This window comes from Pogona vitticeps, chromosome 5, assembly GCF_051106095.1.
Source record: "Pogona vitticeps strain Pit_001003342236 chromosome 5, PviZW2.1, whole genome shotgun sequence".
NCBI lineage: Eukaryota > Metazoa > Chordata > Lepidosauria > Squamata > Agamidae > Pogona > Pogona vitticeps.
Window position 1 is genome coordinate 28,565,865 of NC_135787.1, and position 72,089 is coordinate 28,637,953.

Genomic DNA, 72,089 nt, shown 5'->3' on the forward strand with positions numbered 1-72,089 from the left:
TCTTAACTTTCTGTTTTATCCCCATAATAGGAATCACAATCCTGTTGAGCTTCATTTCAGATCTCCTGAAGACCTCCCTCGCCCTCTCGTCTCCTATCGCCAACCACCTGACCCAGAGTGGAAAGGTCCTGCGCCGCTTCTTACTTGGGGACGGGGATTCGCTGCGGTTTCTCTGGATAAGGGAGCAGTTTGGATTCCAGCAAAATGCGTCCGCCCCTGGCGTTCCACCCCTACATCATTGGACTCCTAGGATTTTCCACACAATTTCTTCTTCCTCCAGTTTATGCTCCAGGAACTACAGGGAACTCGTGGGTTCAACACGCCACATATATGTTTGATGTTCATGGAAAGAATGTATCTCTTCTGTATGAATCTCCTGTTTCAGTAGCCTCTATGAGCTTACTTCCTGCGCTTATTGATGATCCTGCTTTAATTCTTGCTTCCCTCCATGCTGTCTCTGAACAGCGGACAGAACTGCTTTTCCATAATGTTCCCCCCCAGTCTGATATGTCTCCTGTCCGTTGGTTTCAATACACCCGTCGCACTCGTGGGTTATGCTTTTGCTGCACTCATAAAGGATACTGGAATTCCAGAGTCCCTGGCTTTAACAAATATGCTCCCCGTTTCGAAAGGCTCAGGAACTACACCTCATGCTCCAACAGCTTCTGGCTTTCTGCCAAAGATGGGGGAAAATTTGGGTATTCTAATTCATCTCTCACTCCTACTGGGCTTGTAAATGTTTCAACTGCAAATTCCACCTTGTCTGATATCTATCCTAACTTTCCTTTCATGCAGGCTAGCTTTACTGCCTCTGGCTCTATCTGTGGTCATATGTTTCTTAAGGACCCTAACCTATGGTTCTTTTTCGATCAATACGCCACTAATTACCACCCTGGTCACTCCGCCGGGGCTTGTGTTGGTATTGGCTTTCTCACCTTCCCTGTTCAGGTCATTGACTCGTCTCATTCTTCTGTTTTTCCTTCTCCTACTTCTTCTACCTCCGCTACCTCCCCTTCTGTCTCTTTCAGCTTAAACAGGAGGGAACGCTCACTTAATACTGGTAAAGGTCGTTCTCTCGGATCCAATTTCGGACCATTAGGTCCCCAATGTAATGATGAAGTTATTGTGGGAAAACAGATGTCCTCCTCGGAAGGTAGTAGAGTAGGAGGGGGATTAATCACTGGCATACTCACCCTGGGATCTTACCCCGGCGTCATCGCACAAGAAAATAGGCATAGCATTAAACTGTTAATGCTACCACCAAAATTATCAGAGATTTACAAAACGAAATTGAACAGCTACAGCAGATTCAATTACAACATCGTTTAGCTTTAGATTATTTGCTTGCTCGGTCACATACGGGTTTTTGTAAAATAGTTGGTTCACAGTGCATTGTACGCTTTCATAATTTGAATCGATCCATTGAACATGAGTTAGTTGATTTGCATGACACTATTACCAATAATGTTAATCCTGCTCCATGGACTGGGTTTTGGGATTTTCTGTGGTCCTGGCTACCAGACCTTGGATGGCTTAGACAACTTTTTATTATTCTTATTTCTATTATTGTTTTACTTGTAATTGCTTGCTGTTTTATTCAGTGTATTCCAAATTTAGTTACTATGTGTTCTGCATTTTTCCGTAAGTCTGTACCACAAATATCTTTAACTACTAAGCAATTGTATCAGGTAAAATATCATGTTCTGGACACAGTACCACCTTTCGCCGAAGAGGAACCAGACTTTCTGCCATCGTCTTCAATGAAATAAATAAAAAACGGATGAGATGTGGGGAAAATATATGCTTTTGTCAGATATGTGTCTGTGGTGTCAGCAGCCATTGCGAGGAACCGTACAAGTCACGTATGGCAAAGGTGGATGATTAACCTGTTTGCTGGTGTATTCAAAAATTATCAGTCTCTGAGTTGATTAGCTTGCATGTGTATTTAGGAATTTCCTGTTTCTGGGTAAATTGTATTAACTTACTCGTTTACTTAAGGTTTTAACTGTATATGTTTACCCTGCTCTGTGTTCAGGAATGTTTACCAGCCTGTCTGTCGATTCTGGCTGTGTATTCAGGAAATTAAATGCCTCTGGTTAAAATAGTATTGATTAACTAGAACAAATGTAGTAGAAGAACAATAAAAGAGGAGGAGGGGGAAGATCGAGAGGTCCCCTCCCTCAGAGCAGCTGCCCTACGCCTGTGTGTCTTGTCTTTTCTTTTTCCCCTTGCTGGTCAAGAGGGAGGCTTCATCTACAAATTTCTGCACTGAGACTCCATCTGCAAGATCCCTACCTCTCCTCATCTTGCAGATCCCAAGAGACGAGTCAAAGTTCATTCATTCATTCATTATTAGTCTGTTAAGCCCACATTGTTACACATCATCATCATTTAGTTGTTTAGTTGTGTCCGACTCTTCGTGATCCCATGGACAGAGCACGCCAGGCCCTCCTATCTTCCACTGCCTCCCGGAGTTGTGTCAAATTCATGATGGTTGCTTCGACGACACTGTCAACCATCTCATCCTCTGTCGTCCCCTTCTTGCCCTCATACCTTCCCAACATCAAAGTCTTTTCCAAGGAGTCTTCTCTTCTCATGAGATGGTCAAAGTACTGGAGCCTTAGCTTCAGGATCTGTCCTTCCAGTGAGCACTCAGGATTGCTTTCCTTTAGAATTGATAGGTTTGTTCTCCTTGCAGTCCAGAGGACTCTCAAGATCCTCCTACAGCACCACAATTCAAAGGCATAAATTCTTCGATGGTCAGCTTTTTTTATGGTCCAGCTCTCACTTCCATACATCACTACAGGAAAAACCCTAGCTTTGCCTATTCGGACTTTTGTTGGCAAGGTGATGTCTCTGCTTTTTAAGATGCTGTCAAGGTTTGTCATCACTTTCCTCCCAAGAAGCAGGCATCTTTTAATTTCGGGGCTGCTGTCTCCATCTGCAGTGATCATGGAGCCCAAGAAAGTAAAATCTGTCACTGCCTCCATATCTTCCCCTTCTATTTGTCAGGAGGTGATGGGACCAGTGGCCATGATCTTAGTTTTTTTGATGTTGAGTTTCAGACCGTTTTTTGCACTCTCCTCTTTCACCCTTGTTACAAGGTTCTTTAATTCCTTCTGCCATCAGAGTGGTATCATCTGCATATCAGAGATTGTTGATATTTCTTCTGGCAATCTTAATTCCGGCTTGGGATTCCTCCAGTCCAGCCTTCTGCATGAGGTATTCTGCAGAGGGACAATATACAGCCTTGTCGTACTCCTTTCCCAATTTTGAACCAATCAGTTGTTCCATATCCAGTTCTGACTGTTGCTTCCTGTCCCACATATAGGTTTCTCAGGAGATAGATAAGGTGGTCAGGCACTCCCATTTCTTTAAGGACTTGCCATAGTTTGCTGTGGTCCACACAGTCAAAGGCTTTTGCATAGTCAATGAAGCAGAAGTAGATAGTTTTCTGGAACTCTCTGGCTTTCTCCATAATCCAGCGCATGTTAGCAATTTGGTCTCGAGTTCCTCTGCCCCTTCGGAATCCAGCTTGTACTTCTGGGAGTTCTCAGTCCACATACTGCTGAAGCCTACCTTGTAGGATTTTGAGCATAACCTTGCTAGTGTGTGAAATGAGTGCAATTGTACGGTAGTTGGAGCATTCTTTGGCACTGCCCTTCTTTGGGATTGGGATGGAGACTGATCTTTTCCAGTCCTCTGGCCACTGTTGAGTTTTCCAAACTTGCTGGCATATTGAATGCAGCACCCTAACAGCGTCATCTTTTAAGATTTTAAATAGTTCAACTGGAATGCCATCACCTCCACTGGCCTTGTTGTTAGCCAGGCTTTCTAAGGCCCACTTGACTTCACTCTCCAGGATGTCTGGCTCAAGGTCAGCAACTACATTGTCTGGGTTGTCCGGGATATCCAAATCTTTCCGATATAATTCCTCTGTGTATTTTTGCCACCTCTTCTTGATGTCTTCTGCTTCTGTTAGGTCCCTTCCATTTTTCTCCTTTATCATGTCCATCTTTGCACAAAATGTTCCTCTAATATCTCCAATTTTCCTGAACAGATCTCTGTTTTTTCCTTTTCTGTGATTTTCCTCTATTTCTTTGCATTGTTCATTTAAGAAGGCCCTCTTGTCTCTCCTTGCTATTCTGTGGAAGTCTGCATTCAACTTTCCCTATCTCCCTTGCATTTTGTTTCCCTTCTCCTCTCTGCTATTTCTAAGGCCTCATTGGACAGCCACTTTGCTTTCTTGCATTTCCTTTTCTTTGGGATGTTTTTTGTTGCTGCCTCCTGTACAATGTTACGAGCCTCCATCCATAGTTCTTCAGGCACTCTGTCCACCAAATCTAGTTCCTTAAATCTGTTCTTCACTTCCACTGTGTATTCATAAGGGATTCGGTTTAGATTATACCTGACTAGCCCAGTGGTTTTCCTACTCTCTTCAGTTTAAGCTTGAATTTTGCTATGAGAAGCTGATGATCAGAGCCACAATCAGCTCCAGGTCTTGTTTTTGCTGACTGTATAGAGCTTCTCCAACTTTGTCTGCAGAGAATATAATCAATCTGATTTCGATTTTGCCCATCTGGTGATTTCCATGTACAGAGTCACCTTTTGTGTTGTTGGAAAAGAGTGTTTGTGATGACCAGCTTGTTCTCTTGACAAAACTCTATTAGCCTTTGTCCTGCTTTGTTTTGAACTCAAAGGCCAAACTTCCCTGTTGTTCCTTTTATCTCTTGACTCCCTATCCAGTTCTGGACTGTTGCTTCCTGTCCCACATATAGTTTTCTCAGGAGATAGATAAGGTGGTCAGGCACTCCCATTTCTTTAACAACTTGCCCTTCATGGATTGCTGCTCCCTTCATGGATTGCTGCCTTGTCATGGCGAAGGGGCTTGAGTAACTCAGAGAAGCTATGGGCTATGCCGTGCAGGGCCACCCAAGACGGACAGGTCATAGTGGAGAGTTCCGACTAAACGCAATCCACCAGGAGTAGGAAATGGTAATGCCACTCTAGTATCTTTGCCAAGAATGCCCCATGATCAGAAACATTGATACACAATAATAGTCAATTATTATTCACAGACTTTCTTTTAAAAAACTTTGTCCAATATTCATTTTAAAATTGTCGCCTGACAAAACAGGCATAGGAAACAGTGCTGTTTGGCATAGAAAGTCAGTCCTGCACAGCTTACATAAAGGATAAGCCCTCTGAAAATCCTGAGAGGCTAAGGGAGTGGACTGGATTTGACCACTCTTCTCAGCAAACCCTGCTCTGACATTTGTTTTCAGTGGAGGGGGGAACATAATGGGGTGGAATCTAATTGCCAATCCCAAGTATATCCATTAAATTACTGCAACATTGGGAAATCAACACATATACAGTATAAATTCCTTTAATGCAGTAGGTTTACTCCAGTTGGGATTGACAATCACATTTAAGCCATAATATTTTTCAAAAATTGTCCATATTGTTAATCATATCTTCATAAAGTGATATGGAAAGGCTATTAGCTTTATTTGAAAGGCATAACATTTTGGCCTTTTCAAAATATAGAAATATAAAATCTAAACTACTAAATCCAATTGTCAGTCTCAAGCAGAGTATACCCAGTGTATCAATGGAAACTTTAAATCAGAAGTTTCATTGATATAATAGATCTTGGGACTAAAAAATGGTTTAATCAAAAAATGTGGCTTAGCCAGTAAAGATTCATTGTTGCTACCGGCCATAAAGTTTGCTACATTATGCCACCTTCCAGCCAATGTGTTGAGATCTGTATTGCTGGGAATAGGAATAGGAAAGGTGTTTACAGTCTATATGCAAGTGAAGCAACATGACAGTAGGAATGGATCCTTCTGTGTTAATCAGTGATCAAATAAATGGATTATGCAAAAATCACAAAGTATAGGCGTTATTCCTAGCCTTAGGAAAAGATCTGATCTTTTCAAACAACAAAACATAGTGACCTAAATCCAACTGAGAAAACTGTATTTTGTGTTTGCTCTGCTAATGGGTTGTCTTTCATACAATGTGTTACATGATTGGCTGTGCACTTTATTTTGCAAGCAAAGTGCAACTTTGGTGGAAACAGAATTTGGGGGATGATTGTAAAATTGCCCTTGCACAACTGCATACTCAGTTATACTGTAATTCTGGCTGATGTAGTTTGTTATATTTGATGTGATCATCTAAATTTGAGGCTCGAAGTGATATGTATTCTTGATCTCTGAACTACTTCTGAACTGGAAGAAAGAATTTCATATCTTGTTTAGCATCAAGATCAGATTTGAAGACAATCTGTGCTCTGGCCTTCCATACAAGTTCCCAACCCTATTTCATTTGAAATATATTAGCTGTTTTAAACTTCATCAAGTCTTCATGTCTGCAATCATACACATACATAGACTTTCCCTTTTAAAGATCAGTCTACAAGTAAGGAGTTTGCTGTGCTGCATATTGATGGATCTATCACAACAGCTGAAGCTGAAATCCAGTGCATGTTTAGGTAGGAACAAGCTTCTCTCTGAATTCATTGAGATTTACTTTAGAGTAAGCCTTCACAAGATCAGGTGGCACAGCAAATTATCTGTAACATATTGCATTGCCCATCGACAAAGTGAGGGCTTTTTTTCTTTCAAAAAATAAGAAACAGGTAGAATGTGAAATTGTTAATTTACCATAGATGAAACATTACTTCTCCTGCTTTATCAATATCACGGCCTTCCATCAGCAGAAGTCAGGGATAATTCTTCTTCCACATTAGCTGGGCTCTAGAGAATGAAAACTGTCACCTACGGCAGATTAGATATGGTGAGTATATGGTGTGCAATATTCTCTAGTGAAGAAGCAATAATGCTGGTAAATTGATTTCAGTTAACTCCTTGGTAACGTCTTCTACCGTGCTACAAAAACTGAAGAATAGTTGTTTTACAGCATAAGCCAAAACTTCTTTACTCAAATTAGTATGTGTGGATTTTTTCACCCCGTATATGTAATTCCAAAACTTTTCTTGTGCAGGATGCTAGGGGACCCTCCTCTTCCTAAATAGACAATACGAACATATAATTTTAACTTAGAACAAAGAAAACATGTTTATTTACTCATTCAAAATACCAGGGAAAATTCAGTGTAAAGATATTTGTGGCCAATACATGTCTTTTCTTCTTTGAATTAGTTTGATCTATAACTAACTCTGCATTGCATCACTATCTATTCTCTGTGCATTTTTGAAATAGAAAGAGATAAAAATGGAATGGACTTTTAAAATATAGAAAAGAAGCAAATTCATCCTGAATCAGACCATTGCTAGTGTATTTGTTGACATAAACCAGTATTGGTTCTCTGTGGTTTTGGAAGATCTTTCTCCTGAAAATATTTTCTGAAATATTACTAAACTGTTATTACTGACTGTGTGAGCAATTGTAGAAGGATGATTGCTGTATCAACTTTATTGCATAAGTTAAACAATAAGGACATTGAAGTCTTTCTTGCCCAAACACATTTTCTCTTCCTTTTTTCATGTTCTGATGTCCCAGTCATGACCTACTGGGATTTCTGGCCACAACAATAAGAATTACTACATCTCTACAACAGTTGCTTTCAGATCATAGTTGTTGGCAATCAACCCTCATTCACTCATGACTTATGGTCCAAGTTGCCTAGGAGGTGGCTCACTTCCTTTTCATCTAAAATTTATGCAAGCATACTTTGGTCAGTGTAGGTAGATGTATAAGAACAATGTGTAGACTTTACAACATTTTGTAAGAATTGAAGGAAGGAAGGAAGGAAGGAAGGAAGGAAGGAAGGAAGGAAGGAAGGAAGGAAGGAAGGAAGGAAGGAAGGAAGGAAGGCCCCCAATCTTGGAATGTCCACCTCCTCCTCACAAGCAGCATTGACTAAAGAAATGCATTAAGGAAGGATTCCACAGAAAAGGACTTCTCATACTGAGACCTCTCAGAATCTATTTCTGAGGGCTTAAAAAAAGAGCAAGCAGTGCAATACAGTCAACATTGACTAGCAGCAGCTCTCCACAGTTTCAGGCAAGACTCTTTCCAGGCCTAGCTGGTGATGCCAGGGGTTGAAGCTAGGATCATCTGTAAGCAAAACACAAGCTTTGTCACCAACTTGAGACCCCTTTCCTGAAGCATTTCAACAGGTCTGTCTGAGGTCTCATGCCAGCAGTGTGCAGGGCAAAAGCTATCACTAGAAAGAGCAAGTCGTCTTCTCTCATTCTCTCTCTTTCCCCCTTCATCCTCTCTCCCCCTTCTTCCTTACCTAGGGGCTCTTCCAGGCATATTGCTTGTGGTAGAGGTCACAAATCACCACCTGTCTCTGGTTTAAAGCATGCTAATCATTCATAATTTTCTGCCAGGGCAGCAGAAAAAGTCCAAGTAAAGATTTTTTTTTAAAAAAAGCACTCCCCTCTTAAAAAAAAAACTCATTTCAAATTACTGTATTAACTTCTCAATTCTAGAGAATATGCATTTCTTTTCAAACACTTATGCTTTCACCTGGTGATATTTTTCCATCCTGCCATATAAAACTCTCCTATGCACTGTGTAAGTACAGAGGCCATGAAGCTGGCTTGTATCATCAATGTGTTAATGACTACCATTGACAAGGCATGGCCTGAAGGGCATTTCCTGCTCTGTTACTTGTGATTCTGCATTTAGTCACATTTGCTTAGCAATCTAAATCGTGTTGCTAACTGCTGACAGCAGCAATCCCTAATATGTCTCTGGTATACGGAATGATTACTTTATGATTTATAACTGACCGAGTGCTTATTCATAACAATGAGTGGAACAAATGTAGTAGTTAAACTAAATGAGAAATGCAGGAAGAAAATGATGCCTGGCTATCTCTATGTACCATGACCTTCCAAAGTCTGTTGCCAAGTAGACTTTTTTCCCCCAAGTACATTAAGGGAGGACAAGGTATATTTGATATTTATAGATATGGTAAGAGCAGAGATGCTTGGGTTGTAACTGATAATTCAGTGTGACATAGAATCCCATTGGATCATGCTGGAAATAGTAGCTTCCCTGGCTGCAATTTTTAAAGAGAATATCTAAAGTGACCCTTCCATCCACCTGTGATCCTGTCCCAATTGCTGCCAGTCATCGTCCAAAAGAGAACAGCCCTGGCTCTGGACCAAGAAGATCCTGACTGGATACAGAGCAGGGTTGACCTGGTTCAATATCTTCTGAATGTTGTCTGGCCACCAGAAAACATATGGAACCATACTGTGTCACAGATGGTCCAAAAGGTGAGCCAAATTGCTCTCTGTTTACTTTCAAAAATAGTTAAAATACTTATGTACCAGACAGAAATCTGACATTTTGTATGCCTGTCATATGAAACACTGTGTCCTTTAGAACAGTGATCCCCAACCTTGGACCTCCAGATGTTCTTGGACTACAACTCCCAGAAGCCTTCACCACCACCTCTGCTGGCCAGGATTTCTGGGAGATGAAGTTCAAAAACATCTAGAGGCCCAAGGTTGGGGACCACTGCTTTAGAAAGCCTGTGTGAGGTAATATAGGTAACACAAAGCACCACATGCTTTATTTGCTTACTCTTGAACAGAACAATGGTTGAATATGCAAAATGGCATCCAAATGCAAAGATTGCATTTCAGATCTCTCCCAGCTTTCCTTCAAACTGTACCAAATTCAAAGTGAGCTCACACCAGTTATGGCTATAACCTGATCCCTTCCCCCCTCCCCCATTCTCCAAGAAGAGGAATGACTTGGAGAACATAGATTACTAAATGGTAAACAGCAGGGGAGCAGGCTAGGGAAACTATGTGGGTCTGCTTCTTTGTAATTAAAGACACAATCCTTATGTTATTTGCTGCTGGATCATTGAGTTTGATTGCAATTCCCAGGCTCTTCAGGAGGAAGCCATCTGTAGAACTACACATTTGCTGCTGAATAAGGCCCTTCATTAGGGTATGAATATCTCTCCATCTCGATTTGTCTCCATTTCTCTGAATTGTTTTTTTTCCTCTCATTCTTTATCTCATTGCAGTCCCCCACTCCGATCATCATGGAAGCAATATAAATTCATATACTGTATTTCCAAATTGGGTTTAACTGCAGTTTTCCACATTCACTTGCATTTTCATCCCATATTCACTTTCTGTTGGGTATGAGATGGTGCAGGAGGGAGGTTGTACAGAAATTCATCCATATTTATTTCACACATTTTCCTAATGTTCTCATTATTTCTACACTTGACCTAACATACACATTTTCCCATGCATTTAAATGTGTGCATTTTTGTTTACTTTATGCATTTTTATCTGTTCACATCTTTGAATGTACACCATGGCCACCTTGTTTGTTTTGTGTATTTTTATCCATTCACATCTTAGAATGTAAACCTTGGCCAAAATCTAGTTGAGTAAGACTTTCTCCTCCAGTGGGCTGTCCTTCACACAACTGAAGAAAGAGGCTGCAATCCAGAGACACCTCCACATCTACTTGCTCTGCTTGTTAAATGCAGAAGCAGTGGCAGCTGGCACAGCTTTCCTACTACAAACACTCCTGTCCCTTCTGCCTTATCTTGGGTTCATTGAGAGGACATTGCAATACACACACACACACACACACACACACAGAGAGAGAGAGAGAGAGAGAGAGAGAGAGAGAGAGAGAGAGAGAGAGAGAGAGGAGTGAGTGAGTGTGAGTGAGTGAGTGAGTGAGAGAGTGAGAGAGAGAGAGAGAGAGATTTTGGTGTGGCAGAAGGAGAGAAGCAATATTTTCCAAGCAACTCAACAAGTAATTTGCAAGGTGGCTCCTACACTAACAAATATTAGGACGCAGAAAGCCAGGCAGCACCCAAGCCATCCTAATCAGGCAAGCAGGCAGACAAATAAGGGCTCCCTTGACAGAGTCTGAAGCAAAGGCAGGGTGATTTTAAAGAACAAAGTCTGAAGAGACATAAGCCAGGCAGCTACCTGAGAGGAGCAGATGGAGGGAGTGATCTGACAGAGCCAATAGGGAGCAACCTGGAAAAGCACTGGCTACAAAAAGTGCTGGCATTTAGACCCCCTGTGGGGTTGCACAACTGTACCACTGCTGGCCACAAACTCTGTTTCAGAAGCCAGTTCATTAACCATTACAAAAATAAGCCTGCTGGTACAAACATTTATATAACTGCCTATATGTAATGCCATATACAGGACTACGACCACTGCTTTGTATAGACTTTATTTTACCAAAAGCTTCACACATCTGGAAATTCTTCAGGTATGGTGAATGTCTTTGTATTTTGGTATGCATTCTTCTTACCTGTTTTCTAACATATTTGTCATAACGAACCACCTTTCAGAAATGAACCCACTGGGCATAATGTTCAAAGGTGCACATTTCTGTGACTAATTCAAAAAGAAAAACGAATGTGCCACTCATGCCGCCCTCCCAAAGATAGGAAATGTAAACATATGTTTCTTCAATCATCTTGCATACAACAAAAAGGATAAAGTCAATTTAAAAATCGGTGCTTGCCTTCTGCTGCTCCTCTCCCTTAGGGCAATGGGTGAAACTGACAAAAAGAAAAAAGAGTTCAAAGGAAGAAATAAAGCTAGAGGCAGTGTGGGAGAGATATATCTATGATCACCTTGAACACACTTTTCCTTCTTTAATTGTAGCACAATGGGAAAGAAAGTTGCAGAAATTGTGGGTTAAACTTCAGCCCTCTGGTGTACAGTCAGGTTTCCAACCCAGATTTATGGCCTTTGGATTGGTTTAGAGTGGAGGTGGGCAACATTTGCCCCACCAGATGTTGCTAAGCTTTATGACTCATCAGGTCTAGCCAAAGGTAAAGGTAAAAATGGGAGCTGTAGTCCTAGGATATCTGGAAGACAACAAGTTACTTATATCTAGTTTAAAGCAAAACAAAAGCAGGCAAAAAATTGCACACTATCTTAAGAAGAGAGATTCTCGGATAAGCTGTGCACATGAGCAGGAACCCCATTTGTAGAGTCTACACCTGAGCAAGAATCTCTCCTCTTCAGACACTTGCATCATTACATGAGTCCATAGAAAAAGCAGGTTTAGGCACTCCCCTTTAAACAATGTTGATGAAATGATGAATCCTAACAGCTGAATATGGCTATATCTGCAGTTGGATGTAAGCTAGCTGGGCTTTCAGTTATGAAATATAGTGGATGATTTTTAGCTCATGACCATTTGTCGGTGCAAACTATTTTTGTGGGATTGTTATGAAGATGAAATGGAAGGACATTCATAGTTGTCCATCTAGAAATTACATGCCACACGACATACATGGTGCTTCATCAGCAGAAATATCCTTATTTCTACCTTTATGCTCCAAAGATGAACAAGGGCCCATCCATGGTGTATTGTTACAATTTTTCTTTTTTGTTGTAATGAGTTTGCATGAGAAACACTGCACTCCCCAAAGCCTAACAAAACTAAATGTAAAATGAATACATGAAATGACATTTGTGCATTTCCCATTGAACTTTGGAATAATTAGCTGTGCCCTCTCTTTCGAGACAAAAATTCTGCTAATAAGCTTGGGCAGTTCATACTAACCTCAGGAAGAAAACTCCTTTCTGCCTCTTAGAGTCCTTAAAATGGATATGGGGAATGTCAAGAGGTATCAATCAGATAAGAGGACTGAAGGGATAACCAGATTATTTTGTACTAGTTGGGGGCATTATATATTTCTCCTATAGCTATTACTTAGCCTTAGGATCGACTTATTGGCCTTTAATGTTTTTTTCATTTGATCGCCTGCAGAATTTCCCCACCCCCCCCCACAGATTTTAAGTGTTGATTGCAGTAGTGAAAAAATTAGGACGAAATATTCAATGGCTTCAAGCAAAAGATTTTTATGAAAATAAGAAAAAAACCACATTTTTTACTGTAACAGCTCTGACATTACTTTTATCATAATACTGTTATAGTTATTTTAAATATATTTATGTTGCCTCTGTTGCTTCTTTTACTATAGTAGGATTCAGCACCTACTCTGAGGCTATATTATTATAAGTGGCTCAGGACTTCATGGTCTCAAAATTGATACCTGTCTTCTTTCCTTCCATGAGACACAGAAGGGATCACTTTTGCTGTGTTGGGTGGGATGATTGGGAGCCAAGCAACAGAGGAACGTTCTCTAATTATGTTTATTGTCTTGCATTGTTCACTATCTAGAGAGGCTTAGACTCACTGTGACTCAGAGGCCAAGAGTTTCAACTCTAAGAAGCTGTCAATAGATCCAACGGACTGATAGATTTGGATGGTTATCTAATGAGTCTTGGGAATTCTGTCACCAGCAGTTCTGCTGAAACTCTTGATAACTTCTGGAGTGAGGAAATCACCTTGGCAGCTGATGCAATTATATCTGAGCATCCTGAACCACTTACCATAGTGAAATACTGCAAGTGTCTTTCTAAGGTGCTGGGATATAAGGCCAAAAGCAAAACCAAAATGCAAACTAAAGACAACAAAAACATTGTGATTAACTGCTCTATTTTAACTGCTCTATTTTAATGTGAGCTTTCATGGACAAGTCTACTCCCTAAGGAGCTGGATGTGGTGAAACCCACAGAATAGCAACCAAAGGGATGTTGGCAGAAAACTCAGAGTGAGTCAGATGAAACATGCACCACCAGAGTGAATCGGAACACTTCTTCTATAATGCTGATATAGAGGCTCTTCTAACAGTTACTCAGCATGTGAAGAAGGGCCCAGTTTTCTCCAGTGGGCATAATTGCATTTGCATACTGAAGGCTATTGTACTAATTATGCCTATTTTGGGAAAGGCCTAAGCTGGCCGTGATTAGTCGTGCCTTAGTTGCTATATTGTGCATCAGATTGGGGTGTCTTTGAAGTGTTCAGAAATATCTGTTGATCCAGAATGTTGTGGCTAGATAACTGTCTGGGTTTGATTATAGGAAGCATGTGATTCCCTTGTTACAACAACTTCAGATCTACCAACCTGTTTTAAAGCACAAGTTAAATACTGATTATGACTGCTGACTCTATGTGACCTACATTGTCTGAAAAAGCCTTTTCCTTATGTATAGACATGCTTGGCTCTTACGATCCTGATGGAGATCTTTCTCTTGATGCCATGATCCTCAGAAGCACATTTGGTGGGAATATGTAATAGTACTACAGATAGAATTTTGGGTGACATTATCACACCATAAATTGAAGGTCAACTAGTAGGAAACTGTGATTTCCTTCTAAATTATTCCAAAAGATTTTTTTAAAATGGCTGGTGAACGTAAACTTGTTTTTTTTAATGAAGATTAATGCTCAAAAACAACAACACCCAGACCTACAAAATTGTTCTGCTGAGTTTAATTTCAAAATTAAGTCTTTACAAGGTGACATGGAATCACATTTCTTGACAAAGGCAAGCAATAAGAAATTGTTGTAGCGTTCAGCCCTGCCCTCACCTGTCCGTCACAACTGAGCAGTGGAACAGCAGCCAATGAGGGGATGGAAGGTGGTGCTAAAGGGGGAGGAGCTGGGATATAAATAAGGGTGTATGATGTATGAGAGGAGGATGAGTGATGAGATTTGTGAGATATGTGATTAGTGAGTCTGTAGGCCTGAGAGCCTGTAAGTCAGTGAGAGGAGAGTTTGTGTGTCAGTGAGTGAGAAAGATTGATTAACCACTTGTGATTTACTTATTTTACAATATTGATCAAATAAACGAGTTTAAGTTTGTTAAAGAAACACTGGCCTCAGTGAATAATTGGAAGATATTGGTGGCAGCAACTGAAGAAGAAGAGTGAGCACTCCTGGAGGCCTGAAATAATAAAGGCTTCAGCGTGCCCGCTACAATTGTACTGTTCTGTCTTCCATCTGTTGTCATATTTGAACAATGTTCTTTGTAAAACAGCAAATAAAGCTGCAATTGTAAACATAGTTATTGGAGATTAAGGCCCATTGATGACATTAGGATAACTTTTTTTGGAATTCATTTAACTCAAGTGTGTGTGTATGTGTGTGTTTTCCCATTTGTCAGCTGAAAGTAAAAGAGCTTTTATTTCAGTAAAAAATAGGGGGGAAGAAAACATTGATTACATCTGGTTTAATATAATTGGGGTAAAAAAGCAAAAAGAATGTGGTGGTTGCAGTCTATTACCAACTACCCAATCAAGGAGAAGGTGCAGATGAAAGCTTTCGAAAACAAATTGCAAGAACTTCAAAGAGACACAATATAGTAGTAATGGGAGATTTCAATTATCCTGATATCTACTGAGACAAATTCTGCCAATTATGGCCCTTTCGAGAAATTCCTGGCTTGTGTTGCTGATAATTTTCTCCTACAAAAAGTGGAAGAAGAAATTAGAGGATTAGCTATCCTTGACTTGATTCCAAACCAACAGAGATTACATGGTGGAAGAAGTGTCAGTAAAGGGAAATCTTGGGCAGCTTTGTTCTACACGAGCTCTTGATTTCGAAGGAAACAAAAGCAGGGTGTAGCGGCACATATATCTGAATCTTAGGACAGCCGATTTTAATAAACCCAGAAAAATTATAAGTAAGATCCCATAGCAGGAAAAGGAGTCCAAGATGGGTGGAAGTTTCTTAAATTGTAAAGGCAGAACTACAAAGAATTTCAAAAAGGGGGGGAAGAGGGGGGTAGAAAACAGCAAAATAGACCAATGTGACTTCGAATAAAGTTCAGAGGGGATCTGAAAAAAAAGACAGTCATAGGAAACAAAGGGGAGGCCATGCCACAAAGGAAGAGTACAGACAAATCACAAAGAGTTGCAGGGATAGCATTAGGACAGCAAAAGATGAAAATGAGTAGAGGTTAGCAAGAAGTGCTAAAAGCAACAACAACAACAACTACTACTACTACTACAACAACAACAACAATAGCAACAACAAAACATTATTCAGGTATGTGTATAGCTAAACACAGACTAGGAACTGCAGATCAGTCAGCAGACATGAAATCCAAGGAACATTCTGGGGTAGATGTTAAAGTGGTAATTCTACAAACATCTTAAAAACAATGTAGCAATAACTAGAAGAACAAACCAGCCAGATTAATCTTATCCCATATTTTGGTTGGGGAACTTTTCTGGTAGATGGTGTGATGAGATGAGATATTTGGTTAAGATCTTGTACTGAATATGGGTTATGTGGTAGTGAAAAATACAAGAGAGATTCCATATTGGTTCCCTGCATGGATGTTTTCTGCAATGCTAACGAAGTATCTGCTAGAATACCCAGATGGTGGGAATTCTCTAGATGGAATTCATTCTAAAGGTTGACATACCCTTGAGGAACGGCCCTTTGTCGTCTTGTTTTCCAGTTTGTTGATATTTTAGCAAGAACGAGTGAGATGACTCCATGGCTAGCCAGCAAATGAGAACAAAACATATATTTGGTACTGCATTTCTCCAGAACCTGGGAAACAGATTCCCATGGGTATCATTTGGTAATGTTTGCCTCTTTCTTTAAGAGATTCCTAACAGGGTAAGTGGTGGATTATCATCTGGAGAAACTGCCTGCCCTGCCGCTTCTTCCTTCCATTGCCTTTAGCATTCATTCCCCCCCATATCCAATGAAGTACAGTGGTGCCTCGCTTAACGAGCTCTTTGTTTAACGATGAATTTGCATAGCGACTTTTTTTGCGATCGCAAAAGTGATCGCATTGCGATGATTTAAATGGTAAAAAATCGCTTTGCGATGATCGGTAAGCTTACCAATTTTCGCATAGCAATGTTTTTAGAACAGCTGATCGGCGGTTCCAAAATGGCCACCAGATAAATAAAATGGCCACCCACTGTGTTTTTGCCCGGATTCCTCGCTTACCGGGCAGCGAAAATGGCCGCCGTATGGAGGATTTTCGCTTTAAGGTGAATTTTTTGCCCATAGGAACGCATTAAACGGATTTTAATGCATTCTTATGGGCTTTTTTTTCGCATAGCGACAAATCTGTATAGCAATGATTTTTGCTGCACAGATTATCGTCGCTATGTGGGGCACCACTGTATCTAGATACAGTTGTACCCTTACAAAAAAATCATCATCTCGTGATGGTAGGCCAATGTGGTAACAACAACAAAGCTCAGAAGACATCTTAGAGGGCAAATGCTTTCCAGGCATTATACTAGAACTAGCAGTATAGCTAGTTTCCATTGAGCAAAGGAAAAAAAGCATTCATGAAAAAGCATAGATACCCAGCTGTTGGGGGGGGACCTTAAGCAGTGAGTTGAAATAATTGTGGGAAATTATAGCAAATGAGGTTTGATCACAGCCACAAACCTGAGATCCCTGTCTACCATATTTGCATTCTCATGAATGTACATTAATGTATTGTTGTGCACCCCAGTCTATATTTGTGTATTAACTTTATCAAATTTAAGTGCTTGTGATACCTCGCTGAGCATGAAATGTTGTTACTTAGTTGCACCTGTTCATAATAAGCAGACTCCATATTCATGGAGAAGGGGAGGAGGAAAAAAAGCACCACACACAAATGTGTTGAGCAGCCCTATGCATAAAGAGAGATCATTAAGACTGTTTTTTCTCAGAGCTTCTAAATGCCATTCTGTGAATGATCCACAGACTCAGGAGGAAGGAAATGTTTATTAAAAAGCTGTAGACACTTTGCAAAACTATGCCCAGGTGAGTCTCATTCACTTAGTGAAGGCAATAAATTGCTGCCTTGTTTGCAGACGGGATACCACCTCAGCACAGTAATTAGGGTTTATGCCAGGTGGAAGGGAATACAATTTAAGGTGAAAATTTTGTGTCAAATAACATGACAACTGTATGCTGGTTTTGAAACAGACTTGCCTGGAGGGAAGGTGCACACATACATTAAGCTTTTCTATACATTGGGTTAGTTTGACGGGTGGGGCTGCTTGAGAAATTTGAAGACCACAACAAAAAATTAACCAGAGCTTAGGAACAGTTCATGTTTTGGATTACAACCCTTGGATTCTTGGAGTTATAGATCAAAACAAACCAACCAACCCATTTCTCCAAGTATTAATAAAGACCTGGTAAACATCTACTAGACTTATTAGAAACCTAGGCTTTGGCTTTTACCTTCATGTCCATATCACAATTCTGTACCATTGAGAGAGGGGTGGGAATAGAAATATTTAATATTTATTTCAAGAACTCTGTTCATGAAAATTCTCATTTATCTGAAAATCTATTTTAATCATTAGTGAAGTGTGCAACGTGGGTTTGTCATCTGAGCTCAGAGACCATTAACCTGTGTGACAAAAAATGGCAACAAAATGTGTATGAATGAATGAATGCAAAGGAACTCGACTTCTCAGCAAATTAGTAATTTGGAAGTTGAGTCATAATATTTTAGGACATAGTGGCTGAAATCCAGCGGCATAACCTATACCAGTGGTTTTTCATAAATTAAAAATTTCCAATTCCCTTCTCGAACGTTGCAAGGTTCCTCTGGGGCCCCATTCATCAAGGGGAAGCTGCAGGGGGCAGCAGGACTGTGTGTGTGTGGAGTCTTTCATTTCCAAAAATCACTGTCATGATTTCACAGGTTGCAGTGATTTTTTGGAAATTAAAGACTTTCCTCTATCCCTTAGCCTCCAAAATCTTCTTCACAATAAAAGAAATGTCAAGGGAATCTTTGGATCTCCAGAGGGAAGAGGAATCAGAAATTTTAATTTCTGAATTAAATGCTTCAACTGATAAAGTCATCAGCCTTACGCAAAACAAATTATAATGCTGGATTTTAGTTAATAAGTAGTGGGCTCAGGTGTTGTGTTATTTGCTTAATTTGCTGAACTAATTTATAAAATACTGTAGTTTAAAATTAAAAAAAGATTTAAAAGTAATTGAAAGTATAAATGAACTGACTTAATTGCCCCCATTTTCAAAGCATGCCGTAGTTTCTGAGGTAAAAAATAAAGACAAGAAATGAATACATTCTCCTCCTCACCTATGAGGACTGGCCAGGAGTTTAGTGCAGAAATGTGTACAAATTAATTACAGAAAACTGGAAGACTTGCTTCTTCTCTTCAAAGGTATTTGACAATTTAGCACCTTAGACCAGGCTGTTTGTGTCATTTTCTCAATTCTTCTGTGCTTGTTCTATGTTTATAGCTTACATTTCACAACAGCCACTCTTGATTTCACTATTGAGAAGGGACTAGAGATGGGTACAAACCACCAAACCGGAGGGTCGCAACACTTTGTCCTTTGGCAGAACAGGTATTTGATGCTTCCGAGCACCAGCTCCCCTGGCAGGAGCCCACTGAGAGGCAGTGCCTGGAAGAGGTGGGACTGGGAAGAGCTGAATTCCTCTTCGGCTGAAGGACAAACATAGCCTGGCAGTTTGTGCCCGTCTGTAGAAAGAACATTAAGATTTTAACAAGAAATTGGGGGAAATAGTTGAAATGATGTGGTGTTCAAGAGAATATTTCAAGTGTGACCCTAATACAGTGGTGCCTCGCTTAACGATTGTCCCACATTATGCTTCGGGAACTGATTCTTCATATTACGACGATCAAAACAGCTGATTGTCAGGGGTTCAAAATGGCTGCCGGGTGTTTAAAATGACTCCCCGCTGTGTTTAGGGACGGATTCCTCACTATACAGGCAGTGAAAATGGCCGCCGTATGGAGGATCTTCGCTGGACAGTGAGTTTTTACCCCATTGGAATGCATTGAACAGGTTTCAATGTGTTTCAGTGGGGTTTTTAATTTCGTTTTACAGTTTTCGCTTAACGGCAATTTTCCTGGAACGGATTATCATCGTTAAGTGAGGCACCACTGTATCTGGCCTGCATGGTCATCAGCCTGGAAACTTAAAAACTTGGAAAGCCACTTAAAGCTTTTACGATAATCAGGAAAAACAATGAATAAGTAAATAGATAAACTCTAATAGTACCACACATTCAAAGTTTGTATTGTGCCAACAACATCTAACATGCTATTGTGTATTTAACCATTAAGGTTTTACTTACATTGCCACATCATGGGAGTCAGGAGAATGGCACAAAAACCTCAGTGCTCCTTAAGTGTCTAAAGATGCTCTCTAAATAAGCAATGCATTTGCACCTGTGTTCTGCAAGTCATATGAACTATAGAGAAACTCAGGTGTTTTCTTGTTTGCTAGTTGCCATTTGAACAGATGAACATGGAAGCAGAGAAAACACTGGGAATTTCTGGATCTGCTTCCAGCTATTATATATATTTGCTTGTAGATCTGTGAACAAAAGAACAATAACAACTATAATCCAGAGTTTGCAGGGTACACTACAGCATTGTTACCCCAAGAAATAATTTCTCTTAAGATGAGAAAATGTAGCAGCTTTTTATGTTTATTTGAGATGGGACTTTTGGGTTAACCTGAATGGGGGCTAAAAATCAAACAACTATCATTTTCAAAATCTTTCATTTCATTCGGAAACCCAAATGTTTTCATGCAATAAAAAGTGACATAAAACCTGCAGATTATTTTCTGTTTCCTTTGTTTGCCTTTTCTTTCACCTCTAGTTTGTCATATCATCTGGGAAATGTTTGATCCAATAGCATTGTGAGAGCTGCTGTCAGTTGCCAATCATAATATTGGGGGAGGGGCAGACATTTATTTATTTATTTATTTATTTATTTATTTGTTTGTTTGTTTGTTTGTTTGTTTGTTTGTTTGTTTATATTTGGATTTTTATATCGGCCATTTAGAAAAATCTACTCTGGGCGGTTTACAGTCCAAAAAGGCAATAAAATTAAAATCCAAAATAAAAAGACTTGTTGTTTAGTCATTAAGTCGTGTCTGACTCTTCGTGACCCCATGGACCAGAGCATGCTGGGCCACCCTGTCTTTCACTGCCTCCTGGAGTTGGGTCAAATTCATGTGGGTAGCTTCAATGTCACTCGTCCTCTGTCGTCCCCTTCTCCTCTTGCCTTCATATTTTCCCAAAATCAGGGGCTTTTCCAGGGAGTCTTCTCTTCTCATGAGATGGCCAAAGTATTGGAGCTTCAGCTTCAGGATCTGTCCTTCCAGTGAGCACTCAGGCTTGATTTCCTTCAGAACGGAGAGGTTTGATCTCCTTGCAGTCCAGGTGACTCTCAAGAGTCTCCTCCAGAACCACAATATAAAAGCATTAATTCTTTGGCGGTTAGCCTTCTTTATGGTCCAGCTCTCACTTCCATACATTGCTACTGGAAAAACCATAGTTTTGACTATGCGGACCTTTGCCGGCAAGGTGATGTCTCTGCTTTTTAATATGTTGTCTAGGTTTGTCATCACTTTCCTCCCAAGAAGCAGGCATTTTTTAATTTTGTGGCTTCTGTCACCATCTGCAGTGAGTATGGAGCCCAGGAAGACTAAAACATAAAAAGATTAAAATAAGCCAAAACCCAGAGAAAAAAGTAAGTAGTTTAATTATGAGTCATGGAAGGGCGTGGGTTAGTTGTGGAACCCAGTGAAGAATGTTCTTTTGCTTCAGTCCGTTGTGGGTGGGATCTGTGTGCTGGTGCCATTACTGCTATCCACCATTTTGATTGTGCTCTCCATCAGTGCCTGTGAATCCTTTTCTTTTCTTTCTTTTTTGTCTTTAGTACTGTTTTGGGGGTATTTTTTTCCTCCCTCCTTTTATTTCCTAGATTAATTTTGTTATCTGCAGCAGCATACTGGTGGTAGACTCAACACAGAGAACAGGGAAGCAAAAACTCCCAATGTTCTGGTCATTGGGGGGGGGGGGTTTGGCTATTTTATTCCTTGTTTTTGCTTCCTTGCTGTCCATGGTTTTTGGGAAGGGGGTACAATGTTTTTTCTTTATCCTTTTTTAATTTTGAGTTTTCCCCTCTATGGCTGAAATCCTATTGCTTAGCATCATTAGTTGTGCTAAATCAGGCCCACTGTATGTTGTGAGTCAACTCCTTCAAATGCTCGAACTGCTTCAAATGGGCCTACTCTAATTGCAACATACTTATTAATGGAGCTTATGAAGGACACACCACATGCACACTGACTCAATGGGCCTATTCTAGTGTGACTTATTACACTAAATAGCAGGTATTGAATCAGTGAGGGTGTGTGGACTTTAGGTTCCTTTGCCCTTTATTTTCCAGAGGCCTTTAAGAAGGATTTTTTAGAACTTCTGGACAAATGCCAGACAGAACCACAGTGGAGAAATTAGACATGAAATAATAGGCCCTTTTGAGTTTGATTAAAGTACTGGTACACAAAAGATCTGAAAATGAATGAGGCATGCACCAAAAACACCCTGAAACAAATAAAATTTGAAAATTGCCCCTATGCATTTCCCCAATATTGATTGCCCTGCTCTCTTTCTCCCTCTTGCTCTCTCTCCCTCTCCCTCTCCCTCTCCCTCTCTCCATCTCTGTCTGCAAGAGAATGTATGTGTTTTAACAGTAAAGGTAAGTTTATAGACACACACATTTATGAAAGGGGAATTAAATAGGCATACCCCATCTTTTTCTGATTTTTAATGGTGAATGAATACTTTTCTTTCCAGTTTGCAAAATAGTTTCAGAGGATTTATTTCAAAAGTTTTCTCTCTTGACACATTGAAGCCTTGCACTTTTCAGCTTATTAGAAGTAACATGTATTCAGTGAAAATCCAAGACAATTTGGTAGACTAATTATAACATGCCATTTCAAATCTCGGAAATTATAGTTTGCTTGAAGGCGGGTATTCACACCAGGGAGAAAATTTAGATACAGTAATATTACAACACCAACTCACCAAGTCATCTCTTCGGCATCACTTTTTAATGATGTGCTATTACATTATGTGAAATTCAGATAAACATTAACAGCACATGTCAAATTCAACCCGCACCCCCTTGATTAGGATCTGTAGAAGAAAACTGTGGAATGGGACCTTGTATTTGAAATTCCCCATAGGGTTTTTTTTAGAGGCCTGGTTTTTAACCTTTATTTTAAAGCCCTAACTGATAATTATGTTTTGTTTACCTGATTCTTTGCTTTGCGGGAAAAGGCTCATAACTTCCAAACCATTATGTTGTATTTTTTAGGAGGGGAGATACAGCATTGTTGTTGTGTACCTGCAGAATAAGACTGAATGTGCAAAGAAATCTTTCAACAGAGAATGAACTGACCTCAACAAGGCGTCCGTTAAGAAGGGAAACTGAATGGGTACAACTAGTCTGAGCAATATTAGCTGATTGAGCTGTTCACCGATTACTTATAAGGTGCGGTTTGGAACATGGAATGGTATTAGGAATAGCATTAGGAAGGCAAAAACTGAGAGCTGAGTTGAGATTAACAAGAGATGCTAAAAGTAACAAAAAAGAGAGCATTCTTCAGGTATGTGCATAGCAAAAGACACCAAAATGAAATAGTAGCTCTGTTACTCACTGGGGATGGAAAAATGATAACAGACAACATAGAAGCAGTAGAAGTGCTTAATTCCTGCTTTATTTATTTTATTTATTTATTTATTTATTTATTTATTTTATTTATATCCCGCCTATCTAGCCACTTAAGACCACTCTAGGCGGCTTTAGCCCAGTCTTTTTCCAAAAGACAGTCTATGACCCTCTAGATAAAATGTGAAGTACAAGTGAAGAAGGATACAGGATTGCAGCTTGAGATTTATAAACAAATAGTCAAGGAATATCTTGTTACTTTGATGGTGTTCAACTTTCCAGGGCTGAATGAAATGCATCCAATAATATTGAAGGAACTGGCTGAAGAACTCTCAGGACCACTGTCTATTATTTGCTTGAAATCAGGGAGGATGGATGAGGTGCCAGATGATTGGAGGAGAGCTAATGTTGACCCTATCTTCAAAAACGGCAAAAATGAAGGAACCTGGGAACTACACAGTGGTCAGCCTGACATCAATCCCAAGGAAAATTCTAGAGCATAAGTGCTAGGAAATAATGCTGAAGGAAAAGTAATTTCAGATGGTTTTATATTCTATTCCCCAAAGTCCCAGAAAGTGCAATCGAACACAGATGTTGGATTTAGCCCATAGCAGTGGTAGTGGTATAACATGAATGTCCGGTGGTGGTGGTGGTGGTGGTGGTGGTGGTGGTGGTTTTAATCCAAATTGTAGACCCTACCAAACTGGTTTTAAACACTTGTGTTCCTGGAAGAGAGACTAAGCAAAATGCACAGAATGCTGGATTCAACATAGCACATGGAGCTTGCTAATACTGTAAAACCATTATATTTATCTAGTCTACATTTCTTCACTTCTCTCTTCATTCAGCTCCACTTCATGGAGCTGAGTGGTTGAGGAGGAATAAATCAGTTTTGGGAGATGCATTAGCTGTGACACAATATTCTTCCAAATCAAATATTCAGAAATGTTCCATTCAGATCCTCTTTGTTTTGGAGGAATCCCAATTTGATTTGGATCCATCCAAATCAGCTCCATTCAGTCTGGCATTCATTATAATCCCAAACATGCACACAGACATTTTGCATGTGTCTTTAAACCAGATTTCTTGGCATGTTCAGAAAGTTAGGTCAAATGACTCAGCTGCATCTCTAATCAACGGGGTTTATATTGCTTTTGTTTGTAATAAAGGCACAAAACCCAGATTGCTGTTATTTTTGTTTATATGTTTAGAAATCAGTAACATTTACAATAACAGCAAAAGTGTATTAAAAACACACATGTGACTACTCTTTCTGCCATTTCTCTACCTTTATATACACTGCCAAATCATTTTTGACTATTTAAGATTCACATAAAAGGTAGGTTGCTAACATTTGAGAGAGCCTAAAGCTGGAATGTATGGACAATGTAACCCAAGCAGAAATTTCCCCAACATCAGACATCTGGTTCCTCATAGATTCACTGAAACATCTGTCTTCATGCTGTTGCTTATATCCCTCAAAGACAGAAGCCTACAAGTGACATTGGCTGTTTCATCATGACAGAATGATCTTAGAATAGCTAAACAGGCAAGAGAGAACAGAATATATTGGATTCAGAAGTGGATTTCAATGACACATCTTGGAAATCAGCTGAATAAAGGAGACAACTTGCTCTTGAAAGGAGGCGCACAACTTAAGCTAATATGCCACGTCAAAGAAAGGAAGTTTCATATTTCGTTTCCATACGAGTTTCATATTTCTGAGATGTCAGACCCTAGAATTCACTAGGAATTCCACCAGCCAGTATTCTGGTACCTTTGGCCAATAAATAAATAAATAAATATAGCTTGTCACAGGAATTTTTAGAAAGAACAAAGGATAGGTCATGTGGTCCCCAAGATTACACAAATACAACAAAGGGTGATATTATGCCACTAAACAAATAACAAACCTTCATGAATGAAAATCACTTCCTTGGGCTAAGCACATCTTCTTCATGGATAGTCCAGATGAACTGTAGACAAGAGTCCAAAATTGACAATACATGTCTGTGAGAGAAGCTGGGCCTCTAGTGTAGAGATGGGGGCATTCTTATACAAATACAAATATCCCCATGCAGCTGGAGTTAATGAGGGTCCACCCCCGTGTCTGGACCATCCACTCATGCATCCAGCAGCAGTGGCCTCACTCATCCTTCCAATCACTCCTGGAGCCCCGCTCTCTTCATACTTGGCTAACCACTCCAGGCAAGGGGAGGGAGGACAAATCTCCCTGCATGGCTGCTGATTTGCTAGCCAAAAAGGAAGAGAGCAGGACTCCAGGAGTGATTGGAAGGATGAGGGTGGCTACCGCTGGATGCCTGAGTGGACAGTACAGCTCCAGGTGGCAGACCCTCATTAACTCCAGCTGTGTGTGGATATTTGTATTGGTATACAAATACCCCCATCTCTACTAGTATCTCTGCAGCAGGTGGGGAATGACAGCTCCACAAACCGTTTTGTTTCTATGAAGAAGGCAGTAGAAATCAGCAGAAGAGCTTAAGTTCTGTGGGAGCTGCACAGCATTAGGGGACTGATTGCCCATTAGGGCTTTCAAAAAAAACCCACCAGTCCCCTAATGCTGTGCAGCTCCCACAGGTTGGGAACCACTGGACTAGAAAGCCTCAAGCGGCAATGTATTTCCAGGAAATATATTACTTTTAGTAAATTGCTTTAGCCAACTAAGAGGCAGTTAGTCAAGGCATAGCTAATGGAATTGGGCAGTTAAATTTAATAATCTGTCAAATAAAACATGGAGCCATTTTGAGGGGGTGTTGCCCCCTGATGACAACATTCCAGAAGCAGGAAAAGCAATAGCAACAGCAGATCATAAAGAAACAGGGGCATTTTGAAATATATGGCCCTCCCTGCTCTTCGTATCATCACCACCTCTGTGGACAATGACCTAGAACAAGAAACAATTATTTCACTGCCAGGTTCTCATGTATATCATCTGCTTCTGGGGAAAGAGGAATTTCTTTGGGCTGACATGAATAGTCATAGGATTGCAGCTGCTACAGGAAATTTAAAAAGGCTAATACCGAAAGGTTGTCTCCAGAAGATGGCCAAAACAGCCCAAAAAACCTGCAACAACCATCTGATACTAAAGATTTATCTTTATTCTTTTGCAAGTTGCTACAGGGTGAGGATGCCATTCCTGTCAATCTTGGGTGGGATGGGAGTGTAATGATTCTCAGAGTCTTTCTTGTATGAGGATGAGAATAGGGGAATTATGAAAAAGTGTCCATGTTCATTCTGAATAGCTTGCTGGTTCTTTGCCATCGATAGCTTCCAACAAAAGCCACTTGTATGCACACTTAACACCACAAGCAGCAGTTACCTGTGTGATGTTCAAATAAACTAAAAGCATAAAATAAAGAAAATTAACAATAATTGTTTTATAAGTACCTAATTAAAAAATAAAATAAAACCAGCAATGAAGGATAAAAACAGTGTATCTCATTAAAAAAACTAATCAAAAAGCCAAGAGAACAATAAAAGTGAAAAGATCCAAAAGGCCTAAAAAATAGTTCTTAAAATATCTGGAAGCACAAAAAGAAGAATACTGTAACATAGGTATCATGTGAGCATCTCTACCTAGGGCATTCCACATATGGGATACCACCATGCAAAAGGGCCTTGTCTTTAATAGCCCATCATTACGTCTTATTGGGCATGGTCCCAACAAGAAGGGCCTTGAGTGATTACCTTAAGATCAGTGTAGGAAGATATGCCATCCTTTAAAGCTTCATACATTTCTTTCCTACCACTAGTGCACATTATCCACACCTCAGTTCTTAGGTCCTATATTAGATCATCATCATCATCATCATCATCATCATCATCATCATCATCATCATCATCATCATCATCATCACAGAACTGCAGAGCTGAAAGGGACCCTATGGATCATTGAGTCCAGCTCCTGTCAGGGAGACACAGTGGGGAATCAAACTCCCAACTTCTTGCTCCACGGCCAAATGCCTAAACAACTGAGCTGTCCAGTGGTTTTCCCTCATCTACTTTCTCATTCCATTTTACTTCATTAATGTTGACTAACACATAGCTGCATGACTTTTTCAACATACACAACTTCCAGGCACTTCTCCCAAACACAAGCATTTATTATACATATAAATTGAGATGTTTTCTTTGTTTCCCAAATTCTCTGCTTTTCAAACTGCTGCATATTGGCCAAAATTCTATGGGTGTTTGTGAGCAGCTGGCATAACTTACTAGTGCTAATTGTAGCTAATTGATGAGATGGAAGGGCGCGTCTTGATCATATGCCTAGTCACATTTCTGATTATGCAAACAAGACATGCTGTGGCAGCTCACCAATTATCTGCAATGGCCACAGCAAGTTACACAAATCTTACACAAAGCTGAATAGGATTCCAGCCATTTTACATCATTTACCATCCTTTCTCCATTAACACTCTATCTTCTCCCTACCTGTAAGGTTTTTGTAGAGTGGGTCATCTCATGGGCCCTTCTTGTTTCAGATCCCACCCTATTCTTTTGCAGGAATTGATTTTAATAATGACCAGAATGGGTGCAATTTGCTTCTCTCACAGTCTAATGCAATCTGCTATTGGAAATCTGTATTTTTAAAGGTTGAAATTAGAGATGGGCACTAAGTTCAGTTCAGAGGTTTGTGCTGGTTAGTATGCATGGCATCACAGGTGCTGTGCATTCCCTGCTCTCTCCTTCCCATCCAATGACCCATTCACCAGCACATTCCTCTCCTCTTCCTCTTCAGCTTTCTATGCAAAGAAGAAAACTCTTAATCCTAACAGCCTAACACATTTCTAGATAGAAAAGGGTGAAAAACACTGGTTTTACTCATTTGCAGACTCCTGCCTAGGGTTACATCTAGAGCAGAGCTACGGGGGTTCTGCCCAAGAGCACCAAAATCTAAAAGTGAAGCTACTGGTGAGTGTTAGGAAAATAAACAATGCCCTCTTCCAGCCATATTCTCTTCTCTCTTTGTTTTGAAAGCATAAAAAAATCTTCCTCCTTCCATGACTATCAACAACCTTCTCTCTCTCCCTTCCTTCCCTCATTCTTTCTTTTGTGGGTGGGTGGGTACCACATTCATTATCTCATCTTTCTTGGTGGTAGTTCACTCCTATGGTGTGTCAAATGTGCTAGTTGCACTTCTGTTTCTACCCTTTTAATCACATTTGCTTTCTCTTTCTTAGCCAGATGCCCACCCTGCACAAAAGATCTACAGATATTCCACAGTTTAGAAAACTTTCTGGGGCAACACTGACCATTCCTGGTTGGGGGAATTCTAGAAGCTGTAAGATTTCAGAAAAGAACCCCAACACCTTCCTATCTTTCAGCTACCTTGCCTTCTTCTTAAATTTCAAACAGTCTATAAAACTGCTTCAACCGCCTAACATGCAGTTTTGGCCTCAACCAAACCAGTACTTTGTCTCAGAAAATATGCAACTATTCCGATTTTTGGTTTAAAGCTAAATGGTGGGAGAGGGGTAGGCAAAAAAGAGCAAAATTGCCTCCCTTTCTCTCTATGTCCACCACTGCTGCTTATGTGGCATGTTCATGTAATACTATTCCAAAACACATGAAGTATGAGTAGAGGAGGTGGCAGCCAGTAGCCACTGTTACGAACTTCTTTTGTTTCTGCCAGTCAGTAAGTCCATGTTTCACCCACAATTTATCAACCTCAAAATTCCTGCAGTGCCTCTTCCCATTTCACTGGCCATAAATAGAGTGGCAAAATGGAGGAGAGTCAAACCAGTTCAAATGTGTTTACTATAAATATTTAACTTTCCGGTCCTCACAATACTTCAGTCAAGTAGTTTTAGACATTTTCCCAGTGCAAGTACAATGCAATGTGAGTTCCCCCCTCCCTCTTATTCCAGGATTCTTATCTGGATGGCAAGAAGACATTTGCTGTGAAATAAATATATCAACAATTCATTTTAATCTATAGATTTTTTTGGTACTCTTTCAATCTCACTTTATACAGCAACATATACACTCAGAAGCATGTATTCAAATGTGAGTACATATTAGAAAAAATATTGGCCATTTAACTTTTTTATTGTAACATATAAAACCGGTATCCCAAAGAATTGAAGACTTAGTTTTGCAATAGAACAATCTGGTAGGTGAACTTAAAAGAAACCCCTCACAGTGAAAACCTGCCATCTACCTTGAGCTCCCAATATTTCTTTTTACAATATTGCACTCATTAGCTTGTATTTTAAGAGGCAAGCTTAATCCAGGGTTTTCAGAGACTTGATGGTATTTTCCATGGATATCTACAGTCATTTTTAGAGCATTCTGTCAAGTTTGGTTGATAAAGATTAGATTAACTTATTATGGGTGTCATTTTTCCAAGCACCAATATTTTTGTTTGTCTGTGAGAGGCAGCTTTGACCTTTACAAGCAAAATATATAAGATCTTGTCAGGCAGGATCAGAAGCTCAAATAAAATAGATGACATTCAGAAGTAAGAAATAGCATTGGGAGTGTTAGACTGCCAGACTGAGCTTACTCCCTCATTTATAATATCCTTTCTTCTCACAAAATTGTGGTAGGAGCCTAATCCTCTCCAAGGAGAATATTATGGTGGTGACATTTTTGATTTTGCATATGGAGAATTTGCTGTTTACCAACTGAGTCAGTCTTAAGATGCAATCTTGTATGATTTACTTGGCAGCAGGTCCAATGTAAGCCAGGGACACTTTGTTCTGAACAGAGATATCGTGCAATGGTTCTCAACCTCGAGTAACCCAGGTTGGACTGCAGCTCCCAGAAACCCCAGCCAGGACTACTGGTGGTGAAGGCTTCTGGGAACTGGAGTCCAGGAACACCTGGGTTATTCAAGGTGGGGAATAGAGATGGGGTTTTTCATATTCATATATCAATATATCTCTCAGGTGCCAATAACGAGGGTCCAGCCCCCTGGGGCCAGACCGACCACACATGATTCCACTGCTGCCACGAGCTCTGTGGTGCCTTCCTATTGCTCTGTTGCTCGTGATGGATTAGCTATTCTGCAACTTGGCAGAGAGGCTCATCATCCTGCCTTCTGCTAGCCTTCTGACTGGCTAATATGGAGGATTGCACTGTTAATATACTACCTTTGCACTGTTAATATACTACACAAAGTTGAATGACAATGAACAACCTGATAGCTAAGGGCAGGCTCTATTAAGAACAGGAGGGTACCAGCTTGACATCCATCAAATTAAATTACTTTAGCCAAAAAAAATTACTAATGTAATATTACATGAGCTGGAAAAAAAATCCAGTGCAACAAGAACCTCTGCCCACTAGCTGCAATTCAGAGAGATACATTAAATGGGAGGAAAATGTCTATTTTTAATTAAATGGATCAAATTTTGTATAGGAAACTGAATTACATGAAAAGATTTTATATTATGAAATAAGCAATTCTTGCCCCTCCCCAGTAGACTCACACATCATGTACAAAACATGGAATTTATTACAAAATGGTCTTTATCTGGCATGCGTCAGAGAACTGAAACTGAATTTCCAGAAGAAGGGAACGCCAATGTTAAGCAGAATGAACGCATTTATTGGTGAGAATCTCCCTAATCTGTTTATGAAAGCTGAAAAAATATATATACTGTTTAGTTTCAGACCCACAGACTTTGGACCCTCCCAAAACAAGCTCTCAGTCTGTTCAAAGTAAAGGAAGGCTGCCAAGCCATATGCTCCCCACATTTCCCTTCGCAGGCAGAGCTGCTGTTCTTCTGGCTCTCTCTCTGATGTTGTGTCGCAACCAGGCAGGCAAGCATCCAGTTTTTAGAGGCAGATAGTCCTCTCCCCAAATGTCAACATATAATAGACTGGAAGTGATGTATGGTGATTTGAAATCCAAACATGTCAAGGCCAGATGTTCAAAGAGTTTAAGTCACCAAATATTATAGAAAGCATTTATATGAATAAACGTTGAAGTGCATTCTCTTGCATATCCTTCATGATCCTTGATAACCCAGCTGTTTCCAAACTCCTACACTTCTAGCTGACAGATGGCAAAGCACTGTGAGCTTTGGCCTGTATCAAGGCCTGGCAACTCGGAATTACATTCAAATTTTTTGGTGATATGAAATATATACATTTCTAGGTTTGCTTCTTCCTGGTGGTCAGATACCTTCATATTCTTCAAGATGTTGGTTTCTATTCATCCACACTTCTATATCTTTTCATTTCATTCAGGGTTTTCCCATGTTAAATCTGCTCTGTAGATTTTAACCAAGTAATGGGTGGTTCTATTTGAATATTGTTTGTGTATTATTTTACTTGTACCTGTTTTTAGTACATCTTAAGGTATATCAGTGTCCACCTGATTATTCCCTTTTTTGTTTCTTTGCTTTTTTGTTTTGTTCCTTTCCTTTCTTGTTTCTTTTGTTTCTTTTCTGTGATACCTACTTTAAACACTTAATATGCAAGCATATGAGTTTCAGGCATTTTATGCATCTATATGTAGATGAGGAAAGACAAGCTGAAATTTTTTTGCTTGTTATACATGTGGAAGGCAAATGGTGTAACATTCAGTAGCATCTAGCTGGCTATTAATGACTCACAACTGGTATTCTTTGGTGTATTCACTAACTTGGTGCACACTCAAGAATTCCAGCCTGTAGCTCATATTTCCCAGTTAGACGGAACTGAATGTTACAATGACCAGAGTCCTGGTCACACAGCTTTATGAGAGTTAGACTGATGATGTCATCAGCCACAGATTTTAATTAAAATATTTTTCCCCCTTCCAGGTTTCTAGGCTACCTAGGAATGTCCTATGTGAATAGGATTCCGGTTAATATTTGCCTATCACATGTGCAACAAAGCAACAGGATTCCATCCATTTTAACATAGACAACTGTACCTTGTCTGTATAACTCAGGGGTGGGTAGCATCTGGCTTTTGCAGGGGCAGTTAATGGAGCCCCCAGACAATGCTGAGCCCCACTAGCCCTTCCACACACACCTTTCAACATTGTAGATTTGTTTTAAAATTATGGGGCTCAAAAAGTCCCAATTTCTACTCTACAGTCCCTGGGAAGAATTTTCCATGTTTATTTTATTTTATTTTATTTATATCCTGCCCATCTAGACCAAAGTCTACTCTGGGCAGATAACAACAGGTTCACAACAAACATAATATGATACAAGATGGCAAAGTGGGCCCAATACCCCACCTTGACTAACACATGATGTCTGTCTGTACGCATGTATATGCGTGTTTACTCTTTTAGTAAAAGAACTTGTTTTGTAGGAAAAGCATTGAGGGAGGTGAGGGTCATGGGAGTGGGTTCAGCTTTTCATGATCTAGAGGTGGGCATGTGCAGTTCCTAGACTTCTGAGGATTGTCAACCTCTTATTTAACTGGAAATACCAGGGACTGGATCTGGCATTCTGAATTCTGTAATGCAAAGCATGTGCTTTTTTCCAAAGTATTAACCTGTCCTCTGGCTTCGCATAGGAGATACATCTAGAGTGAACACATTAGTACTCTTCCAGCTTCCATTTTATTTTGCGGACTTCTCTCTAGGTGCCCCTCCCCCTGTACTAATAGTTTTCCAAATAATCTTTGTAATATCATGAGATACCCAATGCTTGTGCTAAAGGAAACAATTTTGCCTGTCCATATCACAGTATTTCCACAAAGAAATACATTATCTGAAGGTCTTTTTTCTTTTCTTTTCTTCCTTTTAAAATCTGATTAAAAGATTATAATATGCTTCTACAAGGAACATGTAACAAAAAACAAGAGAAAGAAAAATAAATGACATGCAGAAATGTCTACAAGAAATGCTCCCTCTCTCTCTCTCTCTCTTTCACTCACTCACTTTCTGTCTTTCATATGCACACCCTGCTTACCAACAATCCAAAAGTATATTATATAAGAGTGAGAAGACTTTTTTTTTAATTTGCTGTGGCTTGTAAACTGGATGCAAATGCCTAGAAATGTTTTTCAACACAAATGTGAAGCACAGTTTTGAGTTCCTCCTCAAGAGGAGGGATTTTTAAGAGAGTGAAAAGGGTTTGTGAAGACAAGTAGCCTTTCTGCAGTTGATGCTAGCTATCTGTAAATCTGTCAGGCAGAAAGTAAAGCAGGACAGTGGCAATGAGGCATCATGCATGATCTGTGCTGATGTGTCCTTATTCTACAAGGTAGCTCTGACATCTGTATCACACACTCTGTCACCATGAAATGTCTGAGTTTACGTATTGCAATGTATGAGCTAGTTCTGGTAGTATTTTTTGCTGGGCACTTCACACAAAATTGGCAGAATTTGAAATAAATTACTACCCTTTCTATTTTTCTTGTGTTAACTGGCATATTTTCATACTCCATACTACATATTTTCTGTATTTCTAGTGTGGTTACATATGGCTGTTTGCAAATGATATGCATGGCTGTTTAGCTGGGATGCTGTGTCTAGAGAACTTTGAACAAGTTTATTGATGGCACAAAAATATCTGAGATGCTAACAACTGAAAGAAAGATCGCACAGAGCTCCAGACTAGGGAACGGATACTAAAAATGGCAATAATGATTAAATGTAAGCAATTGTACGTGGTGAACTTTGAGATATCACTCATTATTTCAGAATCCCATGGTCTGAGTTAACAGGGACTGACCAGGAAAGAAAAACAGGAATAGTGGCAGGCACTGAAAGCATTGACTCCATGTGTGATTGTTGTGAAAAACAAAAATTCTGTCTTGGGGATCATTAGCAAAAGGGAGTGAAAATCAAACTGGTGATGCCATAATGTCAATGCAAACTTATCCAGCAACTACATTTGGGATACTGGACATAGTTCTGAATTGTATACTCAATGTCATTTCCCAAAAAATAGTACGGTAGAAATGAAAAAGGTAGAAGAAAGGATAATTGGGGGTGTGTGGAGGCTCCCTTGTACAGAATAGTAACTATATGGCATCCACAGCGTTCTAGGAATAGAGTATTCAGAAGCAGTTTACAACTCCTTTCTTTTTGTGTGTTGGGGATGCTCTGGGACTATGCTTCCCACCTCATACACAGAGCCCCTGTAACTATGCATTTGAAAAGAATAAACTTCTCTTACATTGTGGCACATTTCACTAAAAAGGTGTGTGTGTGTGTGTGTGTGTGTGTGTGTGTGTGTGTGTGTGTGTGTGTGTGTGTGTGTGTGTGTGTGTGTGTGTACGCGCGCGCGCAGGAGTAGCCATTTGTTGGTTTCCAGTGATGTTCAGTGGACGATACAAATATGTGCATTTCTGAAGCAAACTTCAGATTTGAACCCAATTTGAATTAGATAGTCTCTAAATTATCCTAAGCTGAATAGGGCTGTATTCTAAATCACCAAACTCACAGTTACTCCATTAACTAACAACTGAAACTAAACAGTTAACTATCAGAGTAAAGAAAATTTGGTATCTCAATAGTTTTAGAATTTTGTTACTAACCATGTAACATGTGTAACCATTACTGTAAAGGTAATGGTTAGCAGAAATTAATCATGTTTTAAGAAACGCATTTCAGCGTATTCAGGACAGAATCAGACAAATAAGGATTTGTTCTTTTTTACTTTATAGAAAAATACTTTCAAAAATTTAAAAAACAAACAAAACAAAGAGGTTTGTAAAACCTACTTAATCTGCAGGCAGATATGCTGAAGACAGAAGGCTAGATCTACGAAATGGAAGAAAAACACATAATTTCCCCAGTGTTGCAACAGTTACAGGAAGACATCATGACTCAGCTGAAACACAGGTACTTGCAGACTTTCCTATATTGAGCTTTTCCAATTAAAATAAGGCTTAGGTAGCATATGAGGGAACGGATCTCCATCTGAGACTCTCCAGACTGCTGCCTGTTAGGTAGATCACCCACCTACGACTTAATTTATAAAAGGCAATGTCAGATATCTTCACAGAGTGGCTGTCTTTCTCTTTTCCTGGAAACCTAAATGATTTGAGAGTTGTGAGAATACAACGTTCTGTTCCTAAGAGATATTTAAAAAAAACAAACCTGAAAGATGAAAATGATAATAAATGTATGGAGAAGAGAGAGAGAGAGAGAGAGAGAGAGAGAGAGAGAGGATGGTTAAAATGGATAAATCCAAGCTTCTTTACAATGATCAAACATTATTTTATATTGTTGAGACGTAGCACTAGCATGGTAGGAATGCTGAGCAAAGTTTCTTCTTTTCTTTCATTTTCTAGCCATTTCCCCTCTCTTCCACTAAATCTAAACCTCTCATCCAATCGGGTTGCTCTGCTTGAACAATGTTGTGTGAAATTCTATTCCCAAAGCACTCATTGCAATCAAACATATAACAGGCCATAAAGGTATAACATAGCTTGAAAGATGTAGTTCCAATACATGTTCTCATGAATTCAGGCATCGTGCAATAACCCTGGGAGCAGTTACAACTATGAAAGCATTCAGCTTGTTACAAAGACAGAAAAGTCTCTCTGTCTTGCAAGAATCCCCATGACTCGGTTTTAATACAGTCCAAGCATCAAATGGCTCAGTGTGCATCTTAAGACCGTTTGGCCTGGCTCTCCAGCTACCTTTTAATCTGTGTGAAACATTCCAGTCATTCCTAGGAGTGTACATATATATGTGATCATGTGATCTCATGATCATAATGTCACCTTTCCTAGGTGTCTGCATGGACTTGTGTGTGGAAATAGTCCCTTGCTCTAATGCAAGGCTTGGCCAAGAGTCCAAGATCCTTCTGTCTCTACAAATAAAGATAAAGCAAATGGGAGTCATTGAGTTAGAAGACGCTGGTGCTGGTGCTGGTGGAATGATGGTCCTGCCCTTTTTGTTGTTGCTGTTGTTGCTGTTGCTGCTGCTGCTGCTTATGATGGTGAAGGTTCATAGCACACCTCTTTCCTTCACTGCAGTGTACAGGATGAATAACAAGAATATTTCCCAGCACAACTAGACATGCTGAGGCTGAGACTTGCTCAAAAATTGGTCTGGCAAATAAAAAAAATTGCCTCAAAAACAGACACCCCGGCCCACCCTGAAAACTCAGCATCTTGCAGATAATGGGGGAAATGTTATATATATATATTCACTTTTTGCATTCGAGAATGAATCAAACAAGGATTTATGCGCCTATGTCACACCTCATTGGCATATTTCTGTGCATGATTTATCCGTTAATTTGGAAACAGATCCTGTCTCTTCTTCATTTGACTTGGATCCTGATGCACTGGCCCCCCATTTGTGGAATAATCTCCCCTTTGAGATCCGCTTGGCCACTTCGCTGGGTATTTTCAAAAGTCGACTCAAAACCTATCTATTTAGGCAGGTCTTCCCTCCGGGCACTACCTGATTTATCTCTTATCTCCCATCTTGAATGATATGCTTATTGTTATGAAAATTGTTGTTGATATTTTTATTGTTTTTTATTCTATTTTGTTGTGAGCCGCCCAGAGTAGATGCAGTCTAGATGGATGGGATATAAGTTTAATTAATAAATAAATAAATAAATAAATAAATAAATAAATAAATAAATAAATAAATAAATAAATAAATAAATAAATAAATAAATAAATAAATAAATAAATGTATTCGTGAAATACTACCATTTACAAAGTGACCCAAAACAAGGGGAAACTCCAGACGCAGACTCCTTTTTCCATCAGTTAACCACTTTTCACTCACAATTATCAACACAAAGCAATTGGCATGGCTGTTTTTCAACAAGTGAAAATGGTAGTGAGCACATGAGGATATCCTATAGATCATCTTGACTTCTGTCATTGGTGCTGTCAACATTCACACTGTCTTTAACTATGTAAAGCTTGGCATCCTTTTTCCTGCATGCAATGTGGGCCCAATATTGTGGAGCAATATTAGGCCATTTTCTGAGATTTTGAATCATAGATACAGAAGCACAATATCCCACATACATAAAGCGGTGCTGTTGGGTTTTTTTAAAAAAGAGGATTGACTTGAACCCGTATAACTTCTTGAATGTACACAAGTTAACAGGAGATTTTAAAAGCACTCTTGAGATTCATGCTGTGACAATATGCAGAAAGATATCTGACTAGCTGATCTTTACTGAAAGAATAATATAAGAATAGTAATGTGTTGCTTGACGTGTCAGGAGACAGATTGAATGAAAAATTTATGAAATTGACAGCAATTTGAGAATAAATAATTTTGCAAAATGGTGCTCCCATCAGTTCTGTTTTACTGATACTTTGGCATGTTTTCTTCAAAGTACATTCTAAGGAAGTCAATGGAATAGCCTCTGGTTATATAGTCATATGACATTATCATTAACCTTTGGTTGCCCACCTCCTTTCCTCCAACAAAACCCAAAACAACATCCCCTTCCAGACTCCTTTATATTTATATTTTGGGGTCTAAAACATCTTGTTTTTATTATTTTAGAAGCCTTCTTAATTCACAACTTCATGAAGAAGAAGAAGAAGAAGAAGAAGAAGAAGAAGAAGAAGAAGAAGAAGAAGAAGAAGAATTTTGATGTGTATGAAAATTGTCAGTATAGCTAAAACCCTCATAATATTATTGCTTCTGTTTACCCGACAATAACAGTTCATTCAAGCAGGGATAATGCATAAGTTTTATGGCATTTCACACTAATGCTGCTTTATTTGTTATGTTATTAAAAATGTAAATGTTCTGAACAAATTAATCCCTAGGTTCATCTCATTAATGTCTATGGGATTACACTAAAATTGGTTTTATGTGTGTGATCTACAAGCCAGACAATAGTTTTGAAAGAAGCAACCGATCAAGCTTGTTTGCAGATGTTGATTTAATTCCCATTCATATTTTCCTAAGTTTTAATCAGTTTTCTCTATTTCTCATTTATGTGTTCTTTGCAGAAGTGCCCAAAATTCATCTGGAAATAAACTGTGCCCATAAGAGCTATTGTGCAGCAGTTCTTCCCCTCCTAGTAGCTCCCCTTGTGGTGAATGCTTGAACAACCAGCCTTATGCCTGATTTTGCAGTGAGATTGAGTACATCAGTCAAGAGGAGAGAGCAAAATAAATAGTCTTTCCATGATCACTTTAGAAAAAAAAATTCTGGACAATGTGTAAAAGTCATTTTGTTTTTCCATGTTTCCACAATTATTTACATGGTGATGGATTTGAGCTATTGGATAATTTATTGCATCTGACAGCTAATCAGTTTATAAAGCAATATTGTTAAAACCATAGTCCTATGTAACTTGTTCAGGGAACAAATTCCATCTAACTCAGTCAAAGTTACTTTTGAGTTAACACATATAGAACCAGAGTATACACAAGTTTTTATGTAAACATTACATAAAGCTTCAAACAGGTTGGCTAATATACCAATATCAACATGCAAATACAAATTTAAACTCTGTGTATGTATGCATGTGTGTTTGTGTCGATGTATGTGTGTATATGCAGATGAACATTGTTGTTATTTAGTTGTTAAGTCATGTCCAACTCCTTGTGACCCCATGGACCAGAGCACGCCAAGCCCTCCTGTCTTCTACTACCTCCTGGAGTTTGGTCAAATTCATGTTGGTAGTTTTGGTGACACTGGCCAACCATCTCGTCCTCTATTGTCCCCTTCTCCTCTTGCCTTCACACTTTCCCAGCATCAGGGTCGTTTCCAGGGAGTCTTCTCTTCTCATGAGATGGCCAAAGTATTAGAGCCTCAGCTTCCGGATCTGTCCTTCCAGTGAACATAGACACTTCTTAATCTAAGTGCTAGTTTAGTAGTCATGGCAGAATACTCATCTACATGACTATACTGTACTTTGAAAGTAAGACAACACTGTGACACATTTTCAGTTGGGCAGTGTGGTGTCAGACAGAACACCTAATGGTTATAGTATTTTCAGAAATTATTCAGGTTTGGTGTTGTTGCTTCAACTTACATACCACCCATAGAGATTAGAACACTCTCTGGGCTGTTTACAACATCCCCAATGAATTGCGTACTAATTTTTGTGTGCTCAGATAGATAGAAGGCTTGGTCAACCTTGAGCTGGTGACTTGAACACATTTGATCAAACTTAGATTGTAAGCAGAGGCAATTTAACAACTGCACCACAGAGCTCATGATCACACACACACACACACACACACACACACACACACACATGAGAGACAGAGAGAGAGAGAGAGAGAGAGAGAGAGAGAGAGAGAGATGGTGTGTATTTATTTTTCCTACAGAACCAGTTGCTGTTTGTTCAAAGAATGGCTAATTATGTGAACTGCAAGATGAATCTCTCTGTCCTTCATTTCAAATCTCCCAGTCCAACATTCACACACTGCCTATATTGTATTCAAAAGCAAAACTGCACTCCCATTGGTCTGTTATTTCATAGTAATCCCACTTCATATTCATTATGTTATACAGTGGTGCCTCGCATAGCGACGATAATCGGTGCAGCAAAAATCGCGATTTCATCGCTATTCGATTTTTAAAAGCCCATAGGAATGCATTGAAACCCCTTCAATGTGTTCCTATGGGCTTCAGACTCACCTTTAAACGAAAATCCTTCATACGGCGGCCATTTTCGCTGCCCGGTAACAGGATACTGATCATCGCAAAGCGATTTTTGCTCATTTAAAACATCGCAATGCGATCGCTTTTGTGATCGCAAAATCTTCATCGCTATGTGATTTAGTCGTTAAACGGGGTGCCCGTTAAGCGAGGCACCATTGTAATTTAACTTTATTACTAATCATGGATGCTAATCGTATAAGACATCTGTTACCAGTCTATTGGCTTCCAGAAAGGTCCCCACCTGAGTCATTGTGACTCACATAATATTCAATCTGAAATGGAACTGTAAAACATCATTTTATTTCAATAAATGTAACAGAAGCTTTCATATATTTAAGTTATATAGCACCAAAATCATGAGCAGTGTATTTATATTTTGCTTTATTTCCCCCAACTAGCAGGTTGAACAAATACAGTAACTTAAGAAACTGATGTCACAAGCTGAATAATGTTTGCTTTAGAGTGTTTATTTCATTGAAGAATTCACAATGCTCTGACAATTCTACATTGTTTTGAATGTCTGCCTGTTTTGTCACCATGTATATTCCTTCATGTTTCCATTTAAAAGCTGCAATGCATTATGTATACCTTGAGGCATGACTTTAGTAAATGTTTGTGTACACACAGGTATTCATATGAGTCACCTTGAGCATCATACCATCAGCAAACAGATGATAAACAGTATGCCAGGACTTCAGCACACTTAATACCACTTTAAATGTTTGATTTTTATTCCTCAGGAACAAAAGGTGAAAATGCCTATGGTTTTCCAGCTTTGGATTCCCTGCAAGATTGGGTAGCAAGCTGAAGAAGAGAAAAGCAATGTGGTATGGTGGATAAAGTACTGAAATAGGAGACCAGGGTTCAAATCTTCATTTAACTATGGATCTGACAGCTCGTATCATGAATATGGGACTTCATTTATTTACTAGATGTGTGGCCAAAATTCTGTTGCTTAACATAGTAAGTCAAAACTAGAATAGGTCCATTGAATCAGTGGGAATTAGGTAGGTCAACTAAATAAGTTCCCTTGATTCAAATGGGGCTATTTTAGTTGCAACTTACTATGCTGAAGTAAATAGCAACTGGAATAGGCCTATATGAATCAATGGAATGTATGGAAGGGTTGACTCACCAGATCTAGATCCCCAATGATTCAATGGCCTGATTTACTTTGCTAAGAAACAAGGTTTCAGCCAATATGTGTAACTGTGAAGAGTAAATTTTAATGAGTTGTATATGGATAGTGGACTCAAAAAGGAGCAGGTCTCCTAAATGATACTGGGAAGGTTGGCTCCAGTCTGTATGCCCCTTATTCACGTTTAAAGCAGTTTGGGGTGTTCTGCATATTCTTAGATTTTACATTATGACACATTACAAACACATGCATGATTTAGCTCCATGAACATTATGTTTATGGAGAGTATTTTTCACATTTCTTTTACATAAAATTTGATATGTCCTCACTGAGGCAAAGACTAAATACTCAGTAATTATTTCTTCATCCAAGAAAAGGATTTAATAAACATTTCTCAGGAAACTTTATGGCAAGAAACAACAACAACAACAACAACAACAAACCACACATGTTTGTGAGTGTGCTGTGAATCTTTTTCATCCAGACTCACAGATGTAAGAACATTCAAGCAATTTGGAAATTTATTTCCTGCTCATATTGCAATTGATGGCTGTTCATCCAAAAGTAAGACAACATGTTTGCACCTCACAGTTTTAGCTCACACAGACATATCGGCCAAAGTCCTGTTGTTTAAATTAGTAAATCACACTAGAGTAGACCCAATGACTCAATGGGGGTTTGATGAGTCAACTCATCCACAAGTGCCATTGATTCAAATGGACCCTACTCTAACAGTGATTTACTTCAGCATAGTAACCCACAGTTAGAGTAGGGCCATTTGAATCAATGGAACTTATGGAAAAGTTGACTCATCAAATCTCCATTGAATCAATGGGCCTTTTCTGGTACAATTGGCTATGCTAAGCAACAGGATTTTGACCATAGAAACAAAATGTGTTCACATGGTCCTTCATTTCACTGTGTGAATAAGTCCAGTAGAGTCCCATCGTTTCTGACAAAATGCTTGCTGCTTAGAAGTGACATTTGAGAGCATCAAACAATAGAAATCTTCAGACCACCCAATTCTGTAGGGCAAGGCATTTGTACAATGGGTTAAAATAGCTGTCTGAATATGTCAATTCATCGATTTTTATAGCACAGAAATCTTAATATGCATTCAGTTTTAAAAAATAGCACCATGTTTTCAAATCTATAAAGAACCATATTGGTTGGACTAAAAACATGTAATGTTTGCTAGCTGCATTTGCATTGATGTTGGAAGCCTCACACTATGTGCTCCTGGAAATGACAGATTGCTTGGATGTTATTTCCCATAATTTCTTTTTAATAGATTAAAAATACCAACAAGCCAGCTCTATAAAATGTTGCTGGGGCTGTGAAAGCATCTGATTTATTATCTTTCTGAACAAATAACACTGTTGATGAATTGCCACTTTAGAAGATGAGTAGATTATGGGGTTCTGACTACTTTTCACATTCATTCATATTCAAGGTTCCCATCCTAACAAGTACATTCTTCTAGATGTTATATGAATGAGAAAGCCATTAAATAATACAAGAGAAAACCTGGCCAAGCCTTTATTAAGTGATATATACACAGAGAATAGCTTCTAGAAGAAGAAAATTCTGTGTTCATGTAGAACCAAAGAGTATTCCTTTGAAGTCATTCTGTTCTACCTGCAGCCTCGAGGGCGAAGCTTATAGTAATCACCATACTGAACCAAGGCCACAAATTTTACTGGCTACAACTCACAGAGTCTTAGCTATAAATGCAGGGCAACAACCCATGGTAATGATTGTGTTTGCCTACAACCCATTAATTAGGTAGCCCAACTCAATACAGATTTCACCATCCCAGATCATAGGTTGGGGTGATGAAGGAAGACCAATAAAACTAGACTCACCGTGGTAAAACAATATGGCAAGCACCCTCACTCACCACTTCTTATAAATCCAGACTGAAGCCTCTATCATGGGAAATTTCAGATGTGACAAAAAACAAGGAACAACATAACTAAACAATTTGCAATGTTATTTAGGAAAAGTCAAAACACAACTTAACTGGTGGCAAGCATAAATTGCAGATGTATTTCTTCCTCAGGTCATCCATTCTCACAGCACAAGGAATAACACTAAAGCCAATGTGACTGGGAAGGGCAATCGCACAGCCTCCAGCCAAGGCTACTATTGATGGTTCCAAAGACTCACATAAGAAAGGAAGTTTCATCTTCTAATCCATTCTTATGTCCCTATGCTCTGAGGCCAGCTGGCACTTCTGATTGGACACTGCGATGGGGTACAAACCACTCGGTCATAAAGTGGTCACTGCACGCCCGGCAGTACATTTTATAGTTCAAATAGGAAAATAAATGGAAAACTACAGGTCACACATGTGAACAGGGCAGGTCAATTCTAGACATGCCTAATCAGGAGACCTGCCCAGGGAATTCAGTAGAACATGCTACCACGTGAGAATTGCAAACTTTGGGATGCTAAATTTAAAATATTGTATTGTATCCCATAGTACCCTGCCCAACTTTCAGAATTTACTTACCTACTGACCTACTTAATTTCAATGCCACCTTTTTCCCAGTTATGAGACCTAAGGCAGTGCAAAAGGCCTTTCATCCAGGTGAGGTGCCAAGAATTGAAATGGGGAGGCAGATTGCACCAATTTCCCTGCAGTTTTTGAAACCCTACTCTGGAAAATTAGAAGTCTCCTCAGAAAAGAGAGAAGTGGTGCAGTAGAGAAGAAGGATCGTCAACATTCGCTTTCCTTTCCATTTTCTTTTTAATTCTTTCATGAACTGAAGGGTATCATTGAACCAAGTCCATTTAGCTTTTGATCATTAATGGCAATGCTATTCTCTTACCAAAAAAGGCAAAAAGAAATAAAAGCAAAATAAAAAGACCACAGTCATTCAAATAGGTTTGTAACTCAAAATGTCACTTATGCAAAATACTGCCTTTTTCCAATTTGCAAAATGACCCATAATTGAATGCCAAACTTTGTGTGAAATCCACTATTTAAAATTCATGGCTTCTTTTGTCATTGTTTAGGACATCAGTTGCAGCTGAGTAGCACTCATACCTATAGATCGTGAAAATGATAATGTTTGCATATTGAATGGTGGCATCGTTACCACTAGGCTAAAGCCCTGGAGGAATATTGAGAAAAGGTTCTAAGATGCGAAGCTAGTATGAAAGCATAATTATTTAATATATTTTAAATTTTATTTTCTATTTTTAAAAACTAGGGATAAGGTAAGGAATACAAAAGGTAGAGGGGGATATGGGGACAAAAGAAGAGGGGGAAGTACACAAAATGTAGTGTCATCCAATCTGTTTGTTCATGTTGTGATATCAAGTCCACTTTTCACCTTTCTACAATTTGATTGCCCTCCAGGTTTCAACTTACAGTTACAACCTAGTTTAATTCTATGTTATTCAAGCACTATCTAGTGATTCAAGCCATTTATATAATAAATCCCATCATTCTGTTGCATTTTGTATTGGACAGTCTTTCAACACTTCTGATAGAATATCCATTTGTGCCGCTTACCATATCCTCTCAATGAGTTCCTCTTGTATCGGTATCTCCAATTTCCTCCAGTTTTAGCATAAAGAATTCTGGCTAGAGTGATTATATATAACTAGGTAGTTCTTTGTCTTATTTATATTATATGGTATAATGCTCAGTTAATACTATTCTGGGGTTAGTGGAAAATAAATTTTTTGTAACAGAGTATGTGTTGCTGTTTAGTCACTAAGTTGTGTCTGACTTTTCGTGGCCCCATGGACCAGAGCACGCCAGGCCCTCCTGTCTTCCACTGCCTCCCAGAGTTGGGTCAAATTCATGTTGGCCACTTTGATGACACTGTCCAACCATCTCATCCTCTATCGTCCCCTTCTCCTCTTGCCCTCACACTTTCCCAACATCAGGATCTTTCCCAGGGAGTCTTCTCTTCTCATGAGATGGCCAAATTACTGGAGTCTCAGCTTCAGTATCTGTCCTTCCGGTGAGCACTCAGGGTTGATTTCCTTTAAAATGGATAGGTTTGTTCTCTTTGCAGTTTGTTCTCAAGAGTCTCCTCCAGCACCACAATTCAAAAGCATCAATTCTTCAGTGGTCAGCCTTCTTTATGGTTCAGCTCTCACTTCCATACATCACTACTGGAAATTACAGCAAGTTAAGACTGGCACATCCTCACAGACGTTTCTCATAAAGTGAGAGAAATGCCATCCTGAGCTGCTATTCTTTGGCACACAGAAGAAATACAGTAAGTAGGGTAGTGATAATAGTAGGAGAGGAGGGATACCCAGAGAATTTTGGGAAGGGAGGAAAGCAAGTCACTTTCCAGCTATTTCCAGTGTTCTAAACTAGACCCAAGAAGCTGAAGTTTGTATCAATATAACATATAGTTCAAGTATTAATTATGCTTAGCACGAATAAACATTGTTCATACTACTTGTAATATGACATGGGCAATAGCTGCTACCAAGTCTATTTCCCCCTAAATGGCTGCTTTCCAAATCCTGTAAGTCTGGTAACAGAGTTTATGTGTGGATACCCCATGGTATAATGAATTATGAAGACTCCTGCAGCCAATCCGTTCATCCTGCTATCAAATCAGGAGCTGGTCCAAACAGATGTCAATGGATGCTATTTGAATGCAAACTGCTCACTTTTTAACAGAAAGGACTGAGGAGCATGAATAGGAACATGGATTTTCAGATGGGAAATCCACATGATGAATCCACAAGATGTCACTCTTTCGCCAGAGAAATAGAATGGGTGGCCAATCTTTTTGGGCTGTAAAATGATCTCAGGAGTATTTGCCCAACAACCACATATCATAAACTGTGTTTACGATGCCAGTTTACAGCCATAGCAGTTTAAATGTATCGGAACAAGTTACATAGCATGAACAGAATACGAAGGCTTAGATCCCTAGAATGCTAACCATTGCAGAGTCCTGATTGGATGCATCTAAATAAGGTGATAAGTCATTGCTCAGGATCAGAGGACAGATCTTTCTGCAGAAGGTCCATGTTTGATCCCTTCACCTCTGGTCTAAAGGATCTAGCAGGATTTTATTTAAAAGAACTCAAACAACAGTCTGGACAGATAGTGCTCCTTAGCATAGACAACAAATCCCAGAGGATTCAGTACAGAATAGTTTGGAATAAAGCAGATCCCTATATAAAAACATGAAATATTAATTTTATTTAGTATTTATTTAAAATATTTTAACTCTGCCTTTCTGCTTAAAAAGGACCCAAAACGGCTAATTAAAAATTATCATTTAATGCCAACAATAGTGAGTACACTAATACTAAAAAAGATCAAATAAATAGCCATACTGGGAAAAAAAACAGCCATATGAAAACACATTGAAAACAGTCAGATACTGTGCCCAGTCTGGTCTATCAGAATAGACAACCTGTGGCTGATGAAATATTATTGGACTATATTAACCATCATCTCTCACCTTCACCTATGCTGCTTAAGGCTAATGGGAGTTGGACTCCAGCAACACCTGGGGAGCTATAAGTTGTGCACCTCAGCCTTAAAGTGTCACCCTGGAAAGCCATAAGTTGCCACCCTCATAAAGCATTTAGTTTGTTCAGCCTCTCTAGTACAGTACAGGTTTATAAAAATCAAGCTATACTTTGAGAAGATTGTTAATGTTACCCTGATGGAAAATCCTGAATGGATAAACTGTTCCTTGGTTGGACAGAATACATTGCCCTTTCTTGAACCCATCCTTGTGCCACTGAGCCCACCTTTGATCCACCAGTCATAGATTGTTTCATACCTAAGCCAGCAACAGGATCATGGAAACCTTAAGATAGCCATGTCCAACTTCACAGTTTTGGATTACAACTTCCATAATCCATGTCTATTCCCCATGCTGGCTGGGGGTGGTGGATCTTGAAATCAAAAGTGTCTCGAGGGGAGTAGGTCTAAGAATCTATACTAGCACAGTCTGAAGGTCTGCACTAAGCACTACTTCTTACATTCATATGACTGGAAATTATGACCCTTTTTCATTTCAATTGCTTACTCCAAATGTTATTTATGGCCTCTTTCAATTTTAAGAAACATATATCGCGTCCCTAGTCTGACTGTTAGGAAAGTGGTGGAGTGTTATGGGACATAAATCAATTGGAGAATTAAAGGCTTCTGTAAGGTCAAAGTATCCATCCCTAGAGGAGACTGTCCAGTACATTTCTAAATGATTAATTGCTCTCATCTTGCTTCCTTTCAAAAGGCCCATGTAGAAGTTTATTAATTCTGATGCTTCTTTGCACTGAGTATGGCTGGATCACTCAGCCTCTCCTAATACAGTGGAATTCCTCGCTCTAAGATAAGAATATGCAGTATGTGGCCTGTAGGCTGCGCACACGATTGCTCAGTTTTGCACCTCCCCATGCACGTGCAGCTCTCTCCTTGCTACTGAATTTTAGCAGTGCTAGCAAAATATTCGGTTTTTTTAAAAGGTTCATAGCAAATATATAAAAATATATACCTTGTTCACAGGGTGCGCAAATCCAGGAAACGTCCCTGATGTGCTAATCAGCCCATATACTTGCTAATTAGTGATGGACATGAACCACCAGTTTGGCCGTTTGTGCTGGTTTGTTTACTGTCACAACTGGTGCTTGGCAGTTTGGTGCTGCGCCCCCTGTGGTGAACGTCCACATGGAGGAGGCAGGTCATGGAAGCTGGGATGTTGCTTCTGAGGGGTCTTCTGCCAGAGGTGGTGGGGTACTGAGCCACCGAACGCCTGTTGTGCCAGTAAAGAACTAGCAGTTCATGCTCATATCTGGTGCTAATGCCTTTCAGGGCAAATTCATACCTGTCATCCAAATATAAAGTAACATATAAAATAATACGTTAACTAATGTGTGTTTTGATTAGTCGATTTAGCATCGTATAATGGAATATTTTGAAAAAAGGTGGTGAAACTACAAATAAAACTCTTTTAAAAAAAAACAAGCAACAAGTGTCAGCTTTCAATAGGCACCATACATTGTAAAAGAGTGGAGCAAACCATTCTATAATGCCAGGGCTTGTAAAAGTCACTTTATTCTCAGAATTCCCAGTCCAAAAATAACTTTTTCGAACTCTGGCAGGCCTGTACTTCTTTACCACCTCCCTTTCTATTAGCAGTTGACCTAAACATCCAATGTATAGTATTTGATTCTCCTTTACTGTTCATGTCTCCACCAATGACGAGCAACTGGTGTATTATTGCTATTTTGTGCTGTCAGGTCATTTCTGATTCATGGCTACCCTAAGAGTGTTTTTAATAACCCATTTGTAGTGAATTTCTGTGGCTAAGCAGCAATTTGAACCCAAGGCTCCTGATTCCTCATCTCACGTGCTGGCCATTCTACCATATTTGCACTCTTTGGTATATATTTTTGCCCAGACAAATATGTGGGGGAATTTTGTGGAGAAAAATAGGCATAGGTGGCAGATACTGTTCCCTCAGTTTTAGATAGTGTGTTAAAAATATACAGAACTCCAAGCCAAACCAGATCCATCTCCCATTCTCCAAATAGCTGAGCATTTACAACCCACCTGAGCCTTCTGTGAAATAAACAATGTTATTTCTTTTGGACTGAGAACTCTCTAAAGCTTATCCATCCCATGCCAAGAACACTGTGCTGTGTAGCCAAGGGAGCTATATAGTCCAGATTAATACTGCCTCATTTACTTAGTATGGATGCGATAATAAAATTGTCTCACTGATCACTGCCAAGCTCCCGATCATGGATCACTCCATTTGGAACAGCATGGCAGTCCTGTTCGCCAGTAATGAGCTACAGCTGATGTCAATTGCTGCCTACCACTGACTTTGACTGATGCTTCATACTGCAGCTTCAGCTCCTGGAACCGAATGGCTTGGCTGCTGTCTGGATGAGAAAGGAATTGCCCACTGAGTGTCAATCAGGAGTGAATGAGTGTGTGATGGGTCTTGATAGTAAGCAGCTATCAAAAGGTCAAGATGGAGGAACAATACAAATCAAGGCAGATGGTGCAGCCAGAATTGTTGATGGTTATTTTAGTAGAAGAATAGTGTTCGCTTCTATTTCTGTTTTTCCCTCCAGAGCCTCCCTAGTTCCTATTGAATATAGTGTTGTATTCACACAACTTGTTAACATTTAGATCATTGCGCTTCTTGGCATTTGGAGGTCAAACCTGTATGTTTAGTTTCTGCAACTTAAGAATGGATTGCACAATACTATTTTATTATTTTAATGTGGTTGCCTGTGAAACTGTTGAATTGTTAGTCGTCGACTCAGTCGTAGGAAACGTGCTTGTCTACTGCATTAATGCAACAAACTCTTCTGAAAGATTTTTTTCCCATGTCCCAGTGCAAGCTGTTAAAAGTTTATTAGATACTATCATCACTCAGTGAAAGTGTCAAACGAACAATGTGCAGTGTGATATACTCAGTCAATGGAACAACATGTTCACCAGTATGCACCCAAATTTGCATCAAAGTTTATGCATGGCTCTAGGAACCACTTCTCTGTTCTGTCATAATGCTCATTTGACCTCTGAAGCCTTACTTTCAGTGCAACATTTAGGAAGTCAGTCTCATCTGCAAGCCTTACAAAACAACCGTATTTAGCTGGACAGAGGGAAAGAGCATGCAGTTCCTTGCACCCAGGTGATTATATGTGTCTGTAGGGCTTCCAGGTTTGGAGGCACCAGCTGAAGTATCAGGAAACAGCTATGGTTCTCTGAATCATCTGGCAAACAGACAAAACAAGTGGCTCGTGGAGGAGGACGTTTTATTCTGGCATATGGGGCTACTTTAAAACCTGTCACTCCTCCCAGCCGGTTCCAAGGATCAAAAACGTAGTTCAATGTTTGTTTATGTGTTGTGCTTTCCCAGCATCAGTGCACCAGAAAGCCAGGAGTGAAGGGATGGGACTGGGAGGAGACCCAGCATACAGTGGAGGTGTGTGGAATTGAAGACCTAGAGAGAATGCTATTGCTTGTGGCCATGTGTGCTAACTATCTGGTACCTCAGCTTCTCTGGGAACTGCTGAATACCTGTTTGTGCAAAGGATGAACCAATACAAACTGCCAAACTGGTGATTTTTGCCCATCTCTAATTCTGGCTATTGGCTATTTTCCATGTGCATACATTTAATCTCAGAAAATTACTGTATATAGCGAAAAAAAGCAAGACATTTACCATTTACTGCACATCAAATTTCAAATTGTTAGACATAAGCCATTTCCTACCTACCAACATTTTCTCAGTATATGCCCTATACACCCTCACCAGTGATTTCTGGTTATAGTGATGGACACTAATCTAATCCTGCATTAAGACAAGACCATTACTATGTCTATAATTCTGGAATACCTCTTGTGTGAGTCGTAAGTAGTAGTAACCTGCCATTAGACCCCTCCCGTGTTATAAAATGAAAATAAACAACACTCATTAACAATAGTATTGTGTAAATATTTCAAGTTTCCATTTGACTCACCTTAAAATGTATGTAAAACAATTACCAACATATTCATTGCTACATTTTATTTCATTTGCGAAAAGCATTATTTTATCTGAGTACTGTCATAGGGTCTATTTTCTGTAACAACTGACTTTTAAAGAATTGTTGTTACATTCTATTTTAAAATATGTAACAATCAGTCACAGATGGTTTTACATGAAGGCGTGCTATATTTATAGTGGAAGGGAAGACAGTTTCCAGGTGTGAAACAGATAATAGACTTTTAAATGGCAATTTGTTTTAAATGAAATGTAGTGAATAAACAAAGAGACAGACTTAGATGCTCCTTATAGGAATAATTTAAAATAAACTCCTGATTTGATTAGAAACACAATTGGAGTTCACTCTACTTCCCTTTGTTTCAGGTTGACAATGCAGAAACAGAAGTATAACCTTTTTAAAAAAAATTTGGTGTAATAGAAAACATTAATATGGTACAGGTTAGTACCCCTGTCATAAGCCAGCATCCTATACAGCTGATGTTAGGAATATAGTTTGTATCCAATTCACAATATGGATGTTCATCCATTTAGAATTTCTTGCATAGCATTTTTTTGGCCTTATTCCCAACTCCAGTAAGATCAAAAGTTCAAAATGTTGCAAAATGACAAATGGCCATTATCTTTGACTTTCTATTATATTTGTAAGGGGGGAAGGGGGGAATTAGTTTCCTAAACAACCTTTTTTTAAATCTTCTACCATTTGTACACACACACACACACACACACACACACACACACACACACACACACACACACACACTTACACACTTGAAACTTTGACATGACATATGCATGTTAGTCATTATTCCCTATCCTAAATTCTCATTTGCTAGTTAATTACCAGTCAAACCACATCTGAAGAAAAGCTTATTTTATGTGACAGAATTTCCATTCCTAAGCTTCAATTATGCCTTTGAAGATATTCTAGCAACCCTCTGTTGTGCCATTATTATCAATACCATGGACACGGCTCATTATCCCACTCCATCCTTAGAGAATGTGAGAACGTTCGTCTTTATTAAGAGATATTTAAGTGCTACTAATGGCTGGCAAATGTAGGAACATACATATGTATGTTCCTACATGCTGCAGTTAAAAACAAACATTGCACATAGCATTTAGGTTTCTGATTCTTTTGAACTTAAGACATACCATTTAAACTTCCATTGTGTTGTTCATGCGGTGATACCATTTATACCTAATGCCATATATATATTCATTATCTTTGTTAATACTATTATGTGTTTTGCTGTGCTGGAACAAGAATACACAGCACTTGGAAAGACAACAAATAATCTTATATATAAGATTATTTGTTGTCTTTCCAAGTGCTGTGTATTCTTGTTCCAGCACAGCAAAACACATAATAGTATTAACAAAGATAATGAATCATAAGTTTTCTATACCTCAGTTCAACTATCAAATGAAATGGAGATAATATTTTTTTTAAAAAATCAGAAAATGAGTTGGAAGGACAGCTGTGAAGGAACTAGAAAAGATTCCCAAGCATGAAGTTGTGTCAGCGAGGACCAAGGTGAATTTCAGATCTGCATGAATTGTTACTCTCTAACCTGCTATTAGTAACATAAATTAGAAAACAATGAGCCCTTCATCCTTTTTATTCTCTGATTTAAATAGTTCATGAAGCAGCTATATGTCCTTGTCTTAGTAATTTCCAAAATGAACAATTCATCACCTAAAGATTGATAAAGATGTAATAAATAAATAAACATAGCTAACATTCCACAATTGTAAATTTCTAGTTTGCTGCTGTTTATGTGCTGTCAAGTCATCTCTGACGATACGTCCGAGTAAGTGACCTTAAAAATATCCTGTCAGAAACAGCCCTGTTCAGTTCTTGTAAACTCAAACCTATGGCTTCCTTTAGGGAATCAATCCATTTCATATTTGGTCTTTTTCTTTTTCTGCTGCCTTCAACCTTTCAAAACTGCCACAGCTGAGACATCAGGCTAAGATGTATCTACCCTCTTCAGGAGTCATAACTGTATCAGCAGAAGAGAATAGATAATTCAAAGGGTGATGGGTATGGAGAAACTTCTGGAGAGCAGCTACTCGTTAGAAGCAGTAGCAGAAGGTGACGCTGATAGAGGATCTTTCACAAACAATAACAGTAAGACTCAAGCTAACTTCAGTTAATACTGTGCAGAAGAAAGCAATGTTAAACCACTACTTCATACCTTGAAAACCCTATGATGAGACAGTCCAAAATGAAACAAGAGATAGCACTGGAAGATGATACTCTCAGGTCAGAAAGCACTCAAATAGCTACTGAGGAAGAGCAAAGGACAAGTAAGAATAGTGTTGTAACTAACAACATAAGGAGATTAAAGTAGAAAGGATGTCTAGTGACAGACATGCATAGAGGTGAAAAGAAAGTCCAATGCTGCACAACAAATCATATTGGAATACAGAATGTGAGAAATATGAATCAAGGTAAACTTGAAACCATAAAACAAGAAATTTCCGGTGGAGATTAATAATTCTGGTGATCTGGACATTCCTCCAATAGTTGTGAGAATTTTCAACTTATTGTAATTGTCTGCAGTGTTGGTAGAGATGTATGTGTATATTAGAACATTCTTTATTCGAATGCCCCATTTATTTTTCCATAGCCCAAAACAAGGAAAACTATATTATTGTATCTCAGCCTAGTTAAATATGTTTGTTTTGTATGCATGTAGATAAATAACCTTTGGTTATGTTTCACAGAGATAATTTGGGATCGTACAGTATGGTCATAAAACACTGTATCAGCTGCATTATAAAAACAAATTCCTTCTTCTAGCCAAGATATTAAGATAGAATAAATAGATCATGACTACTGACATTTCCCAAGATGCTGCCTAATCTAATGAGCCTTTTCACAAAGCTTTGTTGTCTGTATCTGTTCATCTTTTCTCCTGGGTCAACTATGCGGTTTGCATTCAAATCAATCCTTTAATCAAATCCTTTGATAGTTTCAGCTAGCTAACGAGATGTTTATCATGGAAATGTAATGGAGGTATTTTTATTTCAGAGGAGCTCACTCTACTAGTGTGTTGCCATGCTGGACCATTTATACTGTACACATGTATCTACTAGAGATGGGGACAACTCACCATTTTGGTGAGTCATCCCGCTTTGTGAGTAGGTGGGGAGGATGGCAGCTAAGGTAGGGAGAGGAAGAAGGTGGGGGTTGACTGTGGGGATGGGTGGCTGCCTATCATCTGATCTACAGCCGGTAGGCAGAATGGTGGTTTTTTTTTTATTATTACAAAGGGACGAATAAAATGGGAAAATATTCATCCCTTCCTATTTGTGGGAGTCTCTGGAACCCACGAATATGAAGGGATGAATATTTAATGGATCAGCGATTTTCCCTGAATATCATGATCCATTTTTTAAATTCATCCCCATTTTTAGTATCTACTTGAAGATACTTATTATCAGGGTTCAAAAAGGCCTTGTCCTCTTCTTCTCTTTATCCTTTAGGGAAGACTTACAGGAGAATCATATTCTCATTATGCTGAGAAAACATACTTCTCCCAGATGTGTGACAGAATGTTACATTTGTTCACGGCAAATATAGCTTAAATCTAAAAATAAAAGCACTGTAGTTAGACAAAACAGCAAAGTTGATCTGTTCCTAACAAAACAACAGCAGCCACCTGCTCCCACTTTAACAAATCATCATCATTGTCATCTTCAGCAATAGTTAAGGGATTATGTCCATTTCACTTGCACCCAGCCCAGATTTTACAAATGCTGCCGCTTATGTGCTTTCTGTTTGCAGAACTGATTTTCCTGTGATGTGATTTGCATGTTAAGTGGCCAGTACAAGATTAGCACAAACCTTCCATCAGAATATGACATCCTAATTGGTTTCCATATTTTGAAACATGCGGGAATTCATCATTATATTATGTTGCTGTTCCTCCAGAGGGAAAAAGAGTTGACATATGAGAGCTGATGGGGGCCACCAAAGCTCATTGGAAAAGCATGTGCTTTATGTGTGAAAGATTTTGGTTTCAAAACTTGTTATCACTCAGTAATTGTGAGAAATGTTCCAGTCAGAAACCATGAAGAGGGACTGCCAATCACTGTTGCCAATACTGACTTAGACAGGCCAGTGGTGTAACTCAGGAGAAAACAGTTTTCTATCTACTTACACATGTTTTCAACTTATGTGTAGGTATGACAGAAAAGTAGTGATTTAGTATACAATTTCACAGTCTCTCTTTATACTGTTAGAGGATGGGGTTTTTTTTAACAGTATCACATGCTGCCTGTAGATGCTGTGGCTGGGAAGGACTTTTTTGAACTGGAGTGACTGTCAATTTATCCAGCAGTGACCAGTTGTTCTTTCTCTGCCTCTGAATTCAAAGAGAGCCCTGCACCTCTGTTTAGTGTTTTTCCCTCTCTAGAGTCTGTTGAAGTTTGTTGTTGAAAGCAGTCATGTTTGTCAGTGTCATATTCAGAAAGTAACCAGAGTGTCGTCCTCAGTTAAGAGAGAACAAGAGACACAGACAGCATCTCCGACTTCATGCGTCGTGGTCAGACACCATGGGGTAGACACAGGAGACTTGGAACAGGGGCTACAGAGGATGTCTGTGGCTACACAGACCCAGACAGAAAAGGCGGGAAACCGGGTAGCAGCGAGACCGTTAATAGAGGCGGGGCATGGGGAGGTGAAAGAGGAGGGAGACAAGATGCTGGGGGGATGGGAATGGATCTGGGTAGAAGATCCCTGGACATGGAGAAGTGAGAGGGTGAAAGTGCCTCGAGAGAAGGCAGATTATAGAAGAAGACGGGGTTTTTATCCCCCAGACTGTCGTACTGGGGTGAGACAGAGGCAAGGGAGTGGAGGAGATGTTTGAGGGAGGAAAAAGGGAGAGTGGAGAAGGAAGAAAGGGAAAGGAGGGCATAGTGACTGGAGGAGACTCGCCGGAGGAGGTGTTTACAGGACCATGGGACCCCTATGCTGAGGGAAGCGACCCCTTCGACTTGGAGAGGGGAGATGAAGAGACATTACCTTTGATTGAGGTGGACGTTGAAGGGAAGGTACCGGGTGAAGTTAACCCGTTTACCAAAGGACCTTGGTATGAACCTAGTTTCAATCCCTTTTTACAAGAAACATGGACACCCTTGTTTGACCTGTTGGCGACGAGAGAAAAGACTAATGACAAGTTTAATGTTGATACCTCTTTATTTGATGTTCCAATAAACCCCAGTTCTGTTTTCCAAGATCAAGAGACTCCCGTGTTTGTGTCTGGTAAGCCTGAGGTAACCACTGAACCCTCACATACTCCCAGAGAAATAGCTTCAAAATTTGACTATTTGATCCATACAGAGATGTTTGAGGTCAGTACCAGCCCATGATCTGTGACAAAGAAGGGCACTCTATACATTCCTTTTGATGACGGCACCAGTATTTTGACAGCAGGATTTAGGTTTTCCTATCTAAATCCACTGTACTTCCAGTCCACAACTCCAAAAGAATATGTTAATCCTAGTGTTGCCCAACTATTAACGACAGCAATTTCCTTCCTTTTGCATTATCATCACAATCATCGTTGCTAGTACAGTAGTAGCAAAGTAGTAATAAAACGAGTATATTTGACAAAAATATTTGGCTTTGCACAAACTTCCAGGTGTTGGTTCATTACAATAGTACCTATGAAAAAGTATTGCTTCAAGATACTGGAGGATACCTTGCGGTCTTAGGTATCAGACTGTGGAGCTATGGGTTGGGAGCTTGATGCCCCACTGTGCCTGCTGAGAAAAGCTTTACCCTGTGTAGCCTTAGGCATGTTACACAGTTCCAGGATGCTCCCAGAAGAGAATGTAAACCACTTCTGAGTACATAGAAAACCCTAGAAAGAGTCATCATAAGTCAGAGCTGGCTTGATGGCGTACAATTATTATATTAACATGGGGAAATGGGTACATTTTCACAGTTGTGGTGCTCATGTCCTATAATCCAGAATTTGGGAATACTCTTTCAATAACAGTTAACTAAATGTTCTGATTTCACCATTTGCCCTGCTCTTTTTAGACTGGGAACTGTTCCCACAATGTCACCATAAAGAAGCAAGGTAATAAATGGAATGGATCATGCTTTTACATATGCATGATCTTAGCATTTTTATTTTATCACTGTAAATAAGTATATGAAAATGGCTGTCTGGCAAATTCTGCACTATCACACAATGGTAATGCAATTCTCTGTAACCCATGACTGTGCACCAGATAACAAATTCATAGAAAAGAGGTAGTTTTCTTTCCATTGACACTTCCCTTTGTTCAGGCACAGTGAGAACCTATAAACATGACACAAGATAATACAAGATAATCATATTCTACTTACAAAGGTTAATTATAAAATGGCCTCCCAACTGCAACTCTATAAACACTAAACTCTCCAGAGGCCTGATTAGCAAGGAGTTTATGTGCATTATTTCTATTGAAACAATAGTCCCTGTCCTTGAGGATTAATCTTGAAGCAATTAGCCAACGTCAGAAACATGATTTCAGTAATTGTTAACATGACCTGGTGATATCGTTGGCCCATTATTGAAAGAAATTTGGAGCAAGCTAATAAGGATATGATAAAAAATAATACTTGGTCCTCTTCAGAAACCACCACTGTGTTGACCATATATAAGAAGGGAGAGAAGGGCATATAAGATCACTGGAGGAGGCCTTATACCACCACCGTGCTCAAATTAGCCCAGTAGTGTCAACTCTAAATGATTGCAGCTCTGTGGGGTTTCAGGCAGGATTATTTTCTTTCTCTACTCAGAGTTCCCTGACATTTCCTGGCCGTTCTCTGTCAGTGTACTCAAGAGGCCCACTCAGCTTTTGAAATCATAGTCATTATGGTTTTAGAAGAGGCAGCTGTGTTGGTCTGTCCTAGCATATCAGACCCAAACAAAAGAAAAATGAAAAACGACGAGGACAGGAATGTTTTGGAATCTTAAAGACTTACTGCTATATTTTAATGTGAGCTTTCATGGATCAAGTCTACTTCCTTAGACAGGACATTTTTATGTCAGCTTTTGTGGACAACTTCACTTCCTGAGACACCTCCTCACATTATAAATAAAGCAGTTAGTCTTTAAGGTACCACAACAACCATGTCTTTTTTTATTTTTATTTTTATTTTGTTTGGGCTTGTTTGGTATAGTAATTATTAATTAATTTATTGGGGAATTGGTATTATTGAAAATCCGCCTGCTTCCATGCTTTCACCAAAATGTCCATGTGGACATACATAGACAATACACCTATGCAACATGCAGAGCCCTCAAGAGTTCAACACCTTTCACATGATCATTATGACCATTACATCAGGCCCTATTCCTTGGTCTTCCTTGAATTTAGGTGAATATGGTTACAAGAGACAGACTTTTATCTCCAGTGGCATCTAGATTCTGGACTTCTCTACATGGAAAAATCTGGAAATCTAAAAAAATCTAGGGAAAAATCGCCTTGTGTTTCAGCATCACTCGAAATATCTAATTTCTGTTCAGTAATGAATTCAGTTGTTCGTTCTACTGTATATATGCTGATTCATTATTTAAAACTCAATTATTGTTGCCCCATTGATAAGCTTGCTTTTTAAAGTTGTGTTTATAACTACACTATAAGAAAATACCCTCCGCAGTTGTGCAGTGCTTACATTCCTGTGCCTAGTTACCTGTGAGTAAGCTCTACATATGATGTTTGAACTACATGTGTGATAGATAAACAATCAAACAAGCAAGCAAGCAAGCAAGCAAACAAACAAACAAACAAACAAACAATAAATAAATAAATAAATAAATTCCTGGCACCTCCACTCCAAGGGCACGACACTACCAATGCCCACATAAAAGGCACACGGATGCTTTGTACCCTTTGGAGTAATTCTGAACTGCTTTTAGTTTGAATCTTTGATGTTATTTGTAAGTGTCTTTTTAAAAAATTCCTTGAATTAGGAGATGCAAATAGTTGTGACCTGAACTGTGAGTGAAAGCTATGCAGCACCATTAGTTTCAGGTACATAGTAGACCTTAAATACAGAGTGTTGAGCATGTACCTTCTCGGATGTAAGGTGCAAGCACATCCAAAAGAGGCTGCTACACAGAGGAAGGCTGGCTTCCTAGGCACCCTAAGGCACAAACCCTAGCAGGCAGTGATACTTAACATCAATTCACCAAGAAGTTAAAAAGGAGAAGGAAAAAAAATGACTGCAGGGACACACACCCTAACATTGTAGAAAAGGAATAAAATCCTAAGGGGAAGTGCTGTGAAATACAAATAAGGGCCAGAAAAATAAGATGAGCCTGTATTTATTGTAAGCTGATATTCATTCATTCCCATGTCTCTTCTAATTTTTTCTTCTCTTCTCTTCTTTTCTCTTTTCTCTTTTCTTTTTTCTTTTCTTTTCTTTTTTCTTTCTTTCTTTCTTTCTTTTTTGCAAGCAGAATCTGACCCCTATGTCCACATTCTCCTAGCTCCACTTCTAGCTGCTTCTCCTGGCTTAAAGCCCAGCTTAGGAAGCACAAGGCTTTCAGCATGTGTACATCTTGAATGACCCAATAAATGTCATTTCAGTGTACTGTATTTGAAATTTTGTTTTTCTGAAGAAGATAAATGGATTCTAAATTATCTTATTCAGAGATCCAAATCCTTGCTTGTTCTCTTACTTGCAGGAGAGGACAAGAGACTGCCAAATTGTTCCTTGCCTCATGAGAGTTTTTTTTTCTTATGGTCTCAGCAAGAAAAGGGGAAGAATATGAAAAAGACAAAGTTTTGCACCTTGTGAGCAGCCTCCGCACTCCATTCTGTGATGAAATGGAGAGGAGTTGCTGGAGCAGGCTCTTTATTGGAGCAAGGGAACACTTAAAGGGCCAACAGGATCCAAATGTAAAACTAACACCTTAGGGCACCAGGGTGTTAGCTTCACGCCCACAGTCTGTGAGGCCCTGCTCCTCAAAAGCCTTTTACTAGCAGGATCAGAGCCCCAGCTCCTCTATGTTGAGACTTTGATATGAAAATGTATTAAATATTAATGTTGTATAGTTAAATGTAAAATGGCTGATTTTACCTGAGTCACTGTATTGATTGTATTCGGGTGTGAATATCAAGGATTAAGACAGCTGTGTACATGATGAAATTTGGTGTAACAGAAAATGAAGTACTGTAATATATTTTCTGATTGGTCACAGAACTGTACATAAGTCATGTATAAAATGACGTCTTTATCTGCTGTAAGTCAGATCACTTTTTCCTATGCTGTGTGTTGCTTCATGTCATGATATGATGCAGGAATGTCTATTCTCTATGTGTATGTGTAAATAGACTAAGATGTTGGTTTTACTCTCTCAGTGTCATAGTGTCATAAGTATCTCTGCTAACCAATATCTCCTTACTCTGCTGATGTTATGAGAACACATGTTATAATCAAAATTCTTAACACTCTACCAGTTCTAGGGCATGTTGCAGGTGGGCCAGGCATAGGGTGCCACAACAAGGGTGCAATATGGGTGGTCAGCTTCCTGGAGACATGTGGTCAAGGCTCATTCCCCTGCTATGTGTCAACAGCAGCCACCATCCTAGGTGCAGTAATCCTCTTGGGAGGCATGGTCAAACTCTATCCAAATCTGGCTAGCCTGTCCCATGTAGTAGGGAATGGGGTGTGGAGGAGATAGAAGCTGCCCTTCTGAATACCTGTAGGTAGACTGACTGAGGGTGCTCTGTGATGAAGCCACTTGGCTTTGTTGCCTTCTTCACCAGCAGTGGGCTCATTGCTGTTCCTTGAGCCTCTGAACCTCCCAGCACTTGACCTGGTCCTGACGTAACTTAGCAGCTTCCTCTGGTGGCGCTAGCAACTCAACTCAGCAACCGGTCTCAGGATCATGGTGGCATAACATCTCCCATCCAACTCTCTGGCAACAACAGTGCCTCCTGGGCCTCACACACTTTCCAGTCCTTGGCATTCACCCAACAGTCCCCTTTTGCTGTGTCACTCTCCCCCTAGATTCCCAGTCCTGCCACTACACCTGTGCCCTCTAGGGTGTCTTCTGCTTCTCCCTCACCAAGATTTAAGTCCACAGCTGAACTGCAAGATGGGAATCTTGCCCTACTCTTGCAGAAGTGGGTAGAGAGATGCCCACCAGTCAAAATCAAGTAAAATATTTTGTTGTTGTTGTTGTTGTTGCATGGACTGGTAAGAATTAGAAGCATCAGAGATGTTTTTTGTTTCTCATTCAATAATCATGCTCTACGTATAGTCCTTCTGGTTGTGAGCCTGTGTGTGCACATGTACGTCTGTGCATATCTTTGTTTCTCAGATAGAAAGGACACAAAGGCTGTGGACAACATGGAAGATGTGGAATAGGGGACAGGAGTCTCAACTTTAATGAACAGTTTGTGAAATTCTTGGGATTTTGACAAAGAAAAAGTAACATTTTTAATTTTGCTCTCTCCTGGAGATGAGGAAACTTGGGTGACTGACAATTTCTCACTGATGTGTCTCATCCTCCACACACCCAGCCTTGCTGGTCAAATTTAATTTCACCAGAAAGATGGACATAAGAGCTAACATTTTCAAATATGGTTTGTAGATGTTTTTGTGGGTTTTTTTGCCAGTAATTAAAAAAACACATTAAAAATCCAGCAGTATCAAAACAGGTCTGACTAAGCTATTTCTATAGAAACCTTATTTTTCTTTCTTTTATATATCTATTTAGTCAGGACTGTTGACATGCAGTAGAAACTAAGTGCTTGAGGTGCATTTTACTTTTATTTTATACTCAACAGAATCTTTTAGGACAGTTTCTTGCTGCTGCTGGTGTCAAGCTGAATTTTATCTTCATTAGAAGGAAAAGCAAGCCTTTGATTAATAAATATGTCCACTGGGAATTTAAGTATATTCTGCAACTGCATGTCACAATTTGCCGACATCTAAATATGTATTTCTTGCTTAAATATAACTTTGTTGTTAAGGTCAAAACTATCAACTATTTGTTATAATAATTGATAGCTATATACTTTTTTATGCATATTATGGCTGAAATCCTGTTTCCTCCACGGAATGTCTAAAAAATAAAATCCATTAAACTAACAAAATGATTCCTGGTTCGTTGGGCCACCGAGGAAAAATTCATGCTTTGTGGTTCATCAAGATTAACAACCCACAAACCAAGATGAAGTGCCGTTTTGGTGCTTTGTCCCCATCTCTACTCTTAACCCAACAGAAAACCAGGAGGAGAAGAAATTGTAGGTGGAATTTGGAGAAAGAGAACACAATTTTCACATAGTATTTTCTGTTTCTTTTCATGATACAAGGGGTGAGTTCTGTCAAATGATTAGAAATGTTGTTTCTAGCAAAGATATATCATCACTATCATTATGTACCATTGAATTGTGGCAGCCCTTCTCATGGTAGAGAACACTCAGAAGTGGTTTACCATTCCTTTCTTCTGGGAGTGCCTTGGGACTGTGCAGCTTGCCCAAGACCACAGAGATTGGCTCTTCTCACAGGAGGCACAGTGAAGAATCAAATATTTAACTATCTATCCAGCCAGCAGCAAAGATATAGAGCTTCCCAATGTTTATATAAGCTATAGCTGGACAGATCTTCTGCCTCCATCTATTTCTAAGGAAAGTGTTGGCTGGTCATTGTTGAGCTGGGTGACCTGTTCTGCAGAGAAGTTGGTGGTTGACATGAGGAACTCTGTTTCCTAATATGCTTCAATTCATCACAGAACTTGGGAACAGAAGGTGGGAATATTATCAGAAAGCAAAAATGGAGCAAAACTCTGATACTTTGTCAAATAAAAACATAACCTGCAGATGACTAATCTGGTCAGGAACAGTAATTTTGTGCATTAATATATGTATGAACGGTTTCCTTTTGTTTCTTTTACAAAAATGTTCTTCAGGACAAACATAGTGGAAGGATACTTTATTGCAATTCATTCTCCTATATTTTTCAATTTTAATAGCCAGATGACCATTAATATCTAAAATTAAATTATAAGAGAGCTCACATTAAAAACCATGAAACAATTAATTATGCTGTAATTACCTGGTTCACAGGCAGAAAATGTTACCCATTTTGAAGCTTGAGTAAACCCTGTAAGATACTCTGCTGCATGACTTTACTGCTTTAATAAAGTTACTAAATTAATTCAAAGTCAATGGGCAACAGAGATTTCAAGATGTCTTTAAATTTAATAAGTCTCCAAGATAAATTAAGTAGACAGAGTTGCAGTTCTATTATTTTGCTAATATAGTGCACTCATCTGATTCTCCTTTTTTATCTTCAACATCTGCTTTCCACAATGCTGTTTCACAGTACTGGACAAGTTGCTCTTTAGGTCTCAAAGAATTCTGACTTTTAGTGTGATAAATTACATGCGAGCAGTGCATGACCTTTTCACGCCTGCTCACTTTACATTTACTGTGATCTGCCACTTCTGAATCTGAATCTGTTTGAGGTGTGTTTTTTTTTTACTTTGAGTGTTCTTATTTCTACTCCTGCATGAGATGCCTTGCTTTATCTCTTTTAACTTGGACTCCTTAACTTTTAGTGTTCACTAAAATAACCTCTCCAGCTCCTTAGCCTAACACTTAGCCTGACTTAGTGACCATGACAATAACTAGCATTCCAAACTGGAGTTTTGAGGAGAAAGCAGTGACAGAGGAGGAGGAAGAGTCCCATAGGTACTTCAATTTGTACTGTTACCTCCCACTGTTGATGTTTGTGGAGAAGGCATTTGAGGAAGACATAGTGACGTGGTTGAAGTGAGTCTTCAGAGACAGTGGCCAGAGAGCCAGACCAACTTCTGTTTCTCATGTGAAAGGCCAAGGCCAAGAGGAAGGTAGTTGTCTGAGCTGATGTTTAAAAGTTATTTTAAAGAGTTATTACTGAGATACATGGAGATGTGTTGGAGGACCTGCATGTGGGATATGTGGAGTCAGCAAAACTTAAAGAAATATTTTCTGTCTCATTCTCTAGTCTGAGACTTGCAGTGGTTTAATTGCACATTGAGAGGACAATCCATAAGTAAGGATTGTCTACCTCTCTTGGTTCCTCACCAGACACATCTCTGGAACTGGTAGGTGTAAGAGAAGCACCTTTCACAAAGAGGTCAAAGTCCAGCTAGATTCATACAGTCCATAAAACCCCAAGCCATAAACACTTAAGATATAGGTTATAACCACCATTTTGAACTGTGGATGAAAAGTGACCGTTTGAAACAGACTTGCTGTTTCATTGTATTTTTCAGCAACAGTTGCATGCTGGTGTTTTTATTGTGTTTTCATGAGCTACGTAATAGTAATTTTTAAAAACCCAGGCAGGTCCAGGTTTGGCCATAAGAAGGAACAGAGCTGAATGTGATAAGGGAGGCCTATTAAAGAAGATAATGGTATTTAAATTAAACAATGGATGAGATTCCGTTGTTTGGTGCAACAAGTCCAATTAGAGTAGGCCCACTGAATCAGTGGGGATTTGGTGACTCAACCCCTGCATGAATTCCATTGAATCAATGGACCTATTCTAGTTGTGATTTACTCTGCTAAGCAACAGCATTTCAGCAAATAAGGCATTCATTCTGAGGGGCGAGGGGCCCACATACAAAATGAGCAGTAATACTGCTTGAGAAGAAGACATTGAGCACTATAGTATTATTCAACATAGAAAATGTGATAATATTGTTCAGAAAAAAGATGGAACTCTATATGAAAGGGAGGAGACGTGAAATCCATGGAGCAATGTGTCATATTTTTCAGACATACTGGCTTGTTATAGCTGTAAAAATTGAGACAGGGAAAGATTTATAGAATCAATGATTGGGCTGGAATGAGTAGATATAATAGATGTGGAGAGGGAACTGAAAAGACATAGAAGCTCCTCAAACATTTGAACTAAGGAAAAGGTATAGTCCTGGATGGGTCAGTGCAAATATGGGTTTCTCCATGGCATCCCATGGCATCCAGAGCTGAGGAACCTTTTGCAACTTCAGATCCAAATGTCTGGAGAAGCCCTGGGGCTGCATTTTAGCAATGAGCAAAGGAACAGTGAAGTGGCAATAATAATATTACCAATGTGGACATTTCCCCCACCAAACCACACACGGCTCAGTTCTATGCATGTCTTCTTCTTGTTGTTTATCCGTTAAGTCATGTCCGACTTTCTATAACTCCATGGACAGAGCATGCCAGGCCCTCCTGTCTTCCACTGCCTCCCAGAGTTGGGTCAAATTCATGTTGGTAGCTTCAGTGACACTGTCCAACTATCTTGTCCTCTTTCGTCCCCTTCTCCTCTTGCCTTCACATTTTCCCATTATCAGGGTCTTTTCCAGGGAGTATTAAATATTAATTTTGTATAGTTAAATGTAAAATGGCTGATTTTACCTGAGCCACTGTACTGATTGTATTCAGGTGTGGGTATCAAGTATTAAGACTTAATGTTGTAGAGCTGTGTACATGAGGAAACCTGGTGTAACAGAAATTGAAGTAATGTATTTTCTGATTGGTCACAGAACTGAACATAAGTGATGTCTGCTGTAAGTTAGATAACTTTGCCCTACCAACCCTGGAATAAAGACGTGAGACAAACAATATGGGTTAAAACACGGGCCACACTTTATTGATTGCAATTCATATTTGCCATCCTTTGGCTGCTATAGTGCAGAAATAGGTAAATCACAGAGGTATCCAAATATTCCTTAATCAACATATGGGAGTGTCCCCAGCCCCAGATTCTCATGGTCTTAAAGACAGCAGGAACCCGGCTGGCCGCTAATAAACACCCTCAGACCTCAAGCCATCTTTACTTGATGACTGTTGGTCCAGAAGTGGCCCAGCACATATTTCCCTCCCAAGCACTGTGATCAAACAATCCACAGCACTGGGAAGACTGATGGGCTGTTAGTTACCTGTTCTTACAGTGGGACTCACCAGAAAATACCTGTTTTTTCCGCACTACCCACCACAGCATAGGGACTAGCTTAGCTAAGTCCCATGCCTGCCATCAAGCCACTCAAGCTTAAGAAGACATCCAAATCCATATTGGACAGATGGACTCTATCATTTGGAAAAAACTCAGGCCTATCCAATCGTAACCTCTGGTGACCAATCACCGATCCAAAGCCACTGCAGACAGCACTGCAGCCCTCACGGTTAACACCCCTGTGTGCCCATATTAACGTTGAGGAAAAAAACTCAGGCCTATCCAATTGGATCTTCTGGTGACCAATCACCAATTCAAGGCCGCTGCAGACCACACTGCAGCCCTCACGGTTAACACCCCTGTGTGCCATGTTAATATTGAGGAAAAACACTGGCATCTTTTTACGCCAATCGAGGTATGATCGTGGACCACACGATACACATGGCTGGGTGCTTGGCCTTCAACCATTTCAGGTTGCGTAAAACATCCAGGATCAGCACCTTTCAGGATGCCTGGCCAATTATTGCCACCAAGGTGTACCACCAACACATCTGGTGGAGACTGGCCTAAGGCCGCTACTCTGTAAAGCTAGTTCCACAGCATGCCGTGCAGCTCTTTCCATGTGACGTGTGCTCTGAGACCCAGGTTGCTTGCCCATGGGAATGCAGCCACATAACACTCTGCCCAGCATACATAACTGTGGTTGACAATCACAATATGCCTCCGTCTTACCGACCCTAAGGGACTTGCGAAGACACAACAAGACCAGCTCCTGCCCAGATATCAGGGAGTGTTCTTATATATCTGCAGTAACTGGATGAAGTCCACTGACCCAAATGTTTAATTTCCTCCGAACTACGACCCAGGGCTGCTGCAGTGGAGGCTGCACCAATTCTGAAGGAGTGTGTGCTAAACCCCATACCTTGTACACATACCCTGCCTAGTGCTAAATTGTCGATTTTCAGAACTGATACTTCATCAAAAGTGGATTATCAGTATGCTGAAAGTATTGTTATCTCACAGTCAGGGGGAAAATTGTCACATGTTCTGATTGATTGATTGATTGATTGATTGATTGATTGATTGATTGATTGATTGATTGATTGATTGATTGATTGATTGATTGATTGATTGACTGACTGACTGACTGACTGACTGACTGACTGACTGATCGCTCGATTGATGTATTGATTGATTGATAATGTTTCTCTACTGTCTGGCTTTTACTGACAAGCAATAGTTTGGGGGGTTCACAATAAAAAGGAAAATCGACCCAGCAAATCTGCCACCACAAAATCACCATTTTAAATCAACATTAAACTTTTACCATGCAAGGACAACTCATGTGAGGATTTACACCTTTACTTCATCACTAAGCACATTTAAGTCTTAAGAAATCTGGTTTGGAAACATGTTTGCAAGTGATACTAGTGGTTACAAGTCTTCTCTTAAGTTATAAAACAGGAAGAAAAAGTCTTTGGCCATCTCATCTATACTATACTTGAGCCAACATGCACCCCTGAAAATTTCGGAGTCCTGTTTCCAGTTTGTAGATGCATGTCTTACTCCAATGATGAAAGCGGGCCAGCTCCAACCTTTATATTCCTAATTATTTATTCTGAAATGTATATTCATACACAATCACAAACACAAATTAATACTGTAGATTACCTTCATCATACATAAGAATGAACTAAGACAAGAGAAGAGATCTGTTTGCAGATCATTTTACATCATCCTCAAAACCAAGAGTAGTTAAAGTATAAACAGGTGAGGTAAGTAGTGGAAATAAAGTCTTTTTATGTCAGTAACGTCTTATCTGCTCTCTCTCTAAACAATTCTCTAAATAGTACAGTATTCTTATGTTCCCTTTTATGCAGGAGTCACTGATGTTTTACATGAATCATAACCATGATTTCTTGAGGTCTCAACTCCCTTGTATCTTCAATGAGATGTGCTCAAGGGTAAGATAACCCTTGAGAAAAATCCAGTGATCAGAGTGCCTATTCCTGATGTTATAAAAACTGTGATATACTTCGGAGTTTTGCCATCATATTATTCACTTCACTAGCAATTGGTGCAGGTCAAGGTACATTTTCCCCCTTTACTTTTGAATAACTTGCTAATTTACTGTTCCCTTACCTCAAAAGTGTAATTAGAAATCTAATTATGTCTTGCAAACCTCTAGCCTTTTAAATTATGTCTCAGCAAAATCTGCAAGAGGTTTAACAATGTATTTTGCTTAGCACTGACTTAACAATACTCAATATGACTAACTTTAAAATGGCTACAACACATTGCAGTCTGACTATAGTTCTACGTTGTGGTCAGTCAGAGATGTGTGTCTGTTCCATTACCTGGTTTCATCTCCCTGGGTCCCTCAGCACAACAGCAACACAGTTAATAGGATGATGGAGAATAGTTGGGTGGATGGACTTTGGTTTGGTTTGAGATCTTTTTTCTTTTACAAGAATGTACCATAAATCTGCAAATGTATTTGTATTCAAGGTGCACACAACTTTTTAAAAAATCAAGAAAAGCTGAAAGGGAGAGATTTCTCTATATAGGCCAAGAGCTTCACGTCTCTATCTTTTAAAGCCTGGTTTTCAGTGTATTCTGTGTATTATTCACCATTGTGGTGAAAAGGGGCTGCCGCCCTTTCATTTTCCAATGAGACATTTTTTAACAACTATATGGAAAGTAGAACCCTCTTCAGATATACAGATTGCTCTCAGGGCCAAATAAAACATTTTAGTGTTATATGCATTAAAGAATGGTTGCTTATCATAATTTGAAAAATACTGTACAAGATTCTTTCAGGGTTGAACTAGAGACATAGGGTTGTTAGAAGGAGGACTTTTTCTGGAACTATAATATGCAGAATCTGCTTCTATATGTGAAGTTGCTGGCTTATTGACATTAACCCTCAGCAACAAGTGACTCTGATTTTGGTGAAGGAAAAGGTCAATGTTTCTTCTCACTTCCTGTATAATTTCCTTTGTAGACTTTCCTCTACAAATGCTGGGGAACAGTAATAAAAGCATCCGGGGCACTTTAATTCACTCAAGACTGCAAAATATCATACAGGAGATCAGGTTTCATGAGAGTGAAAAACGAAAAGTAGAAACAACACTGCTAATCTCGCTTTCTAAATGAAAATACAGTATTAGCTTTTTATAAATGAGAATTTCAATTAATGTGAAGAAAAATAAAGGGGACATCCTTACTTGATAGGATTCATGGTTGTTGTTTAGTCATTAGGTCATGTTGGACTCTTCATGACTCCATGGACCAAAGCATGCCAGGCTCTTCTGTCTTCCACTGCCTCCTGAGGTTTGGTCAAATTCATCTTGGTAACTTCGATGACACTGTCCAACCATCTCATCCTCTGTCATCCCCTTCTCCTCTTGCCTTCACACTTTCCCAGCATCAGGGTCTTTTCCAGGGAGTCTTCTCTTGTCATGAAATCGCCAAAGTATTGGAGCCTCAGCTTCAGGATCTCTCCTTCCAGTGAGCACTCAGGGTTGATTTCCTTCAACATGGATAGTTTTGTTCTCTTTGCAGTCCAGGGGACTCTCAAGAGTCTCCTCCAGAACCACAATTTAAAAGCATCAATTCTTCAGTGGTCAGCCTTCTTTATGGTCCAGCTCTTGCTTCCATACATCGCTACTGCAAAAACCATAGCTTTGACTATATGGAGTTTTTTTGGCAAGGTGATGTCTCTGCTTTTTAAGATGCTGTCTAGGTTTCTCATCGCTTTCCTCCCAAGAAGCAGGCGTCACCATCTGCAGTGATCATGGAGCCCAAGAAGGTAAAATCTGTCATTGCCTCCATATCTTCCCCTTCTATTTGCCAGGAGGTAATAGGGCCAGTGGCCATGATCTTATTTTTTTTGATGATGAGCTTCAGACCATTTTTTGCACTCTCCGCTTTCACCCTCATTAAGAGGTTCTTTAAGTCCTCCTCACTCTTTACCATCAGAGTGGTATCATCTGCATATCAGAGGCTGTTGATATTTCTTCTGACAATCTTAATTCCAGCTTGGAATTCATCCAGTCCGGCCTTTCACATTTTCCCAGTTTTAAGCCTTAGATGGGTTATTCATTTCTTTATTAGCAATCAGGCCATCTTTCTGTGCTTGTTTTCTATACTTATGGAGACCTTAACAAATCTCCTTTTCTGGTTCCCAGAATAGTGTGACTCATAGTACATTGTGTTAATACTGCACTGTTTTGCATCTTTTTATTGCACACTAATGATTTTTCATAATTTATTTCATGAAGAGAATGACACACCACAACATTCTTTCTCCTTCTATTTCTCTAGGGATTTGCCTCCATTCTTGGCATTTGCTCTGTGCATCATATGAATGAGATTCTCGGTTCTCAGTTTTAGAAGAATATCAATGGCACATTTGATCAGCTATTAGCTAAACACAATCTAATGGAGAGTATGGAGATGTGATTCCTTGTGGTATTGCCCAATTTTCAAAGTTAATTGCATTCTAATCAAGGTAGGAGTGGACAGAACTTACTAAGGATTTGGAAGTATCCTAAAATAGTGCATTTCACCTGAATGACCCTGAAAACTAGGAAGCATACATACTGATTAAGGGTTTAAATCCTTCTTTGTCTCAGTTTCACAGATAAGAATAAGCAATTACATTTCTCCTCAATTGCAAAGGTTAACTGATATTTTATTGCACTCTTGACTGATTCCTTAAGCTTGTAATGGTGACTCTTGACTGATGTCTTAAGTTTGCAAGGATGACTTTTTTGTTGTTCAAAATAAAGCAATAAAACAACCAAACAAAGGAAATCAGGATACCTGCCCCTTTGTTTCATAGAATTTTCCTAGTCTTAAGCCTTAGATGGGTTGTTCATTTCTTTTTTAGTAATCAGGCCATCTTTCTGTGCTTGTTTTTTGTACTTATGGAGACCTTAACAAATCTCCTTTTCTGGTTCCCAGAATAATGTGAGAAGTCTTGTGATGCTGCTAAATTCTTTCTTTGAGTGTTTTGTGGTCAGGACAGCTAAAATTCATGAGGAAATTAGCAAGTATTTTTCACATCTCTAATATTAATTTATCTCAGAAAATTGACTTACCTCATTACTGTTTCTATTACAGTCCTAGGTACCAGTTTCCAAGGAAGAGATTAGAAGCCCGTTGCTCCTTGGCTATGATTTTGTAGCTCTTTTTCCCCAAGAAAGGTGATTTTTCCAATCATGCTGCCATATATCTTCCCATTCTCCAAAACTACCCAATAATAAGATATAACATATTTTTCATCAGAATAATCAGTGAAATGCAGCTAGGCTTAGTTGAAATATTTTTAAAAAGTGAGTGCTACTCCTTTTTATTGCAAGGTTTTTTAGATCTTTGTTAATCTCTTCAGATCTTTGTACTCAGTAAAGGTCTTGCAAATGGATGTTGGGGCTACTGAGGAACCAAGAGGTTGAAAAAACTTTCTTCTCTGTTTTTAATTCAAAAAATAACTCTCTCTCTCTCTGTCTGTCTCACACACACACACACACACAGAGAGAGAGAGAGAGAGAGAGAGAGAGAGAGCGTGGGGTGTTTATTTAAAAAGTAGGATGGAGAGGTTTCAGACCCTTCTGTCTGCATACACTGGTCTTGAGTTTGATCCAGGCTGCACATTCTTATGTTGGCTGCATAAAACACATTACCTCATGGCTAAGATAAATGAAGAACCCTACATATATTTCATGACAGTTTTATTCTCTTCTGCTTTTTTTCCATTGTTTTCCATTGCTTTTTTGTATAGCTGAAAGAATGCAAAGATTTGGTCAGGAGGGAAGTGTTGGGGTAGAGTGCTTTAAAATCTCTCCTGTGTGAGAGGTTGCTAAGCAAAGATTGAACGACCTATCAAGGAACAGAGGACTAGTTAAAATGTGAGGTTCCTCCAGACCTTGTGATGTTACAGTTTCAGTCTGGAAAAATAAAAGTATTCAAAAAGAAGTATTCACGTGGTTCCAAAAATATAGCACATTAAGCACCAAAGAAGCCATCCTGAGAAGGATTCCCCTTTTCAACTGCACACAAAATTTATGGCTAAAATAGTTGTTCTCTTTTCATGAATAGGTGAACCTCATAAATTCAGTTCCTGGAAACTTAGAGTTTCCTTTTACGCCTATTAGGGTTACTTAATTAAAAGAACTGTGTCATTATTTTGATATGTGCAGTGAATAGGCTTCAAGTGATCAGTGGACCTGTGCATTTAATTACAATTGATGGGTCTTATAATGTCGATGAGAATGACACCATTAATACAATTAATGTACCTGTTTACAATCAGTGGCCTTGTGAAATCAGATGTAAACAATGGGGTTTCTGCAAACAACATGGTTAAAGCAAAATTTATGTAAGCAGAGGGACCTGTGCAATTTAACTGCAATTACCAGGATCTGTTAACTCTAATAAAAGTAATGCCTTCAGTACAAGTCACAAGAAGAAGTAATTGTGTTAAATTAAATCTGTATAATTAGTGAGATTTGTACAATTTAATGGAATCCAGGCTGCAATTCTTTGTGCACTGATTTAGGAATAAGTCCCATTGACCTCAGTGAGTACACATAGGCTTACACTATCAGTAA

General features: G+C 39.3%; 1 long non-coding RNA gene across 2 annotated transcripts; it reads left to right on the plus strand.

Moving 5' to 3' along the window:
- The first annotated feature begins 25,788 nt into the window (after positions 1–25,788).
- Positions 25,789–47,267, plus strand: LOC140707784 (uncharacterized). 2 transcript variants are annotated; one of them, XR_012087967.2, is made up of 3 exons: positions 25,789–35,114; positions 37,764–37,868; positions 38,219–47,267. It is a non-coding gene; the product is annotated as an uncharacterized LOC140707784 (long non-coding RNA). The 2 variants fall into 2 exon arrangements; XR_013536869.1 differs by having other exon boundaries at positions 37,764–38,298.
- Positions 47,268–72,089: the final 24,822 nt, after the last annotated feature.